Source organism: Schistocerca nitens, chromosome 7 (assembly GCF_023898315.1).
Source record: "Schistocerca nitens isolate TAMUIC-IGC-003100 chromosome 7, iqSchNite1.1, whole genome shotgun sequence".
In the NCBI taxonomy this organism is placed as follows: Eukaryota; Metazoa; Arthropoda; class Insecta; order Orthoptera; family Acrididae; genus Schistocerca; species Schistocerca nitens.
In genome coordinates, this window is record NC_064620.1 from 336,896,659 (window position 1) to 336,968,747 (window position 72,089).

Sequence of the window (72,089 nt, forward strand, 5' to 3'; positions counted from 1 at the left end):
GGAAAAACTCAGTTTGCTTGCCTTTCCGATACCACATAATTTGAAGAATATGCCACGGTTCTCTTCTAGTGCATTTGAAAAATTGAAAATTTATTCGGGCCTGTATTCTCGAAGGCATAACACTTACGAAACAAAATCTCTGTTTTCTATGCTGATGAGAAGTACAGAAAGATTTCCAGCGGAAAGATGTTAGAAATAAGAATAAGAACATTTTTACGGTCACTTGTATATTGTTCTCCCTTATTCTGTCCACCTCTTCTACTACTGCACAGCATCTGTGGTAAGAAGCTTTTCTTGCCTAAAGCGCATAAAAATACAACTGAGCAACGCAATTTTAGGAGACAGCCTTTCTTCTTTAGCGAACATTTCAATTCAGAAGTAACATCTACCGCAGTTACTAAAAACACAGCCAGTCTATGAATACATCACCGACAAGTTTGCAGCCTTAAAGACCGAAGGACTGATTTGGCACACAAGAAACAGGTAAATTCAGTATAAACTGACAAATCCTGGTTGCCTGTGGTATTCATTTAGCCAGTTTTCCATTGGAAACGAAAAACGAAAGATGAGCTTGTTTGTAGTGAAGTATCGAAAAAATTCATTGTCATCTAATTGAGAAAACATCTCTGAAATCATGAAACAGTCGTGAAAAGAAATACGCATAATGTAAAGAGAAATAAGTACAACGTTGAAATTAAGAAACATGATCTCACACAGTTTTAGCACGCCGGGCGCAGTTGCCTCATGAGTCTACAACACGATTTTGTAAATGTCTCTATGGTAACACCTCTTCATAGCTCTATAAATGGCTACTGTTTCCGCCTAAAGCAGTTTGCGTTTCGCGGTTGAAAGTTGTTAAAAGCGTTATCAGGTATCAGGGCATTCCTTAGGTTGACTCGACGGTATAAGTGTCTTAGTAGTAAAGAAGTATGAGGCAATTTTTCACGAATCTCTTGAACAAGTGTGATAGGCCTGATCTATATTAACGACATAGGAGACAATCTCAGTAGCCGTCTTAGATTGTTAGCAGATGATGCTGTCATTTAGCGTCTTGTAAAGTCATCAGAGGACCAAAACGAATTGCAAAATAGTTTAGATAAGATATATGTATGTTGCGAAATGTGTAAATCGACCCTGAATAAAGAAAAGTGTGAAGTTATTCACATGAATACTAAAAGAAATCCGCTAAATTTCGATTACGCGATAAGTCACACAAATCTGAAGGCTGTAATTTCAGCTAAATACTTAGAGATTACAGTTACAAATAACCTACATTGAAACGATCACATACACTCCTGGAAATGGAAAAAAGAACACATTGACACCGGTGTGTCAGACCCACCATACTTGCTCCGGACACTGCGAGAGGGCTGTACAAGCAATGATCACACGCACGGCACAGCGGACACACCAGGAACCGCGGTGTTGCCCGTCGAATGGCGCTAGCTGCGCAGCATTTGTGCACCGCCGCCGTCAGTGTCAGCCAGTTTGCCGTGGCATACGGAGCTCCATCGCAGTCTTTAACACTGGTAGCATGCCGCGACAGCGTGGACGTGAACCGTATGTGCAGTTGACGGACTTTGAGCGAGGGCGTATAGTGGGCATGCGGGAGGCCGGATGGACGTACCGCCGAATTGCTCAACACGTGGGGCGTGAGGTCTCCACAGTACATCGATGTTGTCGCCAGTGGTCGGCGGAAGGTGCACGTGCCCGTCGACCTGGGACCGGACCGCAGCGACGCACGGATGCACGCCAAGACCGTAGGATCCTACGCAGTGCCGTAGGGGACCGCACCGCCACTTCCCAGCAAATTAGGGACACTGTTGCTCCTGGGGTATCGGCGAGGACCATTCGCAACCGTCTCCATGAAGCTGGGCTACGGTCCCGCACACCGTTAGGCCGTCTTCCGCTCACGCCCCAACATCGTGCAGCCCGCCTCCAATGGTGTCGCGACAGGCGTGAATGGAGGGACGAATGGAACGTGTCGTCTTCAGCGATGAGAGTCGCTTCTGCCTTGGTGCCAATGATGGTCGTATGCGTGTTTGGCGCCGTGCAGGTGAGCGCCACAATCAGGACTGCATACGACCGAGGCACACAGGGCCAACACCCGACATCATGGTGTGGGGAGCGATCTCCTACACTGGCCGTACACCACTGGTGATCGTCGAGGGGACACTGAATAGTGCACGGTACATCCAAACCGTCATCGAACCCATCGTTCTACCATTCCTAGACCGGCAAGGGAACTTGCTGTTCCAACAGGACAATGCACGTCCGCATGTATCCCGTGCCACCCAACGTGCTCTAGAAGGTGTAAGTCAACTACCCTGGCCAGCAAGATCTCCGGATCTGTCCCCCATTGAGCATGTTTGGGACTGGATGAAGCGTCGTCTCACGCGGTCTGCACGTCCAGCACGAACGTTGGTCCAACTGAGGCGCCAGGTGGAAAAGGCATGGCAAGCCGTTCCACAGGACTACATCCAGCATCTCTACGATCGTCTCCATGGGAGAATAGCAGCCTGCATTGCTGCGAAAGGTGGATATACACTGTACTAGTGCCGACATTGTGCATGCTCTGTTGCCTGTGCCTATGTGCCTGTGGTTCTGTCAGTGTGATCATGTGATGTATATGACCCCAGGAATGTGTCAATAAAGTTTACCCTTCCTGGGACAATGAATTCACGGTGTTCTTATTTCAATTTCCAGGAGTGTAGATAGTGTTGTGGGTAGAGCAAACCAAAGACTGCGATTCATTGGCAGAACACTTAAAAGGTGCAACAGGTCTACTAAAGAGATTGCTTACTCCACGCTTGTCCGCCCTATTCTGGAGTGCTCGTTTTTCCCTCGCGCCGTTCGAGATTGGAACCCGGGCGACCGCAACGGTCGCAGGTTCGAATCCTGCCTCAGGCATGGATGTGTGTGATGTCCTTAGGTTAGTTAGGTTTAATTAGTTCTAAGTTCTAGGGGACTGATGACCTCGGAACTTAAGTCGCATAGTGCTCAGAGCAATTTGATCGATTTGAACCGAGATTGGAAAGGTAGGGAGACAGCTTGAAGGTGGCTCACTGAATCCTCTGCCAGACACGTTATTGTGAATAGCAGGGTAATCACGTAGATGTAGATGAACAATATGTCGTACAACGATGTATTTGTATCGGTCCTTTCAGTGGCATATGTGGATACTGTCTGTGAAATATGTTGCGAATAAAGTTATTAGCAAAGGAGTAATAAATTTAAACGTCAAACTTAATGCGGCATTTTTTCACGTATCTCAGTGTTTATGACATCATATCTTGTGGTCTACTTGTCAAACCATGGTTTAATTTTGTAGGTACATTCAGCAGCATATGTGGATATTGTCTGCAAAACGAGTTGAGAATGGAGTTAGTGGAAAAGAAGTAATAAATTCAAATGTTATACACAATGTGGCAGTTTTTCATGTGTCTCAGTCTTTATGATGTTATATGGCACCATTATATACTTTTGTAGGTGCGTTTAGCAATAATTGTGGGTACTGCCTGCGAAATGTATTGCAATTAAAGTTAGTAGCACAGAAGTAATACTGTACAGTTAAGCATCATACATGATGCGACAGTTTTTCATGCAGCTCGTTGTTTATAACGTCATATCTCGTGAACTGTGTTAGGTAGGCGGTTCTCACGCCCGACAGCGATTGTTGTGTGACAGTAAAGGATGTGTTCAATTGTGTGTGAAATCCTATGGGACATAACTGCTAAGGTCATCAGTCCCTAAGCTTACACACTACTTAACCTAAATTATCCTAAGGACAAACACACACACCCATGCCCGAGGGAGGACCCGAACCTCCGCCGGGAGCAGCCGCACAGAGTAAAGGATGTGCGTACCAAGTCTGGTTGAAATCGCTGCACTGGCTTAGGAGATGATGTGGAACTGAAGCACAAGCATTCAGGAAACCTCTACAGATTTTCTCGTATATTCTGTTTACAGTGACAATTTCAACACACGATCCATGGACGTGGGTTCCTTTTTTCTGCTAGCTCTTCACCTAACGTCCCAGGCATAAGCCGTCACTGTCGTATGAGTTGACCAACTTTTGAACTTACTGGCTTTCAGAACGTGCCCATACAGCCATCTCAACAGTGGAATGTCAGTTATGACGATACGAACGTAAGGACAACACAACACCCAGTCTCCGGGCGGAAAAAATCTCCGACCCGGCAGCTGATCGATTCACTGATACTGTATTATAAGGTTTCAAGTTCTCTTGTTTACTGAAGTGCACAGTTCTAAATTTCTGAATGTTTAAATTAAGTTGCCAGGCGAAAGGGAAAAAATAAGCGAGTGTGGCGGGCTGGATCTGCGAGATGACTCATCCCGGATCCGCCAGAAAGCAATCGGCAGCGGAAGAGGCTGTGTCCTTGGGGCGGGCAGCGTCCTTACCTGTCGGCAGGCTCGTTACGTAATAGCAGGCCACGCCAGAAGGACAGCCAAGGCCGGCCCGCCGCCTCCTAACGGCAGACCCCCCGTGCCTCTTCCGGGCACACAACGCTGCGCCTGATTCATATTCATGCGTGCCACTCGCCTAAGCTTCCGGGGACGGCGGCACGGCCACTGCTGTAATCATCTGATTGGGATGCCTGGTAATGCGTGCCGGCTGAGCACGAAAGACAGCGGAATTTCAAACATTTATTTTTCAAAGTAAACTTAAATTGTGTTGATTAGGGGTTTGCCGACACGGTAAAGGCTGCTGAGGCTCTCTCAAGATACTGCGTGGATTGATACCGCTTAAATTACACAAATCTCGAACTTAATTCATACAGCCTGTCGCACACAACAGCCCAGTGTAAAAATAAAACAGACGAAGACTACAACGAAGTAGGACTGCAGACACGACTAGCCAGCATAAAGTAACTATCGACGAAGGGCCTTCCATAAGTAATGCAACACAGGCTTTTTTTTTCCGAATCCAGGTTGGTTTTATTCCGGGTTCCAATACTCCATATTATTCCCCACTCCTTTTGCTACAAAGCCTTATTTTTCAACACGATCCCCGTTCAATGCGACGGCCTTACGCCACCTTACTGGGAGGGCCTGTGTCTCCGCATGGTACCACTCAACTTGTCGACGTCTGGGCCAACATCTTGCTGTATCAACAACCTCCCCATCACCCACGTACTACTTTCCGCGGAGTGGATCCTTCATTGGACCAAACAGGTTGAACCGTAAAATTACTACTGGTTCACCAAAGGTTATTAATCTCAATCAAAAAAAATGGTTCAAATGGCTCTGAGCACTATGGGACTCAACTGCTGAGGTCATTAGTCCCCTAGAACTTAGAACTAGTTAAACCTAACTAACCTAAGGACATCACAAACATCCATGCCCGAGGCAGGATTCGAACCTGCGACCGTAGCGGTCTTGCGGTTCCAGACTGCAGCGCCTTTAACCGCACGGCCACTTCGGCCGGCTAATCTCAATCAATACACAAAATGTAAAGTGGAAGTAGGTGCCAAGGAATAACTGGTGAAATCACACACAATTTTCAGTAACACTTTTTATTCATATTTGGTGCAAGATATTAAAAAAAACAACAATCCTTTAACAAATCAGTACAATTTACGATAGGAAAGGACTTTTAAATTATTAAATTATTGTAAAAAATTTCACGCCAGTAAAAGTCAAGTACAGGCATGCAATTTAACGTATACAACGCGACGCTGTATAATGTCTTCAAGCTCAGCTAAAGTACATGTGAATTTCACTCCATTCATTAAATGGCGCAGAATCTAACTTGTCTGTAACATATAAAAACAATCCTGTTTACAAAAGTTGTCAAATCAGAAAAAGCAAAATGCATGAGTCATGCACACGGGGGGACATACACAGATAATAACATTAACATTTCCAAAATATATAAAAACAAATTTTACAAATTTCTGCCAGTTAACTTACGGCAAACACACACGCTCGCCAGGTAGGACTTGCGAACTTTTATAACATTCTCCTCTCGAGGTAACAATTTCTACCCGTAATGAAATGGCGAACTTTTGCACGGCAAGTGAACACACTAATAACCAACTACCTGTACAAAACACATAAGCACGTTGAGTAAAAGCCTTAAAAGGTATTGAATTGGAAAACAATATAAAAAATCCACTACGGCGTAAATTAACAACCTTGCTTAATTACAGCCAAATATACATAAACACAAATTTACGCAAGTTACAGCTTCCAGATGAGCAGGAATCCGTTATGCAATTGACTAGTTCTTACCACGAGGCAAAAGGAATTTTTCTTCTTTCTTAGAGTACCTTTTACACGTGAGTCTAGTAATACTAGTATGGCAGGCGAGAGAGTGGATTTTAAACAGTACAGTCATTGATGCCTTAGGCGAATGAACCCGTGGGTAAGCTGGGAGGGGAAAGAAGCAATCCGATCCACAGATTTACCCTGACTCCCCCCCTTTCGTCCTCAAAAGGGGGCAAACGGACCACCCTTTCCAATATTACCACCTTCCCGCGGGTGGGCAGACGAGAACGAATGGCGGGAAAACCCCAAAAAATACGGCTGGTATAATTAACAGGAATAAGTAAATTGAATTCAATTAAACTTCATAAAATCTGTCAACAATCAATACTCAACTTCTGGTGCGTTACGACTCCCAGGACTGAACCAACGCAGCGCCTCGAAATGCTCTGCCGAGCCGCCCACTGCCAGCCGTTTCAACGGACGCAGGAAGACGCGCCGATTTTCAGAACCTCCTCGCCGGTCGACAGCATACGGCCCAACTGCAAATTAGGCCCTTTGCGGACCCACGCTCAGGAAGATTCCTTTCGCGACGAGCAGTTAACGCCCCACACCACGGAGCCGCTGCTCGCGTCGCTTACGCTGAAGCCGCGGTCTGCGTGCTGTCCCTCTAGCACCGGCAGAGAAGTCGCTTCTTGATGCCCCGACTGCCAACTCTCCACGAGAGCCCGTACAACCACTTCTTAAACCCACGCGAACAGTCCACTTTTCCCCTTTCCCGCTAGAGGGAGACACCGAAGCCTTCAATTGTGACAAAGGCGCCACCGCCAGAAAACGGAGGGCGACTGCTTCACGCTACGCGCTCACAGGTAGTCCGTTGCCCTTTATGGTTTCCTGGTGGACTAGCGTTTCAACGCTACCGACAGAGAGGTCCAGTTGAGCAGCCAGGTGTTTGATTGTGATTCGTCGATCACCTCGTATGAGAGTGTCCGCACGTTCCAACATTGCAGGTGTCAAGCTGTGTGCGGCCGAGCGGCACGCGCGAGATCGGACAGGTTTGCGCGACCTCACTACGGTGATGACAGGTGCCTCGCCCAACGACTCACCGTGCTTTTGTTCAGTGCCAGGTCTCCACATTTTGCAAAGGCCTATGAATATCTGCGATGCTATGGTTTTCCGCCAAAAGAAACTCAATGACAACTCTCAGGTTGCAGCGACCTTCGCTACAGACTCCTTTTCGAAGGATACGAACAGCGCCGCCACCTATCGGAACTTTATGAAACTAAAGGGGCTGAAGCGGGAATATTCCAGGACGTCTCACAACAAATTAAGATTTTTTACAAGAGAAACCGACCGAAAGAAATGTGTTGCACTACTTATGGAACGACCCTCGTACTACAAGAAATCCAAGAAAGAAGAGGAAAACGACAATCGCACATCACCCTAGATGATGTTTTTAGAAGGTTTGTCTCACTTCTAATGCGAATTTCGGGATTATACCATAACCCCTCACAAGCAAAATCAAATTGAAACACAACATACCGGAAGAAAAAATGAAAAGTAGACTAGATTCAGTATTATGCTCATCTACAGTATCAAATACAGGGGAACGACAAAAACATGAAATATCAAAGACGTAACACGTTAACAGGACAAATACGAGTTAGGAAAACCGTTGGCATTCAAAGCACGTCCAATCGTCAAGAGAGAAGAACTTGGAAAATGACAATCACACATTATCCTAAGTGATGTTTTTAGAGGGTTTCTTTCACCTGTAATACAAATGCCGAGGGTATACCAGAACCACTTACAACCAAACACAAAATTAAAAGCAACATATCGCATGAAAAAAGAAAAAAATAGACGATAAATGCATAATTACTCTTATCCGTATCTTCAAATACAAGGGGACGGAAACATCGAAAACTCAACACATTACCATGCCTAATAGCGTAAGAAAACCGTTGACATTCAACACGTTCCAGTCATCTTGGAACGGATAAATACTACTCCTAAATAGTTTTCAAGAGAATATTTTACCATGATTCCTGCAAAATACCGGCAAGTCCAGATAACGAAGATAGAGGTGTATAGCGACAACGCATATTTCTGTCGAAAAGTAGACCACAAGGACTCAACAATATTGAGGTTGTGGCCAGAGAAGATGCATCAATTTACCCTCGTGCTCAGAAAACCAGTCCTGGGCGATATGAGCCCCTGTAGTCTTGAAATACAGCCTCACCATTGGGGAACAAACACTATACTGTGGGATGGAGCTGATCAGACAAAATGATCACTGACTTTACAGTTGATTAGACTTGTAAAACTACCGTAGGTTGCCGCGGACTATCATAGGCAGGTGTATAGACTGTGGTAGTTTTCATAGAAACCTTAGTCAGTAAAGGCCGTATATACCTGTACACTGGTAGTGTTGCATACGTATTGCGCGTTACCATATAACGATCGCTTTCTTTACGTATGCTATCAGTGTCTCACTAGATTCCCTAAAAACTAAAAGCGGTGAGGGTGTCTAAAACTGAGTGGGGACATTTAAAGGGTTGGGTAACCTATTGGACATTTTTTTCAACATTGTTATTCTCCTGTCCGTTACTTGCGAATAAACAGAATTTATAATAAAACTAAACTTGTTATAATTCAGGTCTTATCCGAAAATAAATAATTTGTAACTTGAAATAGAGGGATGTTGTAGTAAATATAAAGAAAACAAAGCAGATTTATCATACAGCGCTAGAAAACGCAATTTCCTCAACAAAAAGGTAAAATGAAAAAATGAAAAACAAAAATGTATCAAACATCGCTTCAGTTCAAATGGCTCTGAGCACTATGGGACTTAACTTCTGAGGTCATCAGTCCCCTAGAACTTAGAACTACTTAAACTTAACTAAACTAAGGACATCACACACATCCATGCCTGAGGCAGGATTCGAACCTGCGACCGTAGCGATCGCGCGGTTCCAGACTGTAGCGCGTAGAACCGCTCGGCCACCCCCGCCAGCATCGCTTCAGTACTTCGCCTTACTTACACAGAGTGTTCAAAAAGAAAAATGTCGAATACTTTGAGAGGTGGTAGTGCTCATCGAAATAACACAAGACCAATTAATGTTGTTGTTGTTGTTGTTGTTGTTGTGGTCTTCAGTCCTGAGACCGGTTTGATGCAGCTCTCCATGCTACTCTATCCTGTGCAAGCTTCTTCATCTCCCAGTACCTACTGCAACCTACATCCTTCTGAATCTGCTTAGTGTATTCATCTCTTGGTCTCCCTCTACGATTTTTACCCTCCACGCTGCCCTCCAATACATTAATATGGGTCCGGAAATATATACTTTCTGAGATAAGTCTTAATAAACACGTGTCCGTAAATGCATACCTTCTGTGATAAAAACGTGTTTACAGGAGGCGTTTAACGTAGCGTCCATTCATGGCGAAGCATCCCTCTGCCCTCCGCCGTAAGGAATGGCGCAGCCATTGAATTATAACCGGTTGTTGTTGTACCTGCTGACTCGCATTGAAGAGGTGACTCTGTAGCGTCCACACATCGTTGATTGGCGCAGTGTAGTTCAATTTCTTCAAGTGTCCTCATAACCAAAAGTCTAGGAGATTAAAGTCTGGGGAACGAGCAGGCCAAGTTGTGCCGCCCCCCGCCCGACCAATCCAGCGGTCCTGAAATGTCTGCGTCAGATGCTCGCGCACATTGTGACGTAAGTGTGCTGGTGCGCCATCATGCATGAATCACATTTGTATTCGTTTCAGCAATGGCACATTCTCCAGCAAGCTAGGCAATACATTAATGAGAAAATCCAGATGGTGCGCCCCATTTAACCTTTGCGGTAGCACGTATGGCCCTATTAATCTATCGCCAAATACGCCTGCCCATACGCTGATTGAGAATCGGTGTTGACGCCGTCTTTCCTGAATTGATTTGTGATTTACATCTGCCCAATACAAGCTGGTTATGGAAATTCACAACACCGTCTCTCGTGAGCCCTGCCTCATCAGTAAATAAAATCTTGGAGGTGAACAGCAGATCTGCAGCAAACTTCTCCAACAGCCGTTGACAGTACCATCGTCTGTCACGATGACCCTGTGGTCCTTGGGCCTGAACGCGCTGTAGATGATATACACTCCTGGAAATTGAAATAAGAACACCGTGAATTCATTGTCCCAGGAAGGGGAAACTTTATTGACACATTCCTGGGGTCAGATACATCACACGATCACACTGACAGAACCACAGGCACATAGACACAGGCAACAGAGCATGCACAATGTCGGCACTAGTACAGTGTATATCCACCTTTCGCAGCAATGCAGGCTGCTATTCTCCCATGGAGACGATCGTAGAGATGCTGGATGTAGTCCTGTGGAACGGCTTGCCATGCCATTTCCACCTGGCGCCTCAGTTGGACCAGCGTTCGTGCTGGACGTGCAGACCGCGTGAGACGACGCTTCATCCAGTCCCAAACATGCTCAATGGGGGACAGATCCGGAGATCTTGCTGGCCAGGGTAGTTGACTTACACCTTCTAGAGCACGTTGGGTGGCACGGGATACATGCGGACGTGCATTGTCCTGTTGGAACAGCAAGTTCCCTTGCCGGTCTAGGAATGGTAGTACGATGGGTTCGATGACGGTTTGGATGTACCGTGCACTATTCAGTGTCCCCTCGACGATCACCAGTGGTGTACGGCCAGTGTAGGAGATCGCTCCCCACACCATGATGCCGGGTGTTGGCCCTGTGTGCCTCGGTCGTATGCAGTCCTGATTGTGACGCTCACCTGCACGGCGCCAAACACGCATACGACCATCATTGGCACCAAGGCAGAAGCGACTCTCATCGCTGAAGACGACACGTCTCCATTCGTCCCTCCATTCACGCCTGTCGCGACACCACTGGAGGCGGGCTGCACGATGTTGGGGCGTGAGCGGAAGACGGCCTAACGGTGTGCGGGACCGTAGCCCAGCTTCATGGAGACGGTTGCGAATGGTCCTCGCCGATACCCCAGGAGAAACAGTGTCCCTAATTTGCTGGGAAGTGGCGGTGCGGTCCCCTACGGCACTGCGTAGGATCCTACAGTCTTGGCGTGCATCCGTGCGTCGCTGCGGTCCGGTCCCAGGTCGACGGGCACGTGCACCTTCCGCCGACCACTGGCGACAACATCGATGTACTGTGGAGACCTCACGCCCCACGTGTTGAGCAATTCGGCGGTACGTCCACCCGGCCTCCAGCATGCCCACTATACGCCCTCGCTCAAAGTCCGTCAACTGCACATACGGTTCACGTCCACGCTGTCGCGGCATGCTACCAGTGTTAAAGACTGCGATGGAGCTCCGTATGCCACGGCAAACTGGCTGACACTGACGGCGGCGGTGCACAAATGCTGCGCAGCTAGCGCCATTCGACGGCCAACACCGCGTTTCCTGGTGTGTCCACTGTGCCGTGCGTGTGATCATTGCTTGTACAGCCCTCTCGCAGTGTCCGGAGCAAGTATGGTGGGTCTGACACACCGGTGTCAATGTGTTCTTTTTTCCATTTCCAGGAGTGTAGCTACGGCAGTTAATTGTTCACGAAGTAAGTACCCCAGATAACAGAGTGACGCGCCTTCTGCTGCTGCTGCTAATAGTGGACACTGGTCCCTGGGGTTTCTTCCACCGAACGTAACACACGCTCCTCGTGTCAGGCATGCGAACTGTGCGGGATCTTCCACTGTCAGTCTTCCGAGGTGCAAAGGCACCTGTGTCCCTCAGACGCTGAAAAAGTCTGTCTAAAAGCTTATTAGAGGGCGCTCTGCGCTGTGGATATTTTTCTCCGAAGAGGGCACGGGCTTGTAGGCTGCGTCCATTTACTATACCATATCCACCATTTCACTTGCCGAGTAGTAGGATCCGTGACTAAAAAGTGGTGGAAGAGAGGAAATGTAATTGTACTACACCATCAGTACGTACAAACAGCGCAATAACAGTAAAGATGTAAGTGAATCCACGTTTGGAAGTAGGTAAAAGACCAGGGTTGACACCACTGTACAGTGAGGCACAAAAGCACGTCGAAAACTAACGTAGCCTGCAACACGACTCGAGCCACACAACTGCCTGCAGACCATCTAATGGTAGGTAGAGTAATGTAAGACAGCACATTACCCTGCAGACACATTTGACGGAGCGCCAGTGTAACGGCTATGCTAATATCAGCAACCAAACGTCGTGCAGCCGTTCTGAAACACATGTTTATCTCGGGATGTATGCCTTTCCGGACCCATGTTCATTGGACTTATTTTTCTCTTCTATGAGTACTCTTAAAGGATTCGACACTTTTTTTGAATACCCTGTACATAAGATATTTCTGTTATTCATAAACGCCGGCCGAAGTGGCCGTGCGGTTAAAGGCGCTGCAGTCTGGAACCGCAAGACCGCTACGGTCGCAGGTTCGAATCCTGCCTCGGGCATGGATGTTTGTGATGTCCTTAGGTTAGTTAGGTTTAACTGGTTCTAAGTTCTAGGGGACTAATGACCTCAGCAGTTGAGTCCCATAGTGCTCAGAGCCATTTGAACCATTTTTTGTTATTCATAAACAACTTCCGCATTTATCAATAATAACAGGAAACTCCTGCCTTTGATCAGACGCAGAATTTTCTGTTGGCTGCAAAAGAACAACAATAATCATGTATATTTTATGTTTATGCATGTAAACTGTACTTGCATCAAAATTAATTGCTTTGGCTCCATAAAAGTGCTGAACTTACGAGATCAACTTTTATTACTTATAAAATTCAATTTATATTCTGTACCGATACAAAATACGCACTAGATTAACACTGAATGATGTGCGGTTCTAATTATGTGCAAAACAAACCCAATAAACAAAAAACTGTTGTCGGCTCCTATTTTCTCGGTTACACATTCATTTATGTTCCCTTCCGTACCAATTCTACCAATACTACTGGTAATGTTACTACTTACTATGTCATTTATGTACTGCACCGAACCGTAGTTTTGGTACAGTGCAACTCTACATATGCCCAAAACTTTCTAGGATTTGTTGATACATCTTTTGTTTGAATCTTATTGTGAAAATTATTGTAGGCTTCACGTTTGGTGCCGGCCGAAGTGGCCGTGCGGTTCAAGGTGCTGCAGTCTGGAACCGCAAGACCGCTACGGTCGCAGGTTCGAATCCGGCCTCGGGCATGGATGTTTGTGATGTCCTTAGGTTAGTTAGGTTTAACTGGTTCTAAGTTCTAGGGGACTAATGACCTCAGCAGTTGAGTCCCAAAGTGCTCAGAGCCATTTGAACCATCACGTTTGGTCCCTGTTACTGGTGCACCAGTTGATATTAGCTTTCCTCTATCAACGTCCAGGCAGTCTATTTTGTATCTTTGTTTTTGCATTCACGGGTCATAAACGACGGGTACTGTCTGATGCTCCTCCAACTGCTGTGGTGAAGTCTTCGGCGAGGAAACGGCGATCCCTGCGGTAAGCGCGGCGCGCAGAAATGGGAATAGTTACGAGTGATGAGGACAGAGCAGACGGGAAACGGCCAGCAGCACCCTACACAAACGACCGGAACGCTGCTTCCGGTAGCGCTCTCAACTGCGCACACGCTGACGGCCCACAGTCAAATGGGACCATAAACCTGCGGTCAGGATGGGCTGCAGGTATGGGACTTCGCAACGTGGTGCATTAGTTTAATACAGTTGTTTTCAACCATTTGGAGTTCGTGGCTCCCCTGACCAACTATGTTGTTTCTGTGCCTCCCCTATCTAGTACTTTGCAAAAACTGAACTAGTTAATAAAAAAAGTTACGAATAAAATACTACTCACTCCATTGCGACACTTGAGCTTGCTTCTTGTCATACAAATTGTCAAATCTTGGTTCCAAACGAGTGACAGCTACAACCATTTTCTTCTGCTCAGAAAGTCTTGATCTGTACTTGGTTTTAATGACAGTCACCGCCGAAGACCCACTCTCGCAAAAGCAGGAAGCATATATATATTTAATCACACACACACACACACACACACACACACACACACAGATATATATATATATATATATATATATATATATATATATATATATATATATGTGTGTGTGTGTGTGTGTGTGTGTGTGTGTGTGTGAGAGAGAGAGAGAGAGAGAGAGAGAGAGAGAGAGAGAGAGTGATTAAACCCAGTAAGTCAGTTTTTTATGAAACTCGTGAAAAAGAGATTTTAATGTTTGAGCGTGATTATATCAATATTTCAGAACATAAAATACTTTTTATTTCATAAATTAAACATCTTGGATGCATCGAATGTAGAAACAGCGTTGTTGGCACCCATCGGTATTCCCAGAATGAAGAAATTTTCCAAAACGCAGTCAAATGTCACTTTGTATGGGGAAAGAAACAGTAAGTCAAGCGAAACAGGGCAGTAATTCCATAATAACCAAGACTAAACGAATTTATTGTGATAATGCAGTGACAGAACTTTTATCACGCTTACTTAGCTGTGGGGCAGCTGACTGGGGAATTTCACAGCAGCAGGACGAAAAAACTTAATCATACGAAGCAAATCGTTGTATTTTAGCGTGGAAACTGAAGGACATTTAGAATGAAGAACCGAATTGTTAAGAGTTAGATTACAGCGAGCAGAAGGTAACTGCAAAGCTACTGTGCACTACACTAGTACGGAATTCTGAAGTTAATCATATCACTGCAAGCAGAAACAGGTAGTTCACACAGGCCATCCACTGGTTGAATTTGTGATGATGTCCTCACAATGCCATTTTGAATTCCTCCGTGATAAGGCGTTTGAGTTTTCAGCATGTGGCAGTGGCTGGATTCTGATTATATTATCTTAATAGGCTGAGTTTTGAAGGGCATTTTGCAGCATGCTTTGATTCGAACAGTGTTTTCCATTTCTTGATTAACATTGACCACAGACAAAGGAGATGTCTTACACTTGGATGTTTCTGTCATTTCCTTGAAATCTTCAGGTTTTTCCATGGCTACGCACAGGGAATGTTATTTCTATCTCCTTCGGGGCAGTAATTTGATTGAGAGTTACATAAAAGAGGGGAAGGACGGTGAAATTTTTATTTTGATCACCAACAGAATCACAACGCATACAGTACGTCCCAGGAGGAATCGTCAGTTTTAAGGGACGATCATTCAAAGCAAAAATGTCTGTTAAGCATGGTTTCTAAGGTGCACACCTTAAAATCATGAGCACTTGTTCATCTTCGGTACTGCGAAACACATCTCTTTACTGGAAAAGTCTTCATAGCTCTTAAGATATTCAGACAATTGTTTCTTGTTTTGGACCACACTCAATGTATTCATCCAAGGCGTGAGTGATGAAGTGAAAAAGTGATGAAGTCATTTCACTGGCGCTCTTTTTCGCAATGTATGCAGCATAAACATAAAAAAAGAAATTCACCTGTTGCAAGTACATGGATACTGAGTGAATATACTGAAAGATGGCACTTAAAGTAAACATCATTTGGCAGGGATACATTTTTTGCAAAGTTTATGCACATAGCCACCTTCATTTTGAATTCCTTACCTCTAATTTATTAGGGGCGAGAGACTGCATGATTGATTCTCTTTGCTATGCCCTCTCGTGGGTGGATGTGTCACCACTGACTTTCCTGCTTTTTCGCCTGAAAAATTGACTCACCTGGTTCTCTCCCCTTACAGCAAAGCCTTAAATGCTAATTTTGGAGAGATGGACCCGCTTGGTTTCTCTCCAATTTTATCCTCTCAACATATGCTTATGGTCAGTCTGAATCGAGCAAGGGCTCTAAAGTGCATAACTTGGGAAACATGAGTACTACTTCAACTTCGATACTATGAAACACATCTTTTCTATTGCACACTCTTTGCTTTTCATATTTTGAAACGATGTACTATGGAACAAAACAAGAAAAAATGTCCCGTAAACATTGGTTCTAAAATGCATAATTTAAGAGCTATGAGCACTTGTTCAGTAGAGATGTTTCACAGTATCTGGTGAACAAATGCTCGTAGTTCTTATAATATGCATTTTAGATATTATGTTTACTAGACAAAATACAGGCAAGTGTTGTTTTGGTCAATACTGCCTCCTCCCAAGATATGGAAAGCAAAGACCAGTAAAAGAGATGTGTTCCATAGTATCGAAGATGGAAAAGTGTTCATACCTCTGACGGTATACATTTTAGAGCCCATATTTACCAGACATTTTTTACTTATTTCTGTATACGGAACCTGTCCCTAAAGTATGTCGATGATTTTTGGACATTATATATACGATTAGCGGTTGAAAATAAAAACAAAATGTTTTATTTGTATGAGCGTATGACAAAAATTAAGATGCAATAGTTGTTAACTAAGATTTCCCTTGGTTGATCAATATGGAATTAAAATTAAAGTAAAAAAAAAAAAAGGTTTTGATACCACACTACTGACCATTAAAATTGCTACACCAAGAAGAAATGCAGATGCTAACCGGGTATTCATTGGACAAATATGTTAAACTAGAACTGACATGTGATTACATTTTCACGCAACTTGGGTGCATAGATCCTGAGAAATCAGGAACAACCACCTATGGCCGTAATAACGGACTTGATACGCCTGCGAATTGAGTCAAACAGAGTTTGGATGGCGTGTACAGGTACAGCTGCCCATGCAGCTTCAACACGATACCACAGTTCGTGAAGAGTAGTGACTGACGTACTGAGACGAGCCAGCTGCTCGGCCACCATTGACCAGACGTTTTCAATTGGTGAGAGATCTGGAAAATGTGATGGCCAGGGCAGCAGTCGAACATTTTCTGTATGCAGAAAGGCACGTAAAGGACCTGCAACATGCGGTCGTGCATTATCCACCTGAAATGTAGGGTTTCGCAGGGATCGAATGAAGGGTAGAGCCACGGGTCGTAACACATCTGAAATGTAACGTCCACTGTTTAAAGTGCCGTCAATGCGAACAAGAGGTGACCGAGACGTGTAGCCAATGGCAACCCATACCATCACGCTCGGTGATATGCCAGTATGGCGATGACGTATACACGCTTGCAATGTGCGTTCACCGCGATGTCGCCAAACACGGATGCGACCGTCATTATGCTGTAAACAGAACCTGGATTCATCCGAAAAAATGAGTTTTGCCATTCATGCACCTAGCTTCGTCGTTGAGTACACCATCGCAGGCGCTCCCGTCTGTGATGCAGCGTCAAGGGTAACCGCAGCCATGGTCTCCGAGCTGATAGTCCATGCTGCTGTATACGTCGTCGAACTGTTCGTGCAAATGGTTGTTGTCTTGCAAACGTCCCCACCTGTTGACTCGGGGATCGAGACGTGGCTGCACGATCCGTTACAGCCATGCGGATAAGATGCCTGTCATCTCGACTGCTAGTGATACGAGGCCGTTGGGATCCAGCACGGCGTTCCGTATTACCCTCCTGAACCCACTGATTCCATATTCTGCTAACAGTCATTGGATCTCGACCAATGCGAACAGCAATGTCGCGATACCATTACCCGCAATCGCGATAGGCTACAATCCGACCGATGGTACGCATTTCTCCTCCTTACACGAGGCATCACAACACCGTTTCACCAGGCAACGCCGGTCAACTGCTGTTTGTGTATGAGAATTCGGTTGGAAACTTTCCTCATGTTAGCATGTTGTAGGTACCGCCATCGGCACCAACCTTGTGTGAATGCTCTGAAAAGCTAATCATTTGCATATCACAGCATCTTCTTCTTGTCGGTTAAATTTCGCGCCTGTAGCACCTCATCTTCGTGGTGTAGCAATTTTAATGGCCAGCAGTGTAAAAGAGCTCGTAAATCTAATCGTTGTTTTTTTTTTTTTATCGTGCTACTTTAGGAAATCTATTCGCCGGTACTGTGCCAACAGGTATGAAGAAAATCTAACATGTCCCCTAGTTCCAGATCAGCTACCGTTTTGCAAAGACCGACACTGTTTGTCTTCCACCGTCAGCTGCTGGCGGAACTCAATGGGCGCCAAAAGATCTCAGCGAAGCGCGACGGCGGCGAGTCGACGTCCAGATAAAGGCGGCTGTACAGGGCTTTAATTACCCCCGGCAACGCTCAACGAGCGGAACTAACGGCCACGGGCGCGGGGGCTCACGGTCCATGTCCAACTTCAGCCCTTCGCAGGTGTCCACCGCCAGTGTGTTTAACACGCACAAGAAGCTATTGATCCAGCGGCGGCCGTAGCCGTTCCGGTGTGTTCTGGTTAACCGTGCCGCATGTAATGACCGGCAGGATGATCATTTTGTAGCAAATGCCTCCAAAATGCACACAAAAACTATCCGGATCCGGGCCACCTGCAACGATGCGACATTAACACCGGTCACTCACCAGCACTACTTTGCAGGGAGAACAAGTGTAGAGAACTGAATTTTCTCAATTTGAGAAATGTGAAGAAGCGATCTGTTTTACTTGGTTAAAAAGCTTTCTAAGCCCAAGATAGCATAAATATTTCGTTATTGTCAACAAACAGTTTCGACAGACTTTGCTGTTACCTTCAAGTCTTCAAAACTTCTCTTAAAAGACGTGTTCATTGTGAGCTGGAACCTCAAACCAAGTTGTCATGTTAGTCGATAAAATAAAGCAACTTTTACAAAGGTTTGTCAGTAATAAAACATTTACAATCAGAAAGCACCATGGCCATGTCTGTGTATGTAGTCCTCACAGATGACTGTCCTGTCTTTAAATCACAACATACACAATAAAATTCACAATACCACATCTGTTTACTTTAGCTTAAAATGTTCCATTAATTGCTAATCCACCTTACACGGCGAATATGGTACAACTCACTTTGCAGACCTGAAGATGACAGCAAAGTCTGTCGAAAACGGTTGTTCAAAATATAGAAATATTTATGCGATCTTGGCTTTAGAAAGAGTTTTTTTGCCAAGTATGAGGAAGCTTACTGGTGGCTCCAAAATATTTAACAAACAGTGGCTCCAAAATATTTAATGAACACACTAGAGTAATTATAGTGACAGATAAAATACTCTCGATGTTTAAGGCATGTTAGTATTAAACTCCAAGTATTTGCGGTTTCCTTCAGGTTTCAGTTTCGTCACCATTTATCAGGACAAGAGTCGTCGCACTGCAGTGTGTGTACGACCTAACTCTGGTATTTTCAAGAACTGTGCTAATTTTGACGTCACAGAAAATGATTCAGACAAGGATTAATTGATTCCAAAATCACGTCTACTTATGCTCCCTTAAAATCATGTGAATGACATGTTCTAAAAAAACACATAGGTGACTAGTATTATTCATAACGGAAATGTGGTTTCTTTTGTACCAAAATAACAGATATACACTACTGGCCATTAAAATTGCTACACCACGAAGACGAAGTGCTACAGACGCGAAATTTAACCGACAGCAAGAAGATGCTGTGATATGCAAATGATTAGCTTTTCAGAGCATTCACACAAGGTTGGCGCTGGTGGCGACACCTACAACGTGCTGACATGAGGAAAGATTCCAACCGATTACTCATACAAAAACAGCAGTAGACTGGCGCTGCCTGGTGAAACGTTGTTGTCATGCCTCGTGTAAGGAGGAGAAATGCGTAACATCACATTTCCGACTTTGATAAAGGTCGGATTGTAGCTCATCGCGATTGCGGTTTATCGTATCGCGGCATTGCTGCTCGCGTTGGTCGAGATCCAATGACTGTTAGCAGAATATGGAATCGGTGAGTTCAGGAGGGTAATACGGAACGCCGTGCTGGATCCCAACGGCCTCGTATCACTAGCAGTCGAGATGACAGGCATCTTATCCGCATGGCTGTCACGGATCGTGCAGCCACGTCTCGATCCCTGAGTCAACAGATGGGGACATTTCCAAGACAACAACCATCTGCACGAACAGTTCGACGACGTATACAGCAGCATGGACTATCAGCTCGGAGACCATGGCTGCGGTAACCCTTGACGTTACATCACAGACAGGAGCGCCTGCGGTGGTGTGCTCAACGACGAACCTGAATGCACGAATGGCAAAACGTCATTTTTTCGGATGAATTCAGGTTCTGTTTACAGCATCATGATGGTCGCATCCGTGTTTGGAGACATCGCGGTGAACGCACATTGGAAGCGTGTACTCGTCATCGCCATACTGGCGTATCACCCGGCGTCATGGTATGGGGTGCCATTAGTTACACGTCTCGGTCACCTCTTGTTCGCACTGACGGCACTTTGAACAGTGGATGTTACATTTCAGATGTGTTACGACCCGTGGCTCTACCCTTCATTCGATCCCTGCGAAACCCTACATTTCAGCAGGATAATGCACGACCGCATATTGCAGGTCCTGTACGGGCCTTTCTGGATACAGAAAATGTTCGACTGCTGCCCTGGCCAGCACATTCTCCAGATATCTCACCAATTGAAAACTGGCTCGTCACAATACGCCAGTCACTACTCTTCATGAACTGTGATATCTCGTTGAAGCTGCATGGGCAGCAGTACCTGTACACGCCATCCAAGCTCTGTTTGACTCAATGCCCAGGCGTATCAAGGCCGTTATTACGGCCAGAGGTGGTTGTTCTAGGTACTGATTTCTCAGGATCTATGCACCCAAATTGCGTGAAAATGTAATCATATGTCAGTTCTAGTATAATATATTTGTCCAATGAATACCGGTTTATCATCTGCATTTCTTCTTGGTGTAGCAATTTTAATGGCCAGTAGTGTATATGATGTAAATTCATTGATATAACTGTTTTGTAGACCTGAAAAGAAATTACAGATTGAAAATACAAGGTACCGTCACATTACTGTGACCGCCGTCTGTGTAAATGTCAACGTGCAATAACTATTCAGAAACGGCAGGTGGCATCACTAGCAGTGAAGGGTATATAAAGCGTGTCAGGGTGACTCCAATAGTGCTGTCTTTGTCGTAAAGCGAAAATGGAGCGATTTATCTGATGTTCAAAGGGGCATGACCATTGGCTTTCGAACCAAGGGTGGAAGCATTTCCGCCGGCCGATGTGGCCGAGCGGTTCTAGGCGCTTCAGTTTGGCACCGCGCGACCGCTATGGTCGCAGGTGCGAATCCTGCCTCGGGCATGGATGTGCGTGATGTCCTTAGGTTAGTTAGGTTTAAGTAGTTCTAAGGTCTAGGGGACTGATGACCTCTGATGTTAAGTCCCATAGTGCTTAGAGCCATCTGAACCATTTGAAGCATTTCAGAAACGGCCAAGTTTGTAAACTGTTCGCGTGCCGCCATGGTTAAAGTATACCACGCATGGCAAAACCAGCGCCGACGCAACTGTGGTGCACACGGGCCATTAAAGACAGCACTGAACGACAGCTGCGGAGATGTTTATGGGAGAGTAGACGTGCAACTGTTCAGCAACTGACCACCCAGATGAACCAAGAGGCTACTTACAATGTCTCCTCAACGACCGTTCAGCGAACTAATGCCCTGAGGGACGCGAAACTACTCTCTACAGGAAGCAGACTGAACTCAATGGCAAGGAGAGAGAGTGCCACAGAGAGGCAAAATCGCAACGGCAGTGAAGAAAACGAAGCAGCCTTCTACCACGTTTCATGCCTTCACACCAACGGGGCGTGGTGTACGACAATGATCTACAGGGTGGTCTAAGGATCGAGACCGGGCCAAATATCTCATGAAATAAGTATCAAACGAAAAAACTACAAAGAACGAAACTCGTCTAGCTTGAAGGGGGAAACCAAATGGCGCTATGGTTGGCCCGCTAGATGGCGCTGCCATACGTCAAACGGAGATCAACTGCGTTTTCTTTAATAGGAACTCCCATTTTTTATTACATATTCGTGTAGTACGCAAATAAATATGAATGTTTTACTTGGACCATTTTTTCGCTTTCTGATAGATGGCGCTGTAACGGTCACAAACGTATAAGTACGTGGTATCACGTAAAATATTGCATGGCGACGAATTTGAACATCGTGTACAGTTCTGCCTCTGGGCACAAGAGAAATTACGGGACGATGACAGGTTTTTTGCACGCTTTCTATTTGGAGACGAAGCGCCATTCACCAAGAGCAGTTACGCAAACCGGCATAATATGCACTATTGGGCAACAGAAAATCCACGATGGCTGCGACAAGAGGAAAATCAGCGACCTTGGCGGGTTAATGTATGGTGTGGCATTATGGGAGGAAGGATAATTGGCCCCCATTTTATCGATGGTAATCTAGATGGTGCAATGTACGCTGATTTCCTACGTAATGTTCTACGGATGTTACTACAAAATGTTTCACTGCATGAAAGAACGGCGATGTAGTTCCAACATGATGGATGTCCGGCACATAGCTCGCGAGCGGTTGAAGCGGTACTGAATAGCATATTTCATGATTGGTGGATTGGTCGTCGAAGCACCATACCATGGCCCCCACGTTCACCGGATCTGACGTCCCCGGATGTCTTTCTGTGGGGAAAGTTGAAGGATATTTGCCATCGTGATCCACCGGCAACGCCTGACAACATGCGTCAGCGCATTGTCAATGCATGTGCGAACATTACGAAAGGCGAACTACTCGCCGTTGAGAGGAATGTCTTTATACGTATTGCCAAATGCATTGAGGTTGACGGACATAATTTTGAGCATTTATTGCACTAATGTGGCATTTACAGGTAATCACGCTGTAACAGCATGCGTTCTCAGAAATGATAAGTTCACAAAGGCACATGTATCACATTGGAACAACCGAAATAAAATGTTCAAACGTACCTACGTTCTGTATTTTAATTTAAAAAGCCTACCTGTTACCAACTGTTCGTCTAAAATTGTGAGCCATATGTTTAAGACTATTACAGCGCCATCTATCACAAAGCGAAAAAAGTGGTCCAAACAAAACATTCATATTTCTCTACGTACTACACGAATATTTAATAAAAATGGGGTTCCAATTTAAAAAAACGCAGTTGATATCCGTTGACATATGGCAACGCCATCTAGCGTGCCAACCAAATCGCCATCTGGTTTCCCCCTTCAAGCTAGACAAGTTTCGTTCTTTGTAGTTTTTTCGTTAGATGCTTATTTCGTGAGATATTTGGCCCGGTCACGATCAATGGACCACCCTGTATAATGTGTAAAGTAGCAACGAAATAATATCCAACAACTAATGTTCAGCAGTCACAGCCAAAAACGAAATTACCTCTGATTATAGCAGACGAACACCTGACAAACATCGCCTCTCAGCAGTGACGCTAATGTGTTGGTGCTCGCAAACAGCACATACACACCTCAACAAAAGTCGTTTATCAACCATTTATTTCGAAATTCACACGATGGAAAACATAAACTGCGTGTGAGGCATGCGTGTATGTTTATCTGCAATGCGCCCAGACCATCAAATAAAAAAGAAACGCTTTTGTAATAACTACATCGTCTGTTTCCAACGCTTTTTTTTTCATAGCACTCCTGAGCAATATAAAAATGTGGTGGACCGATCCCTCGCTCGAATGCTGGCTTAAATCCGTCATGGTACACCATCGATGAGATCTTCAAGATTTTTCCCACTCTTCAGTGGCTAGTCTGTGTACGTAGAGCAGAGTAGTCGTTGGCGACGTTCAAATTCATCTCCTTTTTTAATCGATATCACAGGATTCATATCCAGGGAACACGCAGGCCACTCCATTCTGGTGATACTAGCATGCTGAAGGAACGTGTTTACGAAAATAGCACTACGAACACGCAAGTTATCGCCCTTCAAGATGAAACCGACGCTAAAATGTAGCAGTAGCATCTGCCGTTGCAGAATATCGTCCCTTGTGCCTTAGACCAGGGAGATCACTCTCAACAAGCAGGAGAGGTGTACGGTGGTCCCTTGTAACGCTACCTTATAACATCACTCCACCACCGTCTTGTGCCACATGCGTGACGTAGTGTTTGGAATCATTCAATATTACCGGGTTGACTCCATACAAGTTGCCTGCGACTATCAGAGCACAAACAGATCCGAGATTCGTCTATAAACTACACCCATCGTCTTTCCTGGTGTTTACATTTTGCATGATTTCTTGCGCGTCTTTAACAGAGTCCGTGGTGTTGTTGTGGCGCGACTTGGTGCTCGCCATCATCGTCGGGAATGGCGATTCGCACCATGCAATTGTCTCCTAATAGTTTGATGCTATAAATGTGTCCTGCCGCCTCTTCGAAAGACGAATTCAGTTCTGGAGCACTCAACCCACGGTTCCCTTGACTCAAAAGTAGCAGATTTTGATCATTCTGTGAACGTGTCGAGCGCGGACGGTCGGTGCGGTGTGAGTCCTCAACACTGCCCGTCATTTGGAAATGATTCCATGTCTGTACTACATCACTTAGATATCGGTGCACACATTGGGCAACTTCCTTGATTGAGAAGCCTTCTGCGCGTAACACAGCGATGCGTATCCGATCATTGCTCGCGATAGTCTTTCGCGGCATGATGAGATGTTCACTCTACTGTTCCACAGGCGTCTCTAATGCGTCTCTACTACAGCTTTACTTTCAAGTGAAATTCCGCAATCCATTCGAGTGTTCTACCCATAGGCAGCGCTCATGGTAAATAACTGTGTGTATGTTTATAAATAACGTCATGGATGACCTTCCTTCGGTACAGGAACAATCACAATAGCAAGACACCTGCACCACATAGCTAGGCGATGCACCATTTTTTGTTGATTTGTGCATTCGTAGCACGCAAATTATAGCATCAAAGCCACCAATCTCGGGCTTCAACTGCAAATGATGCAAACCAATATGGACTCTCTTAAGTTCTGATTGTGACGTAATAAGCGATCTTGCATCTTATTGGCCACATTCCTCTTCACGAAGGAAAAATCTAACTTGTGTGATTTTGCCACTAACGTGTGCGAATTGTCTGGAACGTGGAATTCCACTTCGTGACGTCACAATACTAGACCAGCTCCTCGTCCACGGACGTTTTCACGTCCCGTTTGAGGACAGCGTTACCTGCCAGAATTAGCGTGCGTAGTATACTGGAAATGTAACAGGAGTAGGCGCGGTAGGATTCCGTGAGGCGAGCGGCGTGAGTGAAGCTTTTGTGGGGCGGCGTGTTCCGCCCAGGGGCCGACAGCTCTCAACCACTCCCCCCCCCCCCACCCCCACAGAGCGGGCAAGGTCACAGGGTCACGTATCCTATGCCTCCACTCCTCCTACGCTGGCGTCCTCTACGCAAGGCACACTTTTACGTCATATGTATCGTCAAGTGGAATCTGCAAGGCCTATGCTGTCAATGTTAAATAAACCATGTTTCTGCACCGTTATCTTTGGAACCAATGAAGATGACGTTATAAATTTCTTACAGTTAATATATCCATGTTATTTATACTGACTCAAGCAGAATTAAGAAATGAAATGCATAAGAAACGAAGATATTAATTTATTAAAAATAAGTAATGTTTATAAATATAAATTATGCCTGCGTATTTTTTGATCGCAAAACACGAAAAATAGTCGGTCCATTGACTCGAAATTTTGGCATAACGTTGCATTCAAATATGCGCGTGCTTTATATACATATTTTAAATATATACAGAGTCTAAATAAAAGTTCGTCCACACACGGAGCACCCTCTGCTTCACCATGACAACGCCGAACCACACATGAGCCCTGCGTCATCTGCAACGGTTCGCTGTCATCGATCATCCTCCATACAGTCCCGACTTTTCCCATTACGATTTTCATTTGTTTCCAAAATTTAAGGAACATCTTCGAGGACTTCATTAATTGATAGAGATGAAGCGGTGCGAGGTAATATTGTAGTGGCTCAGTTAACAAAGTCAAAAATTCTACAGTGGCGGCATCAACAAACTGCTCACTCGTTGGGAGAAGTTTGTTCTTCGCCAGGGTGACTACGTTGAGAAATAAATATGCAGACATGAAGAATAAAGATGAAAAATGTTAATGACATTTGTTTTATTTAAAAAGTTTGAAGAGTGTTCACGTTAAAAAAATCGGAGGCATTAGTTTTAGCACAATGTGGAAAGAATGATACGAGGTGCTGAAAGTAAGGATTGGACGGATGCGGGTTTCTCCAGGTGAGGAATTAAGTCTCTTACATGAACCATGGACCTTGCCGTTGGTGGGGAGGCTTGCGTGCCTCAGCGATACAGATAGCCGTAACGTAGGTGCAACCACAACGGAGGGGTATCTGTTGAGAGGCCAGACAAACGTGTGGTTCCTGAAGAGGGGCAGCAGCCTTTTTAGTAGTTGCAAGGGCAACAGTCTGGATGATTGATTGATCTGGCCTTGTAACAATAACCAAAACGGCCTTGCTGTGCTGGTACTGCGAACGGCTGAAAGCAAGGGGAAACTACGGCCGTAATTTTTCCCGAGGGCATGCAGCTTTACTGTATGATTAAATGATGATGGCGTCCTCTTGGGTAAAATATTCCGGAGGTAAAATAGTCCCACATTCGGATCTCCGGGCGGGGACTACTCAAGAGGATGTCGTTATCAGGAGAAAGAAAACTGGCGTTCTACGGATCGGAGCGTGGAATGTCAGATCAAAGTTCGGTGGCAGGATGAACAAGATTTCTCGTCAGGTGACTACAGGGTTATAAACACAAAATCAGATAGGGGCAATGCAGGAGTAGGTTTAATAATGAATAGGAAAATAGGAATGGGGGTAAGCTACTACAAACGGCATAGTGAACGTATTATTGTGGCCAAGATAGATACGAAGCCCACACCTACTACAGTAGTACAAGTTTATATGCCAACTAGCTCTGCATATGACGAAGAAGTTGAAGAAATGTATGATGAAATAAAAGAAATTATTCAGATAGTGAAGGGTGACGAAAATTTAATAGTCATGGGTGACTGGAATTCGGTAGTAGGAAAAGGGAGAGAAGGAAACGTAGTAGGTGAATATGGATTGGGGCTAATAAATGAAAGAGGAAGCCGCCTGGTAGAATTTTGCACAGAGCATAACTTAATCATAGCTAACACTTGGTTTAAGAATCATGAAAGAAGGTTGTATACATGGAAGAACCCTGGAGATACTAAAAGGTATCAGATAGATTATATAATGGTAAGACAGAGATTTAGGAACCAGGTTTTAAATTGTAAGACACTTGCAGGGGCAGATGTGGACTCTGACCACAATCTATTGGTTATCATCTGTAGATTAAAACTGAAGAAACTGCAAAAAGCTGGGAATTTAAGGAGATGGGACCTGGATAAACTGAAAGAACCAGAGGGTGTACAGAGTTTCAGGGAGAGCATAAGGGAACAATTGACAGGAATGGGGGAAAGAAATACAGTAGAAGAAGAATGGGTAGCTTTGAGGGATGAAGTAGTGAAGGCAGCAGAGGATCAAGTAGGTAAAAAGACGAGGGCTAGTAGAAATCCTTGGGTGACAGAATAAATACTGAATTTAATTGATGAAAGGAGAAAATATAAAAATGCAGTAAATGAAGCAGGCAAAAAGGAATACAAACATCTCAAAAATGAGATCGACAGGAAGTGCAAAATGGCTAAGCAGGGATGGCTAGAGGACAAATGTAAAGATGTAGAGGCTTATCTCACTAGGGGTAAGATAGATACTGCCTACAGGAAAATTAAAGAGACCTTTGGAGATAAGAGAACCACTTGTATGAACATCAAGAGCTCAGATGGAAACTCAGTTCTAAGCAAAGAAGGGAAAGCAGAAAGGTGGAAGGAGTATATAGAGGGTCTATACAACGGCGATGTACTTGAGGACAATATTATGGAAATGGAAGAGGATGTAGATGAAGATGAAATGGGAGATACGATACTGCGTGAAGAGTTTGACAGAGCACTGAAAGACCTGAGTCGAAACAAGGCCCCCAGGGTTGACAACGTTCCATTGGAACTACTGACGGCCTTGGGAGGGCCTAGAAGAAAGATTAAGGAAAGGCAAACCTACGTTTCTAGCATTTGTAGACTTAGAGAAAGCTTTGACAATGTTGACTGGAATGCTCTCTTTCAAATTCTAAAGGTGGCAGGGGTAAAATACAGGGAGCGAAAGACTATTTACAATTTGTACAGAAACCAGATGGCAGTTATAAGAGTCGAGGGACATGAAAGGGAAGCAGTTGTTGGGAAGGGAGTAAGACAGGGTTGTAGCCTCTCCCCGATGTTATTCAATCTGTATATTGAGCAAGCAGTAAAGGAAACAAAAGAAAAATTCGGAGTAGGTGTTAAAATCCATGGAGAAGAAATAAAAACTTGGAGGTTCGCCGATGACATTGTAATTCTGTCAGAGACAGCAAAGGACTTGGAAGAGCAGTTGAATGGAATAGATAGCGTCTTGAAAGGAGGATATAAGATGAACATCAACAAAAGCAAAACGAGGATAATGGAATGTAGTCGAATTAAGTCGGGTGAAGCTGAGGGAATTAGATTACGAAATGAGACACTTAAAGTAGTAAAGGAGTTTTGCTATTTGGGGAGCAAAATAACTGATGATGGTCGAAGTAGAGTGGATATAAAATGTAGACTGGCAATGGCAAGGAAATCGTTTCTGAAGAAGAGAAATTTGTTAACATCGAGTATAGATTTCAGTGTCAGGAAGTCATTGCTGAAAGTATTTGTATGGAGTGTAGCCATGTATGGAAGTGAAACATGGACGATAAATAGTTTGGACAAGAAGAGAATAGAAGCTTTCGAAATGTGGTGCTACAGAAGAATGCTGAAGATTAGATGGATAGATCACATAACTAATGAGGAAGTACTGAATAGGATTGGGGAGAAGAGAAGTTTGTGGCACAGCTTGACCAGAAGAAGGGATCGGTTGGTAGGACATGTTCTGAGGCATCAAGGGATCACAAATTTAGTATTGGAGGGCAGCGTGGAGGGTAAAAATCGTAGAGGGAGACCAAGAGATGAATACACTAAGCAGATTCAGAAGGATGTAGGTTGCAGTAGGTACTGGGAGATGAAGAAGCTTGCACAGGATAGAATAGCATGGAGAGCTGCATCAATCCAGTCTCAGGACTGAAGACCACAACAAAAACAACAAATAAATATGTAATATATAATGAGGAAACGTTGTCACCAAAAGTCTCGAAAAGTTGTTGAGCGATTTACTTCAAATCTTACACAATACTCTAAAGAACTTTCAGATGTTCAGATAGACAGTAAGTATATAGTTTTAATATATATAATATATATGTAATTTATAAAGTGGAAACATCGTTACTGAAAATCTCAAAACGTTCTTGGACGATTTACTTCAGAATTTTAAACGTTACTCTAACAAACCTTTTTAGCCGGCCGGAGTAACCGTGCGGTTCTAGGCGCTACAGTCTGGAGCCGAGCGACCGCTACTGTCGCAGGTTCGAATCCTGCCTCGAACATGGATGTGTGCGATTTCCTTAGGTTAGTTAGGTTTAATTAGTTCTAAGTTCTAGGCGACTGTTGACCTCAGAAGTTAAGTCGCATAGTGCTCAGAGCCAATTGAACCATTTAACAAACGTTTTCGATGGTGCTGAGCCACAGTTAGAAAGTATTTTTTGAAACACATTTGACTGCATGTTACTGTATTTTTCTTCTGTACAATCTAGATTTTGGATTTTAAGCCATTCTAGAGTACAATGCTAAACGTTCTGGTAAAGCCTGCTTTGGACTGGCATTCCGGCCGGAGTGGCCGAGCGGTTCTAGGCGCTACAGTCTGGAACCGCGCGACCACTACGGTCGCAGGTTCGAATCGTGCCTCAGGCATGGATGTGTGTGATGTCCTTAGGTTAGTTAGGTTTAAGTAGTTCTAAGTTCTATGGGACTGATGACCTCAGAAGTTAAGTCCTATAGTGCCCAGAGCCATTTGAACCATTTTTGTACTGGCATTACCAGATATGACATGTTAATAGTCTAACAGCTTTTGACATTGTACTCAATAATAATCGCGTAAAAGCCGAAATGTAGACTACATTAGAAAAATACAGTAATATCAGTCAAATGGTGGTGTATTCTTCAAAAAACTGCTGGTGACTACTTTAAAGGTCAGTAAAATTCTGAAACACGATCTATTTTGTACGAGCTGTAAATAAATAGTTGCCACGATTAAAGTTCCAACCCTCGCATATATAAGTTGGTACGGAACCACTGATAGCCTTAGGAGAGCCAGCTATGACAAAACTCTACCATCTGGTGAGCAACATGTGTGAGACAGGGGAAATATCCTCAAACTTCAAGAAGATATAGTAATACCAATGCCAAAGAAAGCAGGTATTGACAGGTGTGAAAATTACCGAACTATTAGTTTAATAAGTCACGGCTGCAAAAAGTTGATACGAATTCTTTACAAAAGAATGGAAAAACTGGTAGAAGCCGACATCGGGAAAGATCAGTCTGGATTCCGTCGAAATGTTGGAGCACACGAGCCAATACTGACACTGCGACTTATCTTAGAAGGTAGGTACAGGAAAGACAAACCTACTTTTCTAGCATTTGTAGACTTAGAGAACGCTTTTGACAATGTTGACTGGAATACTCTCTTTCAAATTCTGAAGGTGGCAGGGGTCAAATACAGGGAGCGAAAGGCTATTTACAATTTGTACAGAAACCAGATGGCAGTTGTAAGAGTCGAGGGGCATGAAGGGGAAACAGTGGTTGAGAAGGCAGTGAGACAGGATAGTACCCTATCCCCGATGTTATTTAATCTGTATATTGAGCAAGCAGTAAAGGATCCATGGAGCCGGCCGCTGTGGCCAAGCGGTTCTAGGCGCTTCAGTCCAGAACCACGTGGTTGCTACGATTGCAGGTTCGAATCCTGCCTCGGGCATGGATGTGTGCGATGTCCTTAGGTTAGTTCGGTTTAAGTAGTTCTAAGGCTAGGGACTGATGACCTCGGATGCTAAGTCCCATAGTGCTTAGAGCCATTTGAACCATTTGATCCATGGAGAAGAAATAAAAACTTTGAGGTTTACCGATGACATTGTAATTCTGTCAGAGACAGCAAAGGACCTGGAAGAGAAGTTGAACGGAATGGACAGTGTCTTGAGAGGAAGCTATAAGATGAACATCAAGAAAAGCGAAACGAGGATAATGGAACGTAGTCGAATTAAATCAGATGATGCTGAGGGAATTAGATTAGGAAATGAGAAACTTAAAGTAGTAGATGAGTTTTGCTATTTGGGAAACAAAATAACTGGTGACGGTCGAAGTTGGGAAGATATAAAATGTAGGCTGGCTATGGTAAGAAACGCGTTTCTGAAGAAGAGTAATTTGTTAACATCGAGTATAGAGTTAAGTATCAGGGAGTCTTTTCTGAAACTATTTGTAAGAAGTGTAGCCATGTATGGCAGTGAAACATGGATCATAAATAATTTAGACAAAAAAAGAATAGAAGCTTTCGAAACGTGGTGCTACAGAAGAATGCTGAAGATTAGATGACTAGATCACGCAACTAAAAAGGAGGTACCGAATATAATTGGGGAGAAGAGGAATTTGTGGCAGAACTTGGCTAGAAGAAGGGAACGGTTGGTAGCACACATTCTGAGGCATCAAGGGATAACCAATTTAGTATCGGAGGGACGTGTGGAGGGTAAAAATCGTAGGGAGACCAAGAGATGAATACACTAAGCAGATTCAAAAGGATGTAGGTAAAAGTAAGTACTGGGAGATGAAGAAACTTGCACAGGATAGAGTAGCATGGAGAGCTGCATCAAACCAGTCTCAGGACTGAAGACCAAAACAACAACTATGCGTTTTATTATGTGGTAGATGTCTTCTAAAAGGAAACACTTTGTCTTATCGTTGACAGACAAGGTAAAAAGTCCTTAAGCAATTAGACAAAGGCGTGAGAGATAAGCTACGCAGTTAGCTGAGATGTGTAGTATGAGAAAGTCAACAGTTTCATACATAAAAAAACAAGTTCGTAGAGGATAGGGATGAAAACAACAGAAAACAAAGAGATTGAAGAGGACTTATTCAAGTTGCAGCCGCGAGCAATGGGAAACCCTCCATCAGGGCCGATTGTTAGCGATACAGCAAAACTTTCAGCCGAGGAAATCGGAGTTTTTCTTCATTTAAAGCAAGCAACGGCTGGCTGCGGAATTTCAAGGCGAGGTACGGTATTCTTGAGTTGGATTTGAGTAAAAAACTTACAACTGACCCAAAAGCAGCAGAAATTTTTATTGAAAAATTAAAAACTGATGTAGAATCTTATGAAATACATTAGTGCGGTGTCGGTATTTGACAGCGTCTGTAAAGTTGAATATAATGTTCCTTCGGGCATGTGTCATCGAACTTTATAGACACTGTCATAGTGTCAAATAAGGTCTTTCCACTAATGTATTTCATGCCAAGGCGAAGGCAACCTGATGAGAAAACTACGTAAGTCTCTCCCAGTGCGAGAATAACTGTGCCAGCACTATGGGGAGCATACACTGGGTCATATGGAAGCTTGGATTTGCCCGTGAAGTGTGCTCGGATAGCCAAAGCCGCTATTGGGACCACTCCCGTAAAGTAAGAAATGCTGGTTCGAGTCCCGGTCCAGCACACATTTTCATTAGTTTCCAGTACATTTTATAGCTGTGGTGATACTGTATTTGCAATTTGGAAATACGTTTTATGAGAATCTTATGAGATGCGGAAGGATGTATGTTTCAGTAGGTACTCGGAGATGAAGGAGCTTGCAGAGGATAGAGTAGTATGGAGAGGTGCATCAAACCGGTCTCTGGACTGAAGACCACAACAACAACGGAACTGTCAGTGCACGAGTCTTAGTCGCACTTGGCCAGTTTTCTTTTGCACTTTGAATCGACAGACAACAAGCAATAAATCATAGTCAGTGTCCACATGACAAGTGTTTTAATACAAATCTACTACAACGAAAGTTGCCGCAAAATTTCGATTCGACTTGTAATTGGTGTTCCATATTTTGATTTTGGAAATGTGGTCACAGTACGGCCTACGCTATGTGCGCGTGTGGAACGCAGGCTGTGAGGTCAGGACTTGGGGGGCGCCCTGTGGCGGTCCTGCATCCCAGGCAGGTCAGGTCCTTGTGGGGCTGCTCGGGGCCCGCCGTCTGGCCACATGTGTGAGCGAGCCGGCACCTGCCCTGTCCCCCGTCTGAGCACCCCTCCCAGCCGCGGGCCGGCACAAAGAGCTGAACAAAGCGGCCGCCTGCAGGTCCCGCAGCGCCTGCAAAAGCCGGAAGCACGAGCCCACGCCACTGTGGGGCTGGGCTCCCGTGTCGCGAGCATTCCACTCGCATGATCTCACGCTTCCAGGAGGAAACTAATCACACAGTACAGGGTGAAAATTATTTAAACCGACAAACTCTGGGAGGTCGTAGGGGATATCAAAACAAATATTTTTCCCTAATGTCATTTTTTTCCTATGCGAATTATTTACACCGGTGGAGGCCGCATTACGCTCTTCAGTTGTTAGAGGCCGTATTACGATCTTCATTTATTAGAGGGCGTATTAGGTTAAAATGGTTCAAATGGCTCTGAGCACTATGGGACTTAACATCTGTGGTCATCAGTCCCCTAGAACTTAGAACTACTTAAACCTAACTAACCTAAGGACATCACACACATCCATGCCCGAGGCAGGATTCGAACCTGCGACCGTAGCAGTCGCGCGGTTACGGACTGAGCGCCTTAACCGCGAGACCACCGCGGCCGGCTATTAGGCTCTTCAGTTGTAGGCAACTACTGTCCACCAGTGTAGTAGTGCATTGTCTCTGTTTACTAATGGAGCGATACACCTGGAGTGAGTACACTGATATGGTTGGTGCGTACTACGTAGCGCACCACAACGGATGAGCTGCACAGCGGGTTTATCAACAACAATATCCTAATTGCCGTATCCCGCATCATAAGATCTTTGCTGCTGTGTTCCAACGTCTGCGTGAGACCGGGTCATTTAGCAGATTACCTGCACAGGGACGCCGTCGCACGGTAAGAACGCTGCAATTTGAGGAAGCTGTCTTGCAGTACGTGGAGCGGGATCCCTCAATCAGCACTCGTACAATTGCACGTAACATGGGGACGGATCAGACGAATGTAAGAACAGTCCTTCGAGAGCAATTGTTACGTCCATTTCACTCACAGCGTGTCCACAACCTGGAACCAGTTGATTATCCACCCAGAGCACAGTTTTCGCAGTGGTACCTGGAACAGTGTGAAATGCATCTTACATTTCCATCCTCTGTGTTGTTTACCGATGAAACAACGTTCGGGCGCGATGGAGTCTTCAACATGCACAATTCGCATGTTTGGAATGAGGATAACCCACATGCCACAGTTACTAGCGCTCACCAAGTGCGGTTCTTCGTTAATGTGTGGGTCGGTGTTGTTGGGGACTGTTTAATTGGGCCGTATCTGCTACCTAAGCTATTAAATGGCAGGCACTATTACAATTTTCTCGCCAGAATTGCTGGAATACGTCCTGCTCCCTGCAAGACAACGCATGTGGTTCCATCGTGACGGGGCGCCGGCACATTTCAGTGGTCGTGTCCGTCGATTCCTGGACCGACGGTTCCCAGAAACGTGGATTGGCAGAGGTGGTCCTGTACCATGGCCTGCTCGATTCCCAGATATATCCCCTCTGGAGTTTTTTTGTGTCGGGAGAGATGCCCAATCTTGTTTACGCAACTCCTGTTGCATCAGAAGAGGATCTGGTTGCCCGGATAGTAGCACCAGCAGGAACAATTCAGGATACTCGTGGGGTTTTTGCCCGTGTCAGACAGAATATGATCCGACCGTGTAACCTTTGTTTACGTGTCAATGGAGGCATTTTTGAAAATCTGCTGTAACTGAAATTGGGTTGTGTTAATGTATTGTCTCTTTGTCATAATAAAATGAAAAAGTGTTTATTGGTTTAATTAATTTGCCGCCAGAGAAATCTTCATCTACCGGTTCAAATACTCCTCATTGGAAAAAATGACGTTAGGGAAAAATATTTGTTTTGATGTCCCCTAAAACCTCCCAGACTTTGTCGGTTTAAATACTTTTCACCCTGTATAATCATCTGGCTGATTTTGGAAGCTTCTGTTGACATTTTTTCTTCGCGATTTAAATAATGAAAAACTGCACTAGATACTTATTTTTCATGCTTACAAGGGAACAGTACGAACTTCACCTCACCAATTTGGTTCATGTTGTCAAGGTATGAGGAGCACGACTAGGATGTCAACGTATGAAAACCGGAAGAAGCAACTCTCAGTCGCTTCCGAGAAAATCGAGTCTGAAAATTTGTGGAGTGCTACATATTTCGTATGGGCGCTAGTTTTCAAGGATACCGTAGCCAAGCGAGTAAGCGCTTAGTTTCATAAGCGTGAGGTTTGTGGATTGAATCTCCCTGCCTCTACTTTTTGTATCCCACGTAATTCTAAAAACACATATACGTGGTACGCCACATAACTGTGTGATGATCGACAACCGTTTATGTATGTAAATCAAGATTGTTTCGCCATAGACACGTTGAAAAACATGCATAATCGGCCGGGGTGGCCGAGCGGTTCTAGGCGCTACAGTCTGGAAACGCGCGACCGCTGCGGTCGCAGGTTCGAATCCTGCCTCGGGCATGGATGTGTGTGATGTCCTTAGGTTAGTTAGGTTTAAGTAGTTCTAAGTTCTAGGGGACTGATGACCTCAGATGTTAAGTCCCATAGTGCTGAGAGCCATTTGAACCTTTTTTTTTTTTTTTTAAACTATGCACATTCAAGTGCTACATGTAGCAAGAACTACTGTTTCCCATGCTTTTATTGTCAGTATCAGCCTGATTCTTGCAGTGCTCCACAGGTTACACATTATACTTGTCAAAAATGTAGATACAATAATATAAAAAATGGCTATACTGATGTTCTTAGAAGCCCCTGGTCGCCTTTTTTTATTTTCAATCTCCTTAGAAATTTTTCTCTTCTTTTTCAGGATAAAGATCATGAAAATGATGAATGACTGATTCAATATTTATAATCTGCATAGTCATAATAATTATGTTCTTAGAATCGCATGGGAATGAAAAAGAAAAATTGCTGCTGGAAGGTGATTTCGATCTTTTGTCATTGCACTTACACACTCGGCTGCTGACTCTACGAGCACTACGATCATATAAGAACACGTAAAATTTTCGAACTTGCCTTTCTCGAAAATCGTTGAGAGTCGCGTCTTGCTGTTTGTATATGTTGAAGTACTAGACGTGCCCTACAGATCCTGCCAATATCAATCAAATATGTGAGAGGAAGTACGTACTGCCCCCTCATTAGAACAACGCGTTTCGAGGATTTATTCTCATTTTCAGGTGCATTTGTTTACATAAATATTTTTTGTGGTGTTTGATTGTGTCAGTACAGAGCTGTTGGTTCGCTGTCATAACAGCTGTTATGAACCAACAGTTCTGTACTGACAGGTTACTCTGTAACTGCAATATATGATCTGACGATGAGCAGCTATCCTGAAACGGGTTATTGAAAATAAAAAAATAGTGATCAAAGACTGAAATGCCATATTTTTATTCAAAGAACGATCGCGGCTATCCCAGTAAGACAATCATGTCTAGTTTTGATAAAAATGTCATAAATTATGCACAATAAATGCGTAATGACAGACTCGAATTCGTGCCCTGTGTTACATGACTTAGATGTTCGTGTCAGTAAATCGATATCATGCGCAGTCTATGTTATCTACGGTCTATGGTTTCCAAGTACCGCGTCATTTCATTCCCGTACAGCGATGCACTTGTTACCCGTACTGCAGCACGTGGAACAAGTACTCTCTTCTAACAATGTGCCACTCTTGTTGCACGATGGTCGTAAGAGTGGAACAACGCATGTAGCTTATTTTCTTTAATACCTTAGTACAAAGACAGAAAGTCTGAACGAATACACAACACTATGGAACAAAATATTATTTTCAACATTTAATAAATTATATAAACACATTTAAAGAAAATATAGCATATGAAGCATCTTTACGTTATCCAAAAACAACTGTTTCTCAACCCACATCCCAAACCCCTTCAACATATAATATCGTTTTCTGTTTGCGAAAACGGGTGGTACCACTTGAGACTGAAGTGTAAATGGTGTGAAAGTCTCGGTGCGTAATTGCAACCAACAAAGGAAACGTACCAAAGACGTGCAACCCCTTCAACATCTACAATCAAGTAAACTTTCTCCCAGCAGATGCCCCACAAAAGCTTTCAACAAACGTTCAAAATTAGTGCCACATTGGACAAAAACAAAGCGAGGAAAGAGTGAGCGGGGTCAAAAACATAGAACACCTCGATCGGTCTGACGGCGTAAGTTTTTCCCAGACATCGTTTTTTGTGTGTGAAAACAAGTCAAACCGGTGAAACTGAAGTGTAAATGATGTGAAAATCCCGATATGTAATTTCAGCCAACAAAGGAAACGTATTACCAAACAGGTGCAACACAGAGCAGAGCAACGACAGAGCAGAATATACACTCCTGGAAATTGAAATAAGAACACCGTGAGTTCATTGTCCCAGGAAGGGGAAACTTTGACACATTCCTGGGGTCAGATACATCACATGATCACACTGACAGAACCACAGGCACATAGACACAGGCAACAGAGCATGCACAATGTCGGCACTAGCAAAGTGTATATCCACCTTTCGCAGCAATGCAGGATGCTATTCTCCCATGGAGACGATCGTAGAGATGCTGGATGTAGTCCTGTGGAACGGCTTGCCATGCCATTTCTACCTGGCGCCTCAGTTGGACCAGCGTTCGTGCTGGACGTGCAGACCGCGTGAGACGACGCTTCATCCAGTCCCAAACATGCTCAATGGGGGACAGATCCGGAGATCTTGCTGGCCAGGGTAGTTGACTTACACCTTCTAGAGCACGTTGGGTGGCACGGGATACATGCGGACGTGCATTGTCCTGTTGGAACAGCACGTTCCCTTGCCGGTCTAGGAATGGTAGAACGATGGGTTCGATGACGGTTTGGATGTACCGTGCACTATTCAGTGTCCCCTCGACGATCACCAGTGGTGTACGGCCAGTGTAGGAGATCGCTCCCCACACCATGATGCCGGGTGTTGGCCCTGTGTGCCTCGGTCGTATGCAGTCCTGATTGTGTCGCTCACCTGCACGGCGCCAAACACGCATACGACCATCATTGGCACCAAGGCAGAAGCGACTCTCATCGCTGAAGACGACACGTCTCCATTCGTCCCTCCATTCACGCCTGTCGCGACACCACTGGAGGCGGGCTGCACGATGTTGGGGCGTGAGCGGAAGACGGCCTAACTGTGTGCGGGATCGTAGCCCAGCTTCATGGAGACGGTTGCGAATGGTCCTCGCCGATACCCCAGGAGCAACAGTGTCCCTAATTTGCTGGGAAGTGGCGGTGCGGTCCCCTACGGCACTGCGTAGGATCCTACGGTCTTGGCGTGCATCCGTGCGTCGCTGCGGTCCGGTCCCAGGTCGACGGGCACGTGCACCTTCCGCCGACCACTGGCGACAACATCGATGTACTGTGGAGACCTCACGCCCCACGTGTTGAGCAATTCGGCGGTACGTCCACCCGGCCTCCCGCATGCCCACTATACGCCCTCGCTCAAAGTCCGTCAACTGCACATACGGTTCACGTCCACGCTGTCGCGGCATGCTACCAGTGTTAAAGCCTGCGATGGAGCTCCGTATGCCACGGCAAACTGGCTGACACTGACGGCGGCGGTGCACAAATGCTGCACAGCTAGCGCCATTCGACGGCCAACACCGCGGTTCCTGGTGTGTCCGCTGTGCCGTGCGTGTGATCATTGCTTGTACAGCCCTCTCGCAGTGTCCGGAGCAAGTATGGTGGGTCTGACACACCGGTGTCAATGTGTTCTTTTTTCCATTTCCAGGAGTGTAGTTACACTACTCCAACTCCCCGAAAAGAATGCAGAAATAATGATTTTTAAGCAAATTTTCCAGACTACTTGACATACTGTCAAGGCATAACGAAGGCATAAAAGCAGAATAGTTAACTACAAATCAATCTTCATAATTACTGTAGTTTCATTTGAGAAGACTTACGCCACCGCTGAATAGGTCGCAAGAATAACTGGTCACTAATTGTTCAAAAATTCTTATTTAGTGACACATTTCTGACACAACTTACCATCAGAACATCTGCGTATACGCTGCTGCAGCGACCTCAGACGGAAACCTTTTGATCGCCCCTTCTAATATAACTACTGAAATTGTTTGTGGTACTTATGATTCGTGACTCCTATGCAGTAGTTTAGCAAAGGTTTAGACACGAAACAAAGCAGTACGCTCACCAGTGACGGACATGTGTCTCGTTTCCAGGCCTACAGCGGAGGCTTGAGGTTCATTAGCCTTTCTTTGCCAGCGACCTTTGAAAGCTTTCTCTTCGGAGTCACCTTCACCGTCGACATTTAATTACAGTCGATTCGTCGCGTACTCAAGACAGCTAGACACGAGAGACTTGATTAGCTCTCTCATTCCGTCACCCAGACTCTGCAGCTTCCCATAAGGCAGTGATATTGCTGTTTGTTATTCTTGGCAGTACTATCGGTCGGGAAAATAGAGACTAAATCTGGAAATTATGACGGATGATCGTTCAGTTCTATCACCTCAAAAAAGTAAAGTTACGCAATTTTTTAGCTTGTTTGCATGTACATGTATGCAGTCCTAGTGTAAATGGAATACCCGCGCCACGGTACCACAACAGACCGCTGGAGGAGCCAAAACGAAATGGCGCAGTCCATCGATAAAGTGGAGTATCCTGCAGTAACTCATTATCGGCAGTAGCGGAAGTGCTGCGGCTGTGTCCGGCAAATGCAGACCGCTAAAGAAGACATCTGGATTGGCCTGATACAGGTGCAACACACCAGCTCCCTCCGAAAATGAATTACTCCAAGATAAACTCTAGAAAAAAAAGGACGCACCACGTAGGAATTATAAAAATGAGACGGAAATCGGTAGAAGTGATGTACATACAAACAAATGATTACAATTTCCGAAAAACTGGATGATTTATTCAAGAGAAAGCGCTTCACAAATTGAGCAACGTCCATAACGCGTTGGTCAACATTTGACCATTGTCCAAGCTGTTATTCGTTTTGGCATTGATTGGCAGGGTTGTTGACAGAGTTGTTTTACGTCCCACTGAGGGATATCGTACCAAATTCTGTCGAACTGGTGGATTAGACCGTCAGAATCTCGAGCTGGTTGGAGGGACTAGTCCATTACGCTCCAGACATTCTTAATTGGGAGAGATTCGGCCATCTCGCCGGAAAAGGTAGGGTTTGGCAAGTACCAAGATAAGTAAAACTTTGAACATAGCTGCTAAGGTTCAGTGACCGTGTCAGAATTATATTGTAACAAATAAGCCGTCACAAATATTAAGTCAAAATTGACCTGGTTTCGACGCTACTATGAGCGGCTCGCCATCTGACAAGTGTTCATGACGTCGCCTTTCCGGCTGAGATCTTTTTTAATATGTTACTTGTAAGTACTGCATCTTTTCGAGTCAGTACAAACTTTAATTTTATTAATGTACTATATACCTAATGTTTTAGTACAGTTAGTCTAATTCTGAAGACGACGCTCATAGTAGCGTCGAAACCAGGTCAATTTTGACTTAATATTTGTGACCGAGGGCTTATTTGTTACAATATACCAAGATAAGTACTAGAAACTCTCGCCGTTTGCTGACGGGTATTATCTTTCTGAAATGTAAGACGAGGGCACCTTGCCATGAAGGGCAACAAAACAGGGCGTAGCATATCGTCGACGAACCGGTGTTCTGAAAGGTACCACAGATGACAACAAAAGAGGTATGCTGCGAAAAGATATGGCGCCCCAGCCCACCACCACTCCCGGTTGTCGGACCGTATGCTGGGTACCCCATCACTGTCCGGGGCGTCTTCAGACATGTCTTCGCCCAGGGATCTCACTGACTGGACTAGAACTGAGTCAGAGTGACCAGCGGAGACGCGTCTGAAGATTCCCCATCCAGCCGTGGGATACCAACTTGTCACCCACAATGTGGCCCGAGAAACAGCAGTGATGGTCTGTGGACCCCTCTGGTCGCTATCGTGGCACCCTTACAGCACAGCAGTACGTCGACGATATTCTACGCCATATTTTGTTGCCCTTCATGGCAAACCAACCTGGAGTTACATTTCAGCAACATAATGTCCACCCACACACAGCGAGGGTTTCTACAGCTTGTCTTCATGCTTGCCACAGCAAGGTCGCCGGATCCCTCCCCAACTGAGAACCGATTCGAGATTCTGACGATATAATGCGCCAACTGGACGGAATTTGGCACGGTATCCCTGAGGAGCACATCCAACAACTCTATTAATCAATGTCTAGCCGAATAACTGCATGCATAAGGGCTAGGGGTGAACCAACGCGTTACTGCCTATCTCAGTTTGTGAAGCTCTTTCTCTTGAATAAATCATCCAATTTTTCTGAAATTGTAAACATTAGTTTACTTGTACAGGTACATCACGTCTACCGATTGCCGTGCTATTCGGATAGTTCCTTCGTGGTGCGCCGTTTTTTTCTGTCTTAGAGTGTTCCTCACTTTATCAATGGTAACTACGTCCACAGGCTCTGAGGGACCCATCGGTAACAACCGACCGCCGTGTCACCCTCTTCCAATGGCGTCATTGGAAAAGTCAACAATAGCCAGTACAGGATGAAAGTCAATGCAGCAAAAACAAAGAGTATGGTGATCGGCAATAGCTGGAGAATGCCAAATATTAAGGTATGACAAGCTATTACTACCCTGGTAAGAGCATTTTTAATATTTTGGAAGTACGTTGACTGAAGACATGAGGTGCCATCAGGCGGTGTCAAAGCATTCAGTAGAGAGCGGAAGTTATTATGTGATAAACTAGATAAATGTGTGAGGAAAAGACTTGGCAAGTGTTTCGTCGAGACTGTGCCACTCTATGGGGCAGAAACACAGACGCTGAATGTGAAAAAAAAAAAAAACTAGAAGCATTTGAGATGTGGATGTGAAGGAGAATGAAGAGGATAAGCTGGAAGGGATGAGTGTTGCAAAGGGTTGTTGAGAGGAGAAGGCTGGAGGTTATAAGAGAAAGGAAGAAGAGCTGGATTGGACACCCGCTGAGACTGGAGTGCATGCTAACAGTCACTATAGAAGGTCTAGTTTGTGCGAGGAGATGGATAGCAAGGAGTAGATACAAGATGACAGAGACATCAAAGGAAGCGGAAATTAGGCGAATTAGGGTGGCAAAAGAAAGGAGGGAATGGAGAGTTACCATGTGAAAATCTGCCTATGGGCAGAAAACTGATGATAGCGATGATTTCTTACCTAAACAGCGTCTTTGGAATTCATTAACCAAGAAAACGAGCACACGTCCCTTTGTGATCGTGTTTCACTTGCTTGTGGTTATACTGCAGAACCACCAGGCTCGTAGAATATGCGCGTCAGTGCCATTTATTGTCAGATTTATATATGAAATATGAGCAACCAGGACTGGTTTGATCGAGCTCTTGTTAGAAGGTCTAAGAGAGTCAAATATTTGAACCCAGCCTTTTTCGAGTTCCAGACCGGTGCCTCAGAGACTGCGGCGCCTGGATCGTCTGTCACCGCAAGCCACCTTATAGTGTGTGGCGGAGGATACTTTGTGTACCACTATTACTCTCCATTTTCCTGATACAGCCGCTAACAGAGCGCGAGAGGAACGATTGTTGTCAAGCCTCCGCGTTAGATTCAATCTCTCCAATTTTTACTTCATGGTCTTACCGTGAGATATATGCACAAGGAAGCAATATATTGGTTGACTCTTTTAAAAACGTACGCACTCGAAATTTTAACAGTTACACAGCAACAGATGCATAACACCTTCCCTGCAGCAGTCTCCCAGTGGAATTGGATGAGCATCTCTATAACACTTTCGCGCTTACGACACAAACCTGTGACGAAACACGGATCTCTCCATTGGATCTTCTCAATTTCCTCGAGCAATAGTATCATGTAAGGTTTCCACACTGACGAGCAACACTCAAGTTACAATCGAAATACAGTTTTGTAGGCTGCCTCCATCATGGATGGTTCTGGTTCCTACAAGGAGAAACTCACGGATGCTACCAATAAACTAGGAGATCAAACGACGTCAAATACACTACTGGCCATTAAAATTGCTACTCCAAGAAGAAATGCAGATGATAAACGGGTATTCATTGGACAAATATATTATACTAGAACTGACATGTGATTACATTTTCACGCAATTTGGGTGCATAGATACTACGAAATCAGTACCCAGAACAACCACCTCTGGCCTAATAACGGCCTTGATACGCCTGGGCATTGAGTCAAACAGAGCTTGGATGGAGTGTACAGGTACAGCTGCCCATGCAGCTTCAACACGATACCACAGTTCGTCAAGAGTAGTGACTGGCTTATTGTGACAATCCAGTTGCTCGGCCGCCATTGACCAGACGTTTTCAGTTGGTGAGAGATCTGGAGAATGTGCTGGCCTGGGCAGCAGTCGAACATTTTCTGTATCCAGAAAGGCCCGTACAGGACCTGCAACATACGGTCGTGCATTATCCTGCTGAAATGTATTGTTTCGCAGGGATCGAATGAAGGGTAGAGCCACGGGTCGTAACACATCTGAAATGTAACGTCCACTGTTCAAAGTGCCGTCAATGGGAACAAGAGGTGACCGAGACGTGTAACCATCACGCCGGGTGATACGCCAGTATGGCGATGACGAATACAGGCGTCCAATGAGCGTTCACCGCGATGTCGCCAAACACGGATGCGACCATCATGATGCTGTAAACAGAACCTGGATTCATCCGAAAAAATGACCTTTTGCCATTCGTGCACCCAGGTTCGTCGTTGAGTACACCATCGCAGGCGCTCCTGTCTGTGATGCCGCGTCAAGGGTTACCGCAGCCATGATCTCCGAGCTGCTGCAAACGTCGTCGAACTGTTCATGCAGATGGTTGTTGTCGTGCAAACGTCCCCATCTGTTGACTCAGGGATCGAGATGTGGCTGCACGATCCGTTGCAGCCACGCGGATAAGATGCCTGCCATCTCGACTGCTAGTGATACGAGGCCGTTGGGATCCAGCACGGCGTTCCGTATTACCCTCCTGAAGCCACCGATTCCATATTCTGCTAACAGTCATTGGATCTCGACCAACGCGAGCAGCAATGTCGTGCTACGATAAACCGCAATCGCGATAGGCTACAATCCGATCTAATCAAAGTCGGAAACGTGACGGTACGCATTTCTCGTCCTTACACGAGGCATCACAACAACGTTTCACCAGGCAACGCCGCTCAACTGCTGCTTGTGTATTAGAAATAGGTTGGAAACTTTCCTCATGTCAGCACGTTGTAGGTGTCGCCACCGGCGCCAACCTTGTGTGAATGCTCTGGAAAGCTAATCATTTGCATATCACAACATCTTCTTACTGTCGGTTAAATTTCGCGTCTGTAGCACGTAATCTTCGTGGTGTAGCAATTTTAATGGCCAGTAGTGTAGGTATAGTTGCTTATCTGAGTGAGTCTTACGAAGTATAACCTTTATGATTATCCGTAAACGTCAAGAAAAAAATTATGCATTTTGCTTAGAATTCTGGGCCTTAATTAGGACCTTTCTGGGAGTCAAATATTTCCTCCGCTGAAATCGACTGTTCGTCCATGACACCCAAAAGGCAGTAAAATACCGACGCCCAAGTTGACGCAATTTTCCTGACTGCCCCGGACTTCTTCATGGACAAAATATATCAGCTCATCAGACTAGGTTTGCGACTGAACTGAGGAGTTCCTCGCACTAGAACACAGCCTCCCATTCGAAAGGGAGAGAGATCTTGAGACGTACAAGTAAATTCGGACATGCCTCAAGGGAGTAGGTAAACAGGCAACTTACCTAGTGGATAAACTCGTAAGTTGCAATGTGCTTTTCGTGAATGATGTTGTTGTTAAGAGAAGTCACATCGCTAGACCTACAGAGGATCCACACTTGGTGCTAGGATTCACATTTGACAGTAAACAATGTAAAATAACTGAAAGAAGTCACATCCATTAAGTCTCTGGAAGTATGCTTACGGATCGATTTGAAGCAGTACGACTGATGTCGGGGGGTGCCAAATGGTTGCCTGCCTGCAGGCGTCTACGACTACTACGCAGGTTTTCCCTGTAAAGAAACATTTTTAAAAGTCTCAATAAATGTGGGCCACCCAGGGTATTGCCGAACGGGGAATCTTCGAGGGACCCTTTGTCGTTTTGTGTCGCACCCCTCCATAATCACGCCACAGGAGGGCGTGAAACATGAGGGCTGAAAAAGGATAAGTACCCTTTGCTGCTTCAGATCACGTTTAAATTTCGTCGAATGATTTTTAACTGTCACCAGTGGTTCCAGTCATACACGACAGCAAAAACTGTAGTCTACATCTACATCCATACTCCGGAAGCCACCTGGCGGTGTGTGGCGTAGGGTACTTTGAGTACCTCTATCGGTCCTCCCTTCTATTCCAGTCTCGTATTGTTCGTCGAAAGAAAGATTGTCGGTATGCCTCTGTGTGGGCTCTAATCTCTCTGATTTTATCCTCATGGTCTCTTCGCGAGATATACATAGGAGGGAGCAATATACTGCTTGACTCCTCGGTGAAGGTATGTTCTCGAAACTTCAACAAAATCCCGTACCGAGCTACTGAGCGTCTCTCCTGCAAAGTCTTCCTCTGGAGTTTATCTATCACTTCCGTAACGCTTTCGCGATTACCAAATGGTCCTGTAATGAAGCGCGCTGCTCTTCGTTGGATCTTCTCTATCTCCTCTATCAACCCTCTCTGGTACGGATCCCACACTGGTGAGCAATATTCAAGCAGTGGGCGAACATGTGTACTGTAACCTACTTCCTTTGTTTTCGTATTGCATTTCCTTAGGACTCTTCCAATGAATCCCGATGAATCTCAGTCTGGCATCTTGCTTTACCGACGATCAATTTCATGTGATCATTCCATTTTAAATCACTCCCAATGCCTACTCCCAGATAATTTATGGTATTAACAGCTTCCAGTTTCTGACCTACTATATTGTAGCTAAATGATAAGGGATCTTTCTCTCTATATATTCGCAGCACATTACACTTGTCTACAGTGAGATTCAATTGCCATTCCCTGCACCTTGCGTCAATTCGTTGCAGATCCTCCTGCATTTCAGCACAATTTTCCATTGTTACAACCTCTCGATATACCACAGCATCATCCGCAAAAAGCCTCACTGAACTTCCGATGTTATCCACAAGGTCATTTACATATAATGCGAATAGCAACGGTCCTACGACACTCCCGTGCGGCACACCTGAAATCACTCTTACTTCGGAAGACTTCTCTCCATTGAGAATGACATGCTGCGCTCTTTTATCTAGGAACTCTTCAATCCAATCACACAATTGGTCTGATAGTCCATATGCTCTTACTTTGTTCATTAGACGACTGTGGGGAACTGTATCGAACGCCTTGCGGAAGTCAAGAAACACGGCATCTACTTGGGAACCCGTGTCTATGGCCCTCTGAGTCTCGTGGACGAATAGCGCGAGCTGGGTTTCACACGATCGTCTTTTTCGAAACCCATGCTGATTCCTACAGAGTAGATTTCTAGTCTCCAGAAAACGTCATTGTACTCGAACATAATACGTGTTCCAAAATTCTACAACTGATCGACGTCAGAGATATAGGTCTATAGTTCTGCGCATCTGTTCGATGTCCCTTCTTGAAAACGGGGATGACCTGTGCCCTTTTCCAATCCTTTGGAACGCTACGCTCTTCTAGAGACCTACGGTACACAGCTGCACTCCAAAGGGGCGCGATTACCTCTAATGAGGACGCAGCCCCACAATGTCCTTAGAGAGGATTGAAACGTCCGAAGGTGTCAGCGGCGTCAGAGGTTGTCAAAAACTTTGTCCTGTTGCTCATCGCACTGAGAACTGTCATTTTCGGCCGCAAAACGTGCGTGAATCAACGTCCCAAGGAAAGGAGTGATGTCATTGACGCCCTTTATGCTACTCTATGATGCTTTTTCCTGTCGTTTCTGAGCGGCGGTGTGTTTGAAATCCTCTCCTCGGCCACTTATAGAAACCCGCGTAATTCCAACGCTGGTTGTCGCCGTTCTGGCCTCCATCACAGACGAATCAAAAGAAGGGTGAAATGTATGTACGATGTGGTCTAATGACCTTCCCATCGTGTGACACGTCGACGGTGTGGTCTGGCAGAATTGTGGTGCAGTTTGGTGACATCTTTAACCCACCTACATTTCAGATGAACTTCTGACCTGTGGCCTTTTTTTTCTCATGTGCCGACACCTTGCTATTCGAAACGTCGCCGAGCCTGTAGGGGACTTCGCAGGGCGCCCCACTTTTGCACCATTACAGAGGAATGTTGTAGGTATCTTTGAGCCAAATTTCAAAATTCTACATAGCATTGGGAAACAGTTACAGGGTTTGAAAAAGTGATCCTTTAATTCTATTACCCAGAGTAATTGCAGAAAGGGCAGATGCCATAGGGAGACTTATTGAAAGAGTCGACGGAAATTGTAGTCTACCCACAAAAGCTTAAACTGCACTACTGACCATTAAAATTGCTACACCAGGAAGATGACGTGCAACAGACGCGAAATTTAATCGACAGGAAGAAGATACTGTGATGTGCAAATGATTAGCTTTTCAGAGCATTCACACAAGGTTGGCGCCGGTGGCGACACCTACAACGTGCTGACATGAGGAAAGTTTCCAACCCATTTCTCATACACAAACAGCAGTTGAGCGGCGTTGCCTGGTGAAACGTTGTTGTGATGCCTCGTGTGAGGAGGAGAAATGCGTACCATCACGTTTCCGATTTCGATAAAGGTCGGATTGTAGCCTATCGCGATTGCGGTTTATCGTATCGCGACATTGTTGCTCGCGTTGGTCGAGATCCAATGACTGTTAGCAGAATATGGAATCGGTGGCTTCAGGAGGGTAATATGGAACGCCGTGTTGGATCCCAACGGCCTCGTATCACTAGCAGTCGAGATGACAGGCATCTTATCCGCATGTCTGTAACGGATCGTGCAGCCACGTCTCGATCCCTGAGTCAACATATGGGGACGTTTGCAAGACAACTCCCATCTGCATGAACAGTTCGACGACGTTTGCAGCAGCATGGACTATCAGCTCGGAGACCATGGCTGTGGTTACCCTTGACGCTGCATCACAGACAAGAGCGCCTGCGATGGTGTACTCAACGACGAACCTGGGTGCACGAATGGCAAAAGGTCATTTTTTCGGATGAATCCAGGTTCTGTTTACAGCATCATGATGGTCGCATCCGTGTTTGGCGACATCGCGGTGAACGCTCATTGGACGCCTGTATTCGTCATCGCCATACTGGCGTATCACCCGGCATGATGGTTACACGAACAGTGGACGTTACATTTCAGATGTGGTACGACACGTGGCTCACGTCTCGGTCACCTCTTGTTCGCATTGACGGCACTTTGAACAGTGGACGTTACATTTCAGATGTGGTACGACCCGTGGCTCTACCCTTCATTCGATCCCTGCGAAACCTTACATTTCAGCAGGATAACGCACGACCACATGTTGCAGGTCCCGTACGGGCCATTCTGGATACAGAAAATGTTCGACTGCTGCCCTGGCCAGCACATTCTCCAGATCTCTCACCACTTGAAAACGTCTGGTCAGTGGTGGCCGAGCAACTGGCTCGTCACAATACGCGTCACTACTCTTGACGAACTGTGGTATCGTGTTGAAGCTGCATGGGCAGCTGTACCTGTACACGTCAGCCAAGCTCTGTTTGACTCAATGCCCAGGCGTATCAAGGCCGTTATTATGGCCAGAGGTGGTTGATTTGGGTACTGATTTCTCAGGATCTATGCACCCAAATTGCGTGAAAATGTAATAACGTGTCAGTTGTAGTATAATATACTCGTATTTGTCCAATGAATACCCGTTTATCATCTGCTTTTCTTCTTGGTGTAGCAATTTTGAAGGCCAGTAGTGTATGACTGTGCAGGCAAACGTTTTTGCTAATCTCTTTTATTATTTTTAGTTACAACAGCATATTTTACCGAAAAAGTGCATATTTCACCCCTAGCCGTCATTTATCAATCAGTGATTCTCTTTCTTATCGGCTTATAAAAATTAACGTCGGTCGAATGCGTAAGAGACCAATACTAAGGTATGTTGTGAAATAATATTGCTAGGAGAAAACTAGCTTTCCGTCTGAACACGCTTCGTAAGGCCCAACGGTATCGACCGACAGCCGTGTCATTCTCATCCGATAGGCGTCAATGGATGCTGGTGTAGAAGGTCATGTGACCAGCACACCGCTCACCCGGCCGTTGTCGGTTTTCGTAACCGGAGCTGCTACTTCTCAGTCAAGTAGCTCCTCAATTGTCCTCACAAGGGCTGAGTGCACCCCGTTTGCTAGCAGCACTTGGCAGACGCGTGCGATCAGCCATCAAGTACTAGCCAAGCTCGACAGCACTTAAGTTCGGTTATATGACGGGAACCGGTGTTACCACTTCCGCAAGGCCGTTGGTGTAAGGAGAAAAACTTGCCGCAGTTGGGCAGATGAGTCATCACTTCATCAGTCAGTTATCGCGTTGGAATTGTGCCACTGGTATGGGCGATGAATCCCCGAATTCCTAGCTGCAGTGTGTTGTGCAACGGTCGTCAGTTAAGTGTGCGTGATTGCTCGCTGTTGTAATGAGGGAATGCCCCCACAAAAACCTCTCAATCAACGTTCGGTGTAAACGAGTTTGGGAATATTTTCAGTGAAGATAGTAGCGTCTTATTTTTTTTGGTATGTGTGTTTCCGCCAAGAAAAAATATGACACTGTGCAGCATATTAATACCACGCGGCATAAGGCGACGTATAAGGACAAACCTACGTTAAACCAGCAACTGATTAAAAGCAACATTGGCGAACAATCGAGTTGTAATGATAGATTTTTCAAGGCCTTGTGCTTAGTATTAGTGAGTTCCGACATTCCGTTGCGGAAATTGAATGGTGTGCAGCTTCGTGTACTTTTAGAAAAATACACAAGCAAAACGGTACAGGACGAATCTACGGTGTCCAAAAGCTATATGCCACAGTGTTTTAAAGTAGTAATTTTTAATATTCGGAATACACCGAAGCACGAAAACATATTAATTTCAAGTGACGAAACCACAGATGAATCGGGACGGTGCGTGTGTAGTGCTATAGCTGGTGTTATGAAAGCTGGAAGCAGATAATTTGTTGTTAATATACGAGTACTCGACCGAGTGAATCATTCCGCTGTTGACAAATTTTTCAATGAGTCTTTAGGCTTTCTTATGGCCAGAGGGGACACGGTATGGCAGCGTATTGTCATTTCTCAGTGATGCTGCTCCATATGTCGTTAAAGCGGGAACTGAATTAGAAGTTCTTTAACCCACATTAGTTCACCTGTCGTGCTTTCCTCACAGTTCACATCGTACCGCTGAAACTGTCAGAAGTCGATATAACGACGTGGATCTTTAAGTTTCTAGTGTAAAGAAAGCGTTTGTCACGTCACCAATTAGAATTAAAAATCCCGTAAACTCATTCCGCATTTGGCTTTACCTCCTCAACCGGTTTTAACTCTGTGGGGTACGTGGTTACAGCGTGTATTATTACTACGCGGAACATTTTAATGGAGCGAAAAATGTTTTGAGTTGCATAAATGCAGAACGTAGTCAGTACTGCCGCGGCCCAAGAATGTTTTGCTAAAATCGGCATCCAAGAAATGACACAGTACATCCATAATCGTTTCCGCAAAGTATCTAATATTTTAAGGAAACTGGAAGCTCAAAATAATTACTTGGAGCATTCACTTTCTCTAAGAGACGAAGTGTAGTGACAGAGTCATTAGAAACACACTGGGTTGCAAAACCTGCATTCGGGAAATTGAATTACGTGATAGACAAAAATGTGGATTACAAAACACTGCGTCATATTTTTATAAACCTTACGGTGAAGAAACAAATATTGAAGAGGAATTCACCGAAGAAGAACTGTGGTGCTTTTCTATGCACCTGTGGTGTCACGCGATTTCGAAGGAACATTTTCAACTGTTCAAATTAGTCTTCACTGACAGGCGCAGGAGTTGTACACAGGAAAATCTTAGGATAACGTTCCTTGTGTACTGTAACAGCCTTCAATAAGGTAAGAGTTCTGTGGAACTATCATAATTACTGGTATTCATTTTTGCTTATTTTGGTGCTTAATTTCGCAATTTTTCCTGCTTATTTGCTCGCTTTTTTTACTACACACATAAAAAAAAAGTTTTGCATCACCTCGGTTCCGAGAGTTCCGGAAACTGTACAGAAAATTGGAATAGAGATCAACATAAATATCATTTCCGCCCTTTTTATTTCTCATGAAAACCACAGTTAGCATGTTGTACCACCATACAGCGAGACCTTCAGAGGCGGTGGTCCAGATTGCTGTACACACTGGTACCTCTAATACCCAGTAGCACGTCTTCTTGCATTCATACATGCCTGTATTCGTCGTGGGATGCTATCCACAAGTTCATCAAGGCACTATTGGTCCAAATTGTCCCTCTGCTCAACGGCGATTCGGCGTAGATCCCTCAGAGTGGTTGGTGGGCCCTTTTCAATCTATCCCAGGCATGTTCGATAGGGTTCATGTCTGGAGAACAGGCTGGCCGCTCTAGTCGAGCGATGTCGTTACCCTGCAGGAAATTCACAAGATGTGCACGGTGGGTGCGTGAATTGTCGTCCATGAAGACGAATGCCTCGCCAATATGCTGCCAATATGGTTGCACTATCGGTTGGATGATAGCATTCATGTATCGTATAGCCGTTACGGTGCCTTCCATGACCACCAGCGGCGTACGTCGGCCCCACATAATGCCTACCCAAAACAGCAGGGAACGTCCACCTTGCTGCACTCGATGGACAGTGTGTCTAAGGCGTTCAGCCTGACCGGGTTGCCTCCAAACACGTCTCCGACGATTGTCTGGTTGAGGGCATGTGCGACACTCATCGGTGAAGAGAACGTGATGCCAATCCTAACCGGTGCAATCGGCATGTTGTCGCGCCCATCTGTACCGCGCTGCATGGTGTCGTGGTTGCAAAGATGGACCTCGCCATGGACGTCGGGAGTGAAGTTGCATATCATGAAGCCTACTGCGCACAGTTTGAGTCGTAACACGACGAAAAGCATTATTCAACATAGCGGCGTTGCTGTCAGGGCTCCTCCGAGCCATAATCCGTAGGTAGCGGTCATCCACTGCATTAGTAGCCCTTGGGCGGGCTGAGCGAGGCATGTCATCGACGGTTCCTGTCTCTCTGTGCCTCCTCCATGTCCGAACAACATCGCTTTGGTTAACTCCGAGGCGCCTTGACACTTCCCTTGCTGAGAGCCCTTCCAGGCACAAAGTAACAATGCGGACGTCATCGGATCGCGGTATCGACCGTCGAGGTATGGTTGAACTACAGACAACACGAGCTGTGTACCTCCTTCCTGGTGGAATGACTGGAACTGATCGGCTGTCGGACTCCTTCCGTCTAATAGGCACTGCTCCTGCATGGCTGTTTACATATTTGGGCGGGTTTAGCGACATCTCTGAACAGTCAAAGGGACTGTGTCTGTGAAACAATATCCACAGTCAACGTCCAGGAGTTCTAGGAACTGGGATGACGCAAAACTTTTTTTGATGTGTGTATTTTATTGTACTTAGAAATCAGGGCTTTAGTCATAATAATCGAGCATATAAAGTGTTCCAAAATGGTACAACAGACTAACGACAGCCGGGCAGGCGTGAAGTGGCGTGCTTCTGTTCGTTCATCTTACGTGACTCTGCTGTCTTCACCTCTGGTGGAGCGACCACCCAGTCACTAGATATGCAGTGCAACCCGACAATGCTGGTGAGCCCCAGTTCACAGGGCGTTACCGTAAACGTCGCCCCACTTGAATGCAACGGTTCGCGAGAAAGAAACCTAGTCCGTTCTCACCGAGTGTAAAGCAGCAAGGTGAGAAACATCGTGCTTCGCAGTGCAATTTTCTTCGTGGGTAAATAAATAGCGTCCACTGCCAACCGGGGAACCAATTTTCCAACGTTATGGCAGTGGTTGTTAGACCGCAGTAATCTTCTACTGAGCTTTTAGTCTCTTTAGCATGGACAAAAAGCTGATCACCAACGCAAAAAAGCTCGCAGCACTGGATGTCTCAAACATTTAGGTTCAATACTTGCAAACAAATTATTTAAGTTGTAACAAATTACTTCCCAGCCTCAAGATGGTTATGTTTGGAAGAGCTATTAAACCTTTAATTATCACTGCTTTAAAAATTTTGCGACAAAGTTATTTTATTTTTATTTTTCGAGTATAGTGGAGTTGTTTGAACGCAAGGAAGTATTTATTGAATTCATTTCCATTTATTTAAAAGAATGTTGAATGTTGCTGTCAAGCAATCAGATCTTCCCGGTGCCTCAGATATTACGATGGCTATTCGGAAAATAAGGAAAGATCCGTGGCGAAATGGAAACCACAGTGAAAATCAAAACTATTTTATTTGAAGCAGTTAGCTACACCTTCCAGCTACTTCTCTATATAGTCGCCGTTCCGACTTTAGACATCTATCGTAGCGCTGTACCAACTTCCCCGCCGCGCGGAGTGACCGCGTGGTTAGAGGCGCCATTTCACGGATTGCGCGGCCCCTCCCGCGGGAGGTTAGAGTCCTCCCTCGAGCATGGGTGTGTGTGTTGTTCTTAGCATAAGTTAGGTTACGTTAGTTTAAATAGTGTGTAATAGGACCGATGACCTCAGCAGTTGGGTCCCTTAGGAATTCACACACACATAACGTCGTCATAGAAGGCAGCCCGCTTTCAATTTTCTATGCTGGACGGCAGCTCGTTGTCTATGCCAGAATCTTTCTCTTCATACCCAGCTGATCTTCTCAGCAGAGACGAAAATGAGAGGAGCCAAGTCCGGGCTGTATGGTGGCTGATCAGACACTTCCCATCGAAAACGCTGCAGGAGCATCCTCATCACCTCTGCAATACGTGGCCGAGAACTGCCATGGCCGGTCGCTGTGGCCGAGCGGTTCTAGGCGCTTCAGTCCGGAACCGCGCTGCTGCTGCAGTCGCAGGTTCGAATCCTGCCTCGGGCATGGATGTGTGTGACGTCCTTAGGTTAGTTAGGTTTAAGTAGTTCTAAGTCTAGGGGACTGATGACCTCACATGTTATGTCCAATAGTGCATAGCGCCATTTTTTGAACTGTCATGAAGAAGGAACTGAACGTCAGTTTAGTTATGTAGAGTTGCATGAAATTAGGCGAAATCTCTCGGCTGACACCCATACTGACCGAGCGAGGTGGCGCAGTGGTTAGACACTGGATTCGCATTCGGGAGGACGACGGTTCAATCCCGCGTCCGGCCATCCTGATTTAGGTTTTCCGTGATTTCCCTAAATCGCTCCAGGCAAATGCCGGGATGGTTCCTTTCAAAGGGCACGGCCGACTTCCTTCCCTGTCCTTCCCTCATCCGATGAGACCGATGACCTCGCTGTCTGGTCTCCTTCACCAACCAACCAACCAACCAACACCCATACTTGGCGAGAGATACCGTTTCCTAGGCATCCTTACGCGCTCACTGTGCGTTTAGAAATGAGATGAGCGATGTGGCGCTGTCTACGGGGACACCAGAGACACTGCCCAACTCATCTGTGTAAAGCTTGATCGGATTGTCACTGTGGTTTCCATTTGGTGAACAATCATTCCATACTTTCCCAGTAGCCCTCGTACTTTATTATTCATATAAATCAGTATAGATATATGACATTCCCTTGTGATAGGCCCGAATTTACTTTTCCGTCTGAAGACTTCTCTCTGTGTAGAATGAAATGCTGTTTTGTATTACCTAGAGCACAAATTCGAGGCTGTATAGACAGCCAACGGCCTTGCCAATGGTTCCCATCAGATCACCGAAGTTTACTGGTGTTGGTCTTGGCTTACATTTGGATGGGGGACCGTCCGGTCTGCCGAGCGCTGTTGGCAAGTAGGGTGCATTCAACCCTTGTGAGGCATACTGAGGAGCTACTTGAACGAGACGTAACGGCTCCGGTCACAACTGACAACGGCGGAGAGAGCGCTGGACTGAGAATGACAGCGGTTGGTCGGTGCCTTTGGGACTTCCAAGGGCTGTCCGGGCGGAGTTTACTAGAATCCAAGCATTTATCACACGAAGGGAAACATAAATGTCGTCTACACGAAAATTAAAGAGACCGATGAAGAAAAGAGGACCAGCTGTATGAATATCAAGATTTCTGATGGCGAATCAGTGCTAAGCAAAGAAGGGAAACACGAAAGGAATATTATAGAACGGCTATACAAGGGAAATTAACTTCAAGACAAAATTATAGAAAAAGAAGAGGAAGTGGCTGAAGATGAGATGGGAGATATGATACAGGGGGAAGCATCTGATACGAACACTGAACGACCAAAGCAGAAAAACGACCCCTGGACTACACGTCACTCCCCAGAAAAAAATGGCTCTGAGCACTATGGGACTCAACTGCTGTGGTTATCAGTCCCCTAGAACTTAGAACTACTAAAACATAACTAACCTAAGGACATCACACACATCCATGCCCGAGGCAGGATTCGAACCTGCGACCGTAGCAGTCGCACGGTTCCGGACTGCGCGCCTAGAACCGCGAGACCACCGCGGCCGGCTCACTCCCCAGAATTACAGAGATACTTAGGAAAGCCAACCATAACAAAACTTTTCCACCTGGTGTGCAAAATAGATCATACACGCGAAACAAGAGTTGAAGAACAATATAATAATTCCTATGTCAAATAAATCACCTGATGTCAGAAATGAATCTTATCGAACTATATAGTGACACGAATTATTTACAGAAAAATGGAAAAAGGGGTTGAAGCCTACCTCGAGGAAGACCGCTTCGCGTATCGAAGAAATGTAGGAACACGTGAGCCAATACTTATCTGCGACTTGCCTTAGACCTTAGAAGTTAAAGAAATGCGAACGTACGTTTATAGTGCAGTTTTAGATTAAGAGAAAGCTTCTGACGTTGTGAATTGGATTACATTCGTTCTAATTCTGAAGGCATAAAACTACATGGAGAGAAAAGTTATCTACAACGTTTATAGGCTGCAGTTATAGGAGACGAGGGACATGAAAGGGATGCAGTAGCTGACAAGAGTGTGAAACAGGGATGTGCCCTATTCCAAATGTTATTCAATCTGTATACTGAAAACGAAACCAGGAAAATTTGGAAAGACAATTAGAGTTCAACGAGAAGGAATAAAGGCGTCAAGTTTGCCAATGACGTTGTAATTCTACCAGAGACGGCAAACAACTTGGAAGACCAGTGAAGGGAACGGATAGTGACTTTAAAAGAGATCATAACACGAACATCCACAAAAATAAAACAAAGCGCGGAATATAATCGAATTAAATCAGTTGATGCTGAAGGAATTAGATTAGGAAATGAGACCCTATAAGCAGTAGATGAGTTTTGTTATTTGGGCCCAAAATAACTGATGATGGCCGAAGTAAAGAGGATGTAAAATACAGACTAGCAATAGCAAGAAAAGCGTTTCTAAAAAAGAGAAGTTTCCAAGCACAAATATACATTTAAAGGTTGAGATGTCTTTTCTGAAGGTGTTTGTATGGAGTATAGTCTTGTGCAGAAGTAAAACATAGACGATACACAGTCCAGACAAGAAGAGAATAGAAGTTTTTGAAATGTGGCGCTACAGAAGAATTGCAGATCGGACAAGTAAAGAGCAGCTACTGAATCGAATTATGGAAAATGAAATTTAGAGCCCAATTTGATTAAAAGAACAGACCGGTTGATAGGACAGATCTTGAGGCATCAAGTGGTCATCAATTGGGTAACACAGAGAAATGTGGAGGTAAAAACGGTAGAGGGAAACCAAGGCTAGAATACAGTAGGCAGGTACGGATGGACATAGGTTGCAGTAGTTTACTGGATAGATAAAGAGTTGTACAGAATAGATTAGAGTGGAAAGCTGCATCAAACCAGTCTTCGGACTGGGGACAACTTTAGCTACGGATAGCGTTACTCCTAGCTGCGTGCGGCCGCAATGAAATGCTAATCGCTTACATACGAATATTACGCAAATGATACCTTCACAATGTTTGTTTTAATGACTGGCAGTGTAGCTGTAGTTCTTACCACACTAATATGACGGAAGGAAGATCTGGGTTTAATGTCGCTTCGACAATGTCCTGTATGGAGCCTGGTAGCTACTCACGAGGAGAACACGGCAAGTGCCATAACCCGATTTCCCAGAAACTTGTCTCGTATTATCTGTAGATACTAGACCGTTTCCGAGAAAACGACCGTCAAAGTTTTCCATTTAATTTAGATGCCTTTTAGCACGTAACAGTCTCAGCTCAAGCGCCCACGAACGCGCCTATGAGTGAAGGATTTCTACGTCCTTTTCCTGCGTGGTGTCGCCTGTAAAGAAGCATATCAGATCGACCTGGTATTATGCGACCTGTGGGAAGTATCCGACTAATCAGCGGCTCCATACCATAGGACTGGCGACCTCTGCCCTCTGCGCTGCCTCTCTCAGTGTCGACGATGTACGTCACCACTTCAACTGTGTAGCCTTTGCGGATGTCTGGTTGTTAGGGTGACAAATGATAGCGTGTTTTCTACAAGTGCTGTCGCAAGTTACGGGCCCCGGGTCCTTTCTTTACCCAGCGGCGGAATGTTTTCCTGCAACGAAGTCCAGGGCAGTTCTCTGGATAACGGGCTGGACTTTGGCATATCTGTTTGGAGATGCTCATCATTCGCGCCTTGATTTTTGGCAATAATTGCAGACTGCACATGCGGAGGTTGCGCGCACTTTATCGCGCTTATTTTTCCAATTAAACTACTGGCCATTAAAATTGCTACACCAAGAAGAAAAGCAGATGATAAACGGGTATTCATTGGACAAATATATTATACTAGAACTGACATGTCATTACATTTTCACGCAATTTGGGTGCATAGATCCTGAGAAATCATTACCCAGAACAACCACCTATGGCCGTAATAACGGCCTTGATACGCCTGGGAATTGAGTCAAACAGAGCTTGCATGGCGTGTACAGGTACAGCTGCCCGTGCAGCTTCAACACGATAACACAGTCCATCAAGAGTAGTGACTGGCGTATTGTGCCGAGCCAGTTGCTCGGCCACCATTGATCAGACGCTTTCAGTTGGTGAGAGATCTGGAGAATGTGCTGACCAGGGCAGCAGTCGAACATTTTCTGTATCCAGATAGGCCCGTAAAGAACCTGCAACATGCGGTCGTGCATTATCCTGCTGAAATGTAGGGTTTCGCAGGGATCGAATGAAGGGTAGAGCCACGGGTCGTAACACATTTGAAATGTAACGTCCACTGTTCAAAGTGCCGTCAATGCGAACAAGAGGTGACCGAGACGTGTAACCAATGGCACCCCATACCATCACGCCAGGTGATACGCCAGTATGGCGATGGCGAATACACGCTTCCAATGTGCGTTCACCGCGATGTCGCCAAACACGGATGCGACCATCATGATGCTGTAAACAGGACCTGGATTCATCCGAAAAAATGACCTTTTGCCATTCGTGCACCCAGGTTCGTCGTTGAGTACACCATCGCAGGCGCTCCTGTCTGTGATGCCGCGTCAAGGGTTACCGCAGCCATGATCTCCGAGCTGCTGCAAACGTCGTCGAACTGTTCGTGCAGATGGTTGTTGTCGTGCAAACGTCCCCATCTGTTGACTCGGGGATCGAGATGTGGCTGCACGATCCTTTGCAGCCACGCGGATAAGATGCCTGCCATCTCGACTGCTAGTGATACGAGGCCGTTGGGATCCAGCACGGCGTTCCGTATTACCCTCCTGAACCCACCGATTCCATATTCTGCTAACAGTCATTGGATCTCGACTAACGCGAGAAGCAATGTCGCGATACGATAAACCGCAATCGCGATAGGCTACAATCCGACCTTTATCAAAGTCGGAAACGTTGTGGTATGCATTTCCCTTCCTTACAGGAGGCATGACAACAACGTTTCACCAGGCAACGCCTGTCACCTGGTGTTTGTGTATTAGTAATTGGTTGGAAACTTTCCTCATGTCAGCACGTTGTAGGTGTTGCCACCGGCGCCAACCTTGTGTGAATGCTCTGGAAAGCTAATCATTTGCATATCACAACATCTTCTTACTGTCGGTTAAATTTCGCGTCTGTAGCACGTCATCTTCGTGGTGTTGCAATTTTAATGGCCAGTGGTGTATCTTTAGAGCGTTTTTACCACGCCTCCACTAAGTCGTCGTGTTCCCGTCGTGGCAGGTGCCCGTCCGATTCGGAGTAAAACATGACGCGCCTACGCCCTGGATTCGGTCCGCGTGCCATCCTTTCTCACCTTTTGGAATTTTTATGACTCCAGATGGGTGGACTTGCTTTACTTTGTTTTTCCTCTGCATATTCGTGTACAAAAAATGAAATAAATAAGTAAAATTAATGTGAGCAATGTGAGGACGCAGCACGGCGGCAGGGAAGGGGTAGGCATCTTGGTCATTCTTCGGGATTCGGCCCCTGTCCACCTAGTCTCCTCCAGCCTGTAGCTGACTGTGGCACTAACTGCAAAAAACGATAAGAAAGGGGGTAACGTCTTTAATAAGTAAGCAAACAAAAAATAGTGGGAACGTAGTGGCTAGTGTTGCGAACTTTCGGTTTTGTGTATCGCTTTCGAAACCGAATTATTGCTTTTTTATTTTTATTTCTTTTTTTTAATTTTTGTAGCAATGCCCGTTGAAGATTATTACACGAATGTTTCTTATGAAGTTAAGGAATACAAGCGCCTTATATTAATTGTATAATTACAACTTGGATTCACAAGAAGCGTCAAACATTCATTATATAATGCATTGGTGTACGGTATTTTCAGTGCTTACAATCTTTTTACAGTTACATATTCTTATATTTCTTTCTTATATCAATTCTTAATTCTTGTATATTATTCTTACGTTTGTTCTTCAGGAGGATTTGGCGCATTCCCTTGGATAATACCGATCGTAGAAATGCTCGAAACATAGAAACTGGTAACACCACGAACATCGCGAGAAGGCAGGTTTGCCACGGCGACATTTCTTCATATGAATCTTACTAGGAAAAGAAATGTCCTTACCACTGTTTCACACTTTGGCAATAATTTCACGGCAAACTACGCATGACGGATCACGATTCCGAAAACTGGGGCTCCCAACTGATTACGAATCAAGATACACTACAGGAATTTCACCAACAACAGTTTCAAATAATTTTTCTATTCATATATTGTTTTTTCTCTTTTTTTTATTTGTTCACCAGAGACACAATTAGTAGACGAGTAAGTATTACGTTATTCCAGAATACATTGAAAAATATTCCAATAGTGATCCTCTACGGACATGGGTAGAGAAATGCAAAACAAAAATAAAAATAATTATCGGGTTTCGAACACGAGGCACGAAACTTTGAAGTCGCGACGGTAGCCGCTTCCGGCAGACGATTTACTCTCTAAAAGGCACATACTGTACCTCGAAAACTTTGGCGCTTGTTTTCACGGAAACGGGCCAGTATCTACGGAGAAGCTGAGATACGTGTTTGCTTATTTTGATCCCTCTTCCACTGATTGAAGTTTCTGGCAGATTAGGTTATGGCACTTACCGTGTTATTCTCGGCAGAGAAGCTCACGGATGCTAGAAATGGACTAAAAAATAGAACGCCACCTGCTGGTGTCCCACAAAAATACTGAATTCTCCATAGGATGATGGAAAGACCTGAGAGACAGTAGTGGAATTAGACATTTTCCACTAAAAGCACGGCTTATTCGCTCTAATCGACCTTCGCCTTAGTGCTCCACGCATCAAGTAGCTCGGCCACTTTCTCCGAGGCTATCTATCGTTCTTTCTCGAGAAAGTCAGACGGAATCTAATTAACAAAGACTTCGGAGGAGGGGGTAGAGATCTGTATGCGAGAAAACCTCACGCAGCAACAGTCACGACTTAGATGCAAGCAAAGCAGGCGTCAATGTCAACTCGTGACTTGTTCGTAAACAATTCACCATGTGAAGTTGTGAATGGCGCAACGATCCTATTGTTACACACTATTTTCATAGTACGATTCACTACGACGCAGAGTTTGAGACGCTATACCACCCAGATGCGGATCTGGCGTTTGGTTCTGGAGGGTGGGTGGCAGGGGGTTGAAGCGGGTGTCACAATTTGTTTATTGCGCCCCCCCCCCCTTCCCTTTTCCCCGAAATGCAACGCGCCTTCATCCTCACTTTTAACGAGCCACAGACGCCTAAGATTATAATTACTACGTACTGTTTCATCGATTGTTGTCAGTGTTTCCTCCGTGACCATCATTTTCGCAAAATAAAGAAGAACCGCCTTCAGCCACAATCGTGATGTTATTTCAATGCACGATGCATTTCGAGCCCTGGGGGCTCATCTTCTGGTGCTTTGACAGTCTACATCAATTTTATTCAGATTTAGATTAATTCTGTTCCTGGTAATATAACGATGGTAATATAAGTTGACAGAACTAAGATAAAGCGAAAAATAACTTACTGTTTCCATTAGTGAATACACGGTTTTGAAGTTCCGTACAGTATGAGTAGACATACAGTATGAGTAGACATGTTTAAGTGCATATATACTCTTTTAATTCCACAGCACACTTCTTAACAATATTACTGTGTTCAAGAGTTTAATGTCACCTGTTTACGTCAATGCTTAGTACATACGTCAGTCCATAGTACATAGCTTTAGCAAAATTTCAAAGAGACTACAGTCAGATAAATATACTGCCTGATAAGCATTTATTTCCCAATAAGTTGAGAAGTACCTGTGTTATGGAGCTGTTTTAAGAACTACAACGACAACAAAATTCCACAAGTTTAACATTGTTCTAGCGAGAATCGGACCAGTATTATGTACATACAGGGTGTTTCAAAAATGACCGGTATATTTGAAACAGCAATAAAAACTAAACGAGCAGCGATAGATATACACCGTTTGTTGCAATATGCTTGGGACAACAGTACATTTTCAGGCAGACAAACTTTCGAAATTACAGTAGTTACAATTTTCAACAACAGATGGCGCTGCGGTCTGGGAAACTCTATAGTACGATATTTTCCACATATCCACCATGCGTAACAATAATATGGCGTAGTCTCTGAATGAAATTACCCGAAACCTTTGACAACGTGTCTGGCGGAATGGCTTCACATGCAGATGAGATGTACTGCTTCAGCTGTTCAATTGTTTCTGGATTCTGGCGGTACACCTGGTCTTTCAAGTGTCCCCACAGAAAGAAGTCACAGGGGTTCATGTCTGGCGAATAGGGAGGCCAATCCACGCCGCCTCCTGTATGTTTCGGATAGCCCAAAGCAATCACACGATCATCGAAATATTCATTCAGGAAATTAAAGACGTCGGCCGTGCGATGTGGCTGGGCACCATCTTGCATAAACCACGAGGTGTTCGCTGTGTCGTCTAAGGCAGTTTGTACCGCCACAAATTCACGAAGAATGTCCAGATAGCGTGATGCAGTAATCGTTTCGGATCTGAAAAATGGGCCAATGATTCCTTTGGAAGACATGGCGGCCCAGACCAGTACTTTTTGAGGATGCAGGGACGATGGGACTGCAACATGGGGCTTTTCGGTTCCCCATATGCGCCAGTTCTGTTTATTGACGAAGCCGTCCAGGTAAAAATAAGCTTCGTCAGTAAACCAAATGCTGCCCACATGCATATCGCCGTCATCAATCCTGTGCACTATATCGTTAGCGAATGTCTCTCGTGCAGCAATGGTAGCGGCGCTGAGGGGTTGCCGCGTTTGAATTTTGTATGGATAGAGGTGTAAACTCTGGCGCATGAGACGATACGTGGACGTTGGCGTCATTTGGACCGCAGCTGCAACACGGCGAACGGAAACCCGAGGCCGCTGTTGGATCACCTGCTGCACTAGCTGCGCGTTGCCCTCTGTGGTTGCCGTACGCGGTCGCCCTACCTTTCCAGCACGTTCATCCGTCACGTTCCCAGTCCGTTGAAATTTTTCAAACAGATCCTTTATTGTATCGCTTTTCGGTCCTTTGGTTACATTAAACCTCCGTTGAAAACTTCGTCTTGTTGCAACAACACTGTGTTCTAGGCGGTGGAATTCCAACACCAGAAAAATCCTCTGTTCTAAGGAATAAACCATGTTGTCTACAGCACACTTGCACGTTGTGAACAGCACACGCTTACAGCAGAAAGACGACGTACATAATGGCGCACCCACAGACTGCGTTGTCTTCTATATCTTTCACATCACTTGCAGCGCCATCTGTTGTTGAAAATTGTAACTACTGTAATTTCGAAAGTTTGTCCGCCTGAAAATGTACTGTTGTCCCAAGCATATTGCAACAAACGGTGTATTTCTATCGCTGCTCGTTTAGTTTTTATTGCCGTTTCAAATATACCGGTCATTTTTGAAACACCCTGTATATACACTTTCAATTCTACAGCACATTTGTAAACACTATTATTGTGTCCAAACTTGGTTACGTCAGTCGTTAGTACATCGTTTTACCAAAACTTCAAGAAGATTGCTGACAGATAAATATATCAGCTGATAAGCATTTCTCCAAGAATTTGATTAGTGCCTGTGTTAAGGAGCTGCTTTAAGAACTACAATGCCAGCAAAATTTCACTAGTCTAACGTCGTTACTAGCGAGAATCGAACCAGGGACTTTGCCATTATAAGAATTTTACACTGTACACTTAGTCACCAGCGAATGATTTGCTCTTCACAGCTCTGGTAAGTCTTCTGATGATCTATTAGGCGTCGCGCGAGAAATCCCTTATATGAAACGCGTGCCACACAAAAGGCCGTTACTCGTTGCGTTGGCTTGAGCGCATTCGAAAGGGCAGGGCCTAACGTTTTTTTAAGGCTAGTTTACTAACGATCATGCAGAAGACGATAGATGTTCGCGATGGCGACTTACTTTCCGAATGATTGTTCGGTCATCGCAACCCGGCGCGCATTCAGGGAACAGTTTAATATCGCGCCTCTAGGTCATGTTAGGTGGGTGGACACGTTTAAGGATACCGCTAGTGTGCAGAAAAAGAAACATCAACATCAGAAAACATCGAGAAAGTAAGGCTGGAGATTCTGAATTCCCCAAAGCGATCTGCGCGCAGACACGCACCTGGTCTTGCAGTTTCACACCGCACAGAGAGACCAATTCTTCAAGAAGACCTGAAATTTTATTATTACAAACTGGCCGTGGTGCACAAACTTAATCTATGCGATTTTGTTTCGCCAAAAATGCGTGTGCAGCCTTGATCGGAAACCTGCCTCTTGAGGTCCTCGTGTGCTTCAGAGACGAGGCATGTTTTCATTTGTATGGCTGAAGGAATAAGCAAAAGATGCGACATTGGAGTGGCAGGAGCCCACGAGAACTTCGTGAGCACCCAATTCGTACAGAACGTGTGACTGTTTGGTGTGTTAAATCCAAAACCGGCAGTCCTGGTTTTTCGAAGAGAACGATAGGACAGTTACAGCCACTTCTGAGCATCATGTCCAGATCACTGACGAGTTTGTTTTTCCCGAATTTGAAGAACTGAATGTGGGGGGATGTCTGGTAACAAGAAGGCGCCACGGCTCACACTGCACACTTGGGCGAACACGTCCTCAACCGTCTCATTTCTTTAAGGAGCGATCTTCAGCGGCCAGTGCGCTCCCCAGATTTAGAGCCCTGCGACTTTTTCTTAGGGGGTTATCTTAAATCTTCGGTGTATACCAATAGTCCACGGACCCTGGATGAGCCGCGGAACAATATTCGTGGTACTATTACAACACACAAAGATATATTGCACAAAATGGACCGAAACTTCCGATTTCGGCTCCCTAAATGCATTGAGCAGAACGGAGGCCGCCTTCAAGGTATCATTTTCCAACCCTAATGAAGTAAAAGTGTAAATGTACCTCGACGTAAGAAAAGAGAATTATTGGGTTGGTACATAAGTTCGTAGAATTTTTGTATAAGTTTAACAAAAACAAAGCCGCCCAGGGTGGCCGTGCGGTTCTAGGCGCTTCAGTCTGGAACCGCGCGACCGCTACGGTCGCAGGTTCGAATCCTGCCTCGGGCATGGATGTGTGTGATGTCCTTAGGTTAGTTAGGTTTAAGTAGTTCTAAGTTCTAGGGGACTGATGACCTCAGATGTTAAGTCCCATAGTGCTCAGAGCCATTTTTTGAATAAACACAACAGATACACACAACAGAGACTTTAGTCATCAATAATATATTCTCCTTCACTATTCACAACAGTCTTTTCGATTCCGCGACTGTAAAAAGCACATTTTCATCCGGAAATAAGTTCTTCGAAGGTTGTTCGATAGAAAGCGGAAAAGGTGAAAATCTGAGGGCGCAGGATCAGGTGAAGAAGGTGAGTGCGGAAAGACTTCCCAATCCAAAACCTGTATAATGTTTTTTGTCAGTCTAGAAGAAGGGGGGGGGGGGGAGGGAGCGTTATCTTGGAGTAGCTTTGCCTCACACATTATTCCTGATCGTTGTTCTTGGACCACGTCTGCAAGACGTCTCATTTGTTAATAATAAATGTCAGCAGTGATGGTTGCACCTAGGGGAAGCAATTCTTAATGCTCCACCCGTCGCTGTTCCACTATCCTTTCCAGATGGCACATGTCTTTGTACGTGGAGTTGCTGCTTTGTTTGAGCTCAACCATTCCTTCCTTTTCCCTATGTTACCGTAGAGACAGCATTTCTCGTCACCAGTAACGATATGGGAAAGGAATGTTCGCTATTGTTCACGAGCCAATTGATGACAAGGAAGCATATGGCCACCGGCTGATTTTTGTGATTTTGGCTTAGAGCATGCCTGATTTTTGAAGCTTCCCCATTGCATGCAGATGTCGCACAATGGTGCAATGATTACATTTCATCACATTAACCATTTCTCGAGTACACTGACGTGGATCATTGTAGTTTAATGCGCGTAAACGATCTTCATCGAACCTCGAAGATCTTTATGAACATGGATAGACGCTAATGTCAAAACTATCCTCCTTAAAACGAGAAATCCATTTTCTTGACACGTTTTATCCAATGCTACTATCCCCATACACAGCGCAAAAGTTTCTAGCTGCCTCCGCTGCTGTCACTCCTCTATTAGACTCAAACAGAAGAACACGTCGGAAACGTTTCGATTTCTCCACTTGACTCTCCGTTTTCTAGCCTCCACATCTCCAAATGACAAAATGATGATACGTAAACTCAAATAGGAAACGCAAACTACACTACTGGCCATTAAAATTGCTACTCCAAGAAGAAATGCAGATGATAAACGGGTATTCATTGCACAAATATATTATACTAGAACTGACATGTCATTACATTTTCACGCAATTTGGGTGCATAGATCCTGACAAATCAGTACCCAGAACAACCACCTCTGACCGTAATATCGGCCTTGATACGCCTGGGCATTGAGTCAGAGCTTGGATAGCGTGTACAGGTACAGCTGCCCATGCAGCTTCAACACGATACCGCAGTTCTTCAAGAGTAGTGACTGGCGTATAGTGACGAGCCAGTTGCTCGGCCACCATTGACCAGGCGTTTTCAATTGATGAGAGATCTGGAGAATGTGCTGGCCAGGACAGTAGTCGAACATTTTCTGTATGCAGAAAGGCCCGTACAGGACCTGCAACATGCGGTCGTGCATTGTCCTGCTGAAATGTAGGGTTTCGCAGGGATCGAATGAAGAGTAGAGCCACGAGTCGTAACACATCTGAAATGTAACGTCCACTGTTCAATGTGCCGTCAATGCGAACAAGAGATGACCGAGACGTGTAACCAATGGCACCCCATACCATCACACCGGGTGATACGCTAGTATGGCGAGGACGAATACACGGTTCCAATGTGCGTTCACCGCGATGTCGACAAACACGGATGCGACCATCATGATGCTGTAAACAGAACCTGGATTCATCCGAAAAAATGACCTTTTGCCATTTGTGCACCCAGGTTCGTCGTTGAGTACACCATCGCAGGCGCTCCTGTCTGTGATGCAGCGTCAAGGGTAACCACAGCCATGGTCTCCGAGGTGATAGTCCATGCTGCTGCAAACGTCGTCGAATTGTTCGTGCAGATGCGGGTTGTCTTGCAAACGTCCCCATATGTTGACTCAGGGATCTAGACGTGGCTGCACGATCCGTTACAGCCATGCGGATAAGATGCCTGTCATCTCGACTGCTAGCGATACGAGGCCGTTGGGATCCAACACGGCGTTCCGTATTACCCTCCTGAACCCACCGATTCCATATTCTGCTAACAGTCATTGGATCTCGACCAAAGCGAGCAGCAATGTCGCGATACGATAAACCGCAATCGCGATAGGCTACAATCCGACCTTTATCAAAGTCGGAAACGTGATGGTACGCATTTCTCCTCCTTACAAGAGGCATCACAACAACGTTTCGCCGGTCAACTGCTGTTTGTGTATGAGAATTCGGTTGGAAACTTTCCTAATGTCAGCACGTTGTAGGTGTCGCCACCGGCGCTAACCTTGTGTGAATGCTCTGAAAAGCTAATCATTTGCATATCACAGCATCTTCTTCCTGTCGGTATCTTCGTGGTATAGCAATTTTAATGGCCAGTAGTGTACAAATAAAAAATGACAATTGATAAATAAACCCATAGCAACTGTAATACCAACATGCTAAATAAAAGCGCTACGAACTTATCACAACCTGATATACTGATTTTTAAAGTAAGGAAGTTCTCGCGCCACACCCTGTAAAAAGGCGATTCTTTAAAGTATTGTACCGTACAGTTTTAAGGAAAAATTGGTGCCCTGGAACTGATGTTCAGATTTTACGAAGAAACATCGAAGAGGGCCAGCATGGAAGGTCGCTTGGTGAGCCTTCACCACTGACTCACCAAACCACGCGCCTGAAAAATATCGAATGCGAGGTTGCGTTCCAGCACAGAGTCCCGTACGGTGCCATGTAAGATGTAGCGCTACCGCGTCAGCGCTATTTGGCCAGGCAGTTGGCCCAGTGCTGTGGGACGCAGGTGTCGAACGGAACTGTGGCTTCGGAACCGGTAAGAGGATTCCTGGCTGGAGCCGTTAGCCGCGGGCGCGTCGCCCGTGCCCTCATCTGCACGTAACAGCCGCCACGCGACACAACCGGCCGTGGCCGCTACGCATACCGCACGGGCAGCTCGGAAGAGGGCCAGGGTCGCAGGTCGCGATCCCGGACTGTCTGCCAGGAATCCGCAGCGGTATCTGTCGTTAGGGCACCGCTCTTCTCGCAACCTGCTCACAACTACACCAAGCTCTGTAACAGTGGCAACATCAAGAGCGACACGTAATACTGTGGAATAAAGCTTATCTACGAGGTCTGTTCAAAAAGTATCGGGAATTTTCTGATTTCGCTGGATGTAGTAGTCTCCGAGTCCTGCGATTTTTCCTTGCTGTGCTGGTAAACATCTCAGGAACGTACCTGTACACTGGCAGCCATACCGGGTGTTTAGTCTGTCGCCAGTCATCTAGAAGGGAATACGTGTTTATTTATGATTCGCTTCAAAAATACATCAGAGAATTTCCATTAAATTTTGCTATAAAATGGAACAAATGTAGCAATGTCTTAGAAATGTTGAATAATGTATTCGTTGAGCCTCCTACGAGTAAAACAACGGTTTACGAACGTTATAAGCGTTCCCAAGACGGCCACGAAGAAGCTGAAGGTGACGAAACGTTGTGGACGCCCCAGCATATCAACGACCCATGAAAACGTGGAGAAACTGAAAGACATGGTTACGAACAATCACCGAATCACAATCACAGAAGTTGCTGATGATGTTGGCATATGAAATGGCTCATGCCATTAAAAAATCATTTGGGATGTTTTGGGTATGAAAGTGTGACAGTAAAATTTGTGCCAAAATTTCGAGCGAAAACAGCGGCGAATAGAAGTTGCTCTGGAATCGCTAAATGAAGTCAACAACGATGTAGAACTACTGAGCCGGCCGGAGTGGCAGAGCGGTTCTATGTGCTACAGTCTGGAACCGTGAGACCGCTACGGTCACAGGTTCGAATCCTGCCTCGGGCATGGACGTGTGTGATGTCCTTAGGTTAGTTAGGTTTAAGTAGTTCTAAGTTCTCGGGTAATGATGACCTAAGAAGTTAAGTCCCATAGTGCTCAGAGCTATTTGAACCATTTTTTAGAACTACTAAAACGTGTCATAATAGCTGATGAAATATAGGTATGCGGGTATGACTTCGAAAGTAAGGCTCAATCGTCCCACTGGAAGCATTCTGGATTGCCGAGATCGAAAACTCACGGCAAGTGCGGTAGAATGTGAAGGTCTGCTCACTGTTTTCTTCGATTTCAACGGCATAGTTCATCGTAAGTTTTTGGCAAAAGGACAAACGATCAATAAGGAGTAGTACATACACGTTCAACGCCGTTGGCGGGAACCAATCCGAAAAAAAGTCCCGGATTTGTGGAGAAACAATTCATGGCTTTCGCACCTCGATAATGCACCTGTTCACTCTTCATTGCTTGTTCGTGAATTTTTGGCGGAAAACAACACGGTAATGATACTCCAGCCTCCATATTCATCAGAAATGTCCCCATATAACTTTTTTCTGTTGCCCAAAAACGAAGAGAACCTTAAAGGACTGTCTTTTTACAAGCTTTAGATGCATTAAAAACGCCTAAGTGATATCTCAAAGATCGAGTTCCAGAAGTGTTTCGTGTATTGGAAAACGCGAAGGCATAAATCTATAATATCTAATGACGACTGGTTTGAAGGAGATATCATTAATGTAGACGAATAAACAAAATTATTTACAAAAAATTAAAATTTCCAATACTTTCTGAACACACCTCGTATATTATTAAACAGTGCACATCAGCCTTTGCTACTGAAACGGTGCACTCCCAGTTGCCGGACGCCTATCTTATGGCTTTCAGGGGCAACAAAAATTTTGTTTTCAATACTTAATATAAATAGCGACCGAAGACTAAAATTTAAAATACTTTCATAACCTACTCATCAACATGTATAACGTTAAAAGATTAACACAACAAGCCAAATATTAAAACTTGTCTCTAGAGGCGAGCAAATTACCTAGACTAGATTCATCTAGTATTTGAGGATGGGAGCACGTAGCGACTTCCAAAAAACTGTACACATAATTACAAATCTTCTTGAAACTTCTTTTCTCTGACATACCCCAAAAAGAAATTAAAGAAAAAGATTTATCGCTTGCACATTTTCGCTATAATGCAATAGAACCTCAGTATGACGTATGGCGCTTTAATTTAATACTCCGTTACTAGCAACTCTGTTCGCAACATATTTTGCAGACAGTATCCACGTATACCACTGAATCTACGTATAAAATTATATCATTGATCGACAGAGGCCGGCCGATGTGGCCGAGCGGTTCTAGGCGCTACAGTCTGGAACCGCGCGACCGCTACGGCCGCAGGTTCGAATGCTGCCTCGGTCATGGTTGTGTGTGATGTCCTTAGGTTAGTTAGGTTTAAGTAGTTCTAAGTTCTAGGGGACTGATGACCTCAGATGTTAAGTCCCATAGTGCTCAGAGCCATTTGAAACATTTTCGAATGACGGACAGTTCAGAAGATAAGACATTTTATACATGGGAGTTCGATTCTTTAAAGAATCGGGGTTTACTGGTTGGCAATGCTTACCACAGATTATACCTAGATCAGCATAAGAAAGTGATCGACAAACAAGCATGGGAGAGGGGTGTTATCGGTTCGCGTTTATCTGTGCACACAAAATGCCTGCGGCAGCAACAGCTGTGCATTTTCCATCTGGGTACATTCACACTTGCAGTGCTTGGTTCGCTTAGCTGGGTGATGATAGTCTTATCACTTTTATATACACTAACGTAACTTAAGTTAGGACGTTCTGCCGCATAAAATACACACTTCGCACAGAGAAACAATGTAAACAACGATAACGAAACACGATTGTTACATTACCGGCGGCAAACTTCGGCAAATTCGCAGTTGATTTTGTGTGTGTGAGGGTTGGGTGGGTGGCGGGGTGAGGGGGGGGGGGAGGTTATACAGGATCCGAACTCTCATAGCGACAAAGGCTCTAACCAAACCGGTAACTGAGTCGAGCTGAACCTGTATTACATAAATGAGTACGTCTTTCCATGCAGCATCAACTCTTTGCCAGCGTTCATCATTCAGAGTGGCTGAGTGCTGGCGTGCTAGTCTCTTGACCACGCAGGCCATACGCTTTTTCAATGGGTGAGACATATGGAAATCGCGCTGGCCAGAACAACAGTCGAACTCCCTCTTTAATGAGATGGGCCAGAACTGCTTCGGTGACATGTAGTCGCAAGTTGTCTTGTGGGAAGATAACGTCAAGGAGACTGCGAAGATAGGTTGCTGCCACCGAACTTAACACGTCACAAATGTAATGGCTACTGTCCAAATTACTGGCTGTAAGAAACAGATGTGATCCAAGGTGCCAGGTGCTATGATGATGGCGATCGTAACGTGGCAACATTCATTCTCCCCGAAGCCTTCAAACGTATATACATCCATCAAAATGCTGTGTGCACTGAACCAGGACTCGTTTGGACCGACAGTGTGGTGCCACTGCTCTATTCAAACAACTTGCTAAACGTCTGCGAATATAACCAACCTCTCGGAAAGAAGTGAGCCACTGTTTGCTATAGGTTTATATGTTTGTTAAATAATACTCTGAGTCTGCACTCCTCATTTCCGTCCTTATTCAACTAATGTAAAAACAGCGACAAGGAG